This window comes from Rhinolophus ferrumequinum, chromosome 16 (genome assembly GCF_004115265.2).
Source record: "Rhinolophus ferrumequinum isolate MPI-CBG mRhiFer1 chromosome 16, mRhiFer1_v1.p, whole genome shotgun sequence".
Taxonomy (NCBI): Eukaryota; Metazoa; Chordata; class Mammalia; order Chiroptera; family Rhinolophidae; genus Rhinolophus; species Rhinolophus ferrumequinum.
Window position 1 is genome coordinate 1,951,940 of NC_046299.1, and position 61,203 is coordinate 2,013,142.

Consider the following 61,203-nt stretch of genomic DNA (forward strand, 5'->3'; position numbering starts at 1 on the left):
ACGTGAGGACACAGGGAGAGGACGGCCTGCAAGCCAAGGAGCGAGGCCTCGGGAGAACCAGCCCTGTGACGCCTGGATCTTGGCCTCCAGGATGGGAAATAACGAATGTCTCTCGTCTAAACCACCCCGTCTATGGTGTTTGCCATGGCGGCCTGAGCTGTGACCAACACACCAGGTCAAACTGAGCTCCTCCTATGTGCGATCTTAGCAAACAGACGCATGTACTGGCCAGAAACCCGGAGTCATTCTAGATGATACCTCCTCACCGTCCATATCCGGTCACCCACACCAGGCCCGCCCTCCCCTCACACAGCTGCTGCTGTCACGGCTCCGACTGCCACGTGGGCAGCGGCCAGAGCCCCTGCACAGCCTTCAGCCCAGACCCACCCAGCAGCCAACGTGACCCTTCTTCTCAAAGACAAAAACCATCGTGTCTGCCTCTGGTGCAGACGTCCCCCTGCTGCCTCTGGGAACTCTCCAGGCGCCAAAGCCCGAACCCAGGCCGCAGAGGCGGCGGGAAGTGGTGGTGGGGGGAACCAAACTCCATCCCAGCCCGTCATCCACCAGCCACGAGACCTCCCGTGAGCGACTAACCCTGCAGGCCTGTTTCCTCAGTGGGGAACCTGGCCAATCGCACCCCTGCAGGGGTCGCCCAGACTATTAAATACCCCACACCACAGTGCTCTGTCCCCTCCTGCCCTCCAGCCTCACAAGTCCACCGCCTCAGCCGGAGGGAGGCTCGCCTCGGTGGGGCAGCGCTGGACACGTGTGCCCCGCAGCGTGCGCCCCCTGCTCTGCCTCAGAACCTCCCCCAGCCCCCTCAGGGCACAGCCCAGAACTGCGCTCACAGCATTCACCCCAGAGAACCAAAGACTTGTTTTCACACAGAGGCCCATACAGAGCACGCATAGCAGCTTTACTCATAATCGCCCCAAAGCGGCAGCAACCAAGATGTCCTCAGCAGATGGCGGGTGACACACATACCATGGGATGCGACTCAGGGATGAAGAGGGACACGCTACTGATGCATGTGACAGCATGGAGCGACCTAGGGAAAGGAGCCAGACCAAACAGGCTGCATACCGCACAACTCCATCTGTGCACGTCAGTCATGTACCTATAGTCCAATTCTATTCATGTACATGCCATTTAATCCCAGTCATGTATGTACCATACGATTCCGGTCACACAGTGTCTGGAAAAGGCAATGCAGAGGGACGACAGGAGGTCAGTTGGAGGGAGGCCAGAGGGAGTGGCTCTGCAAAGGGCACACATGGCAGGACTGCAGGGAGAGGACTTCTCTGGATGGAAGGTGAGCTTTAACATATGCAAATGTTTAAAAATCGACCAAGAGGATGGGGGATCCCAGGATGGGAAGCCAACTGTGACAAATGCATCAAACTATTACAAACACATGACAGAACCCCGCTGAAGGGGAGCATGGAGCTGACCTAAGAAGCTTTGGAAAGTGGGGCTTTGACAGGAAACCCTACGACTCGAGACCAAAGGAGCGACACACAAACACTGTGCTCGACTCGGCAAACTTGTCTCTCCCAGGAGTTGGGCGAACAATTCTGGAACTGCTTTTCACGAAACTGGGGCAGAACAAATAGGTGCATGGGTGGTATGGTGGATGGAGGCAGTAGGGTCCTTACTGGCCGAGAGGAAAGTTACAGGTGAGCGGGGGGCGGGGGGCGAGGCCCCCTCACACTCCTGGACAAGTGTCTGCACATCCGTATGGACTCGCGAGTAGGTTAACAGGTACAGATAGATACAGAAGTAATTATAGGCATCTGAGGACGCATGTGTTAGTATAAACACACACTCCTTGCTTGTAGGCACCAACAAGCCACAGCAGCCAGTGGGACAAGCACTGTCAGTGCCCAGACCTTGGTATCGAAATGCCATCTTCCAATAAAAGGAACCAGGACTGCTAGAGAAATGTCTGATTCTAGGATCGGTAAGATAAGCATGGAGCATCTGAGTGTGCCAGGAAGGAAGTTACATGCTCAAACAACGAAAGACAGGAGCATGTGGAAGTACTCCCAGAGGTCAGAGTGGGACAATCTGGGCAACAAAATAAGTAACAGATTTGAATTATAACCAACAGTGTAAAATAAACGTGTACGGATCTCTACTGATGCAAATGAACGTTTGAATACATAAATGGGGAGATGAGATAAGTCTTACAGAAGTTGTTCAAATAATTCACAGAACTCGTTCCCCCTCCCGACTCGTTGTGCAGCTGGACTCAGTCACACGCTCCCGAGAAATAGGCCAGATTGGAGAGAAATGATTTACAGCAGGGAGACCAAGTGCATACCACCTCATCCAGGATCAAGGTTAACTAGCATCACCAAGGGGAAGTCACGGTGCAAGTGTGGGCTCCTTGATGGGATGTCATTAGAGGGTGCTTCATCTGGGCAGCGTTGTGTCCCTGAAAACCACATGCCTCCTGAAAAGCTGGGGGAGACACCACAAAATACATGACCAATATCCTCAAAACTGTTGTGGTCATTAGAAACAAGGAAAGTCTGAGAAACTGTGACAGCCAGAGGAGACTAAGGAGGCATGATAACCAGAGGCAATGTCACATCCTGAACTGGGTCTTGGAAGAGGAAAAGAGCCAGTGGAAAAACTACTGAACTCCAAACGAAGCCTGCACTTCAGTTACTAGTCATGAGCCAGTGTTCACTTCTGGGTTTTGACAAATGCATCCATCACAGCAACGTAAGGCGCCAACATTGGGGGAAACGGGGTGAGGTGTATACGGAAACTCTGTACTATCTTTGCGATCTTTCTGTAAATCTAAAACTATTCCAAAATGAAACATTAAAAAGAACAACAACAACAACAAAACACAGTGTGTTGGCATCCTTGGGACTTCTTCCAAGGCTAGTCTTGTTGAGAACCCTTCCTGCTTCTTTCCCTAACGATATCAAAGGATAACTGACAGCTTCCCTGCTTAGTGCCTCCCCAACCCCATCCTGTCTCCATCCCGGTGCAGTGTGTCATCCACTCAGCAGTGTCCACGCAGGGCACTGGCTCTGCTATAAGCCAACAAAGCAACCTGGTAGGCCTTTTTTTATTTAATAATCAAATCAACTACTGAAAATTGGTAGGTTCTGATTCTGACAGCACACTGGATTAGCCCATTCTTCTGGCTCTTTGCAAATGGATGGCCAAGGTACGGGTTCCTAGGACGATGAGTGTCTTAGCTTGTTCGAGCTGCATAACAAAATACTACAGACTGGGGGCTTATAAACAACAGACATTTATTCCCCCCAGTTTTGGGGCCTAGAAGTTCTAGGTCAGGGTGCCAGCGTAGTTGAGCTCTGGTGAGGGCCCACTCCCAGGTTTGCAGACAGCCACCTTCTCCCTGTCCTCACATGGTACAAGGAAAAGGGACAAGCTAACTCCCTGGCGCGTCCTTTAGAAGAGTACTAACCCCTCATGACCTAATCACTTCCCAAAGGCCCCACCTCTTGGGGGTTAGAATTTCAACCTAGGAATTTGGAGGGACGCAAACATTCCGAGCACCCACGGGAAGGGTACACCAGTCATCTCAGATGCCTCATTGTTACACAGTGAGATCCGTGGGGATTTCGCAGTCACATCAGATACAAGACCCAGGGGACAGGTGGAATTGGAATAAATTGAAGACAATTATATAATTGGCACTCCAGAGTATTTTTAAGAAGACATAAAATGTAAATTGCCTGCTTGCAAATCATACTTCGACTACTTATAAAACATGTGACTTTGAGCAAGTCACTTTAACTCCCTGGGCGTCATCCCCTCTTTTGCAAATGAAGCCTCCACACCCACGGGCACTAAGGCCTGACTCACCGGCTGCTCTGGGTTTATAGGGAATGGCTGGGACTGTTCCCCTCGGATGATAGGATTCCAAGCATGGTTGCATACATACCCTTTTTGTACAACCTACAGATGTCAGCCACCTAAGAATTGTGTGCTTTCAGAGGTCAAAGCCCACACAAACCTTCCCAGGTACCCGAGCCCCATGCTGTGGTTTTGGCGTTCAGCCAGAGCAGGCCACCTGCCTGTCGGGTGATGCACACACAACCTACCCTTGAACCTGGCCATGCAGCTGCCTTGTCAGGTACAGCACACATGAACACAGCACAAACATTTGGAAATTTTCCATGACACTGTCACCAGGCGGTTGTGATGTCTGAATGGGCTGACATGTATAACAGCGCTGTACTAGTCAGGGCTGTATCCATCAGGAAAGAGAGTTCACCCTACAAGGTCCCGATGAAGAAACTACTACTTAAGAGGGTCAAACAACCACATACAAGATGGTGAGGCACCCAGAGGCTGGCCATGGCCACCACTTGGCACAAATTATCACCCTACGCCATAGGGAGACCATGATTACCAGGGCCAGTGAAATCCAGAAGTGAGAAGGAGGGGCTGCTCAGGGAAGGTTCTGCCAGAGAACTGGCACCATAGCAGAGAGAAAGCAGTAAGTACTAGTCCCACCACCTTCTCCTCCTGCCCTCCAGTCTCTCACTGGCCTCTCATTGGCTGAACCCAACTGACAACCAGCCAGTAAGGGAAGAGGGCCAGGTGACGCTGTCTACAGAGGTTGGCCTTCTGGGCACCCAGGAGACAGAGGACAGGGGAGAAAGAATGGCAGGAGGAGAACAATCAGTGCATACACTGTGTGTGTGTGTGAGGGGGGAGACAACTACAGTGCGCGAGGGAGTTAAAGCTGTAGTTAGTTTAGGATTCCACCACCACATTATATAAGCAAACGAGTACAAAACACACGAATCGAAAGGTAAGAGGAGGTCATCACATGGGCTGAGGTCTCAGGGGCTCCTTATTTGCTTCCTTGAACATTTCTCTACTTTTCAAATTCTCACAATAGGTTTATTACATCGATAGTCAGAAAAAACAAATGTTTCTGAAATGTAACATAAAATATACACACATTCACACAGATAGATATATTAGATTGAATCAAATGAAATTGTTTTTGTAGGTCAACACGGTTGAGAGTCTTCAGTTACACACACACACACACACACACACACCCATCCTAAGCACCCTGAAAAGAGGCTATTAAGCCGTGAGCACCAGCGGTGCCTGTGTCTTGGCACGACATGGAGGTGGTTGGGCTCCTACGGATGTACCTGCATTTAGCCGTCTGGCCATTCTGCAAACCATGAGCACTCACGAGTAAATTACAAGGCTTGAGCTCCACATTACTGGCCTGGCTCATTACCTTCTTCCACGTTTTAACATCTGTGATGACTCAAGAAATGAAACCTAAGCAAAAACATCCTCCTCCTCTGTAGTGGAAATGTGTTTTGCTTCTGCTGTGGTCATTGTTCAACGGATAGTGTCTCACCCAAACGCTTTCTTATGAACCCCAATGTCAATCGCCCTGCTTGTGGTCACAGGCTCTGGCTATGGAGCTCGGCGCTCTGGGAAGCCGTTAGGAGAGCCCAACGAGACCCTTGCACAGCCAGGTTCAAGGGTAGGTTGTGTGTGCATCACCTGACAGGCAGGTGGCCTGCTCTGGCTGAGTGCCAAAACCACAGCATGGGGCTCGGGTACCTGGGAAGGTTTGTGTGGGCTTTGACCTCTGAAAGGGTACGTGTCAGTGAGAACCCTCTCTCGTCGTTCAACTTCCCTCCTCCCTCCACCTTCTAAGCATTCTCTCAGCTGCCTCAGTTTCCATGTTTTATAATGCAGAATTCAAGAATGCTAGAAAGAGCCACCGTATTTTGCAGTCTCTCTCCTTAAGAGGTGGACTCTCTGTCCCCACCCCGTGAGTCTGGGCTGGCTCGGGATATGCTTGGACTGGCACTGGGCAGAAAGTGACGTGTGAATTCCAGGACATGGGCTCAGAGACCTTCCAGCTGTACCTTTGCTGTCTTAGAACTGAGACCACCAACCTCTGGAGAAGCTGGTGCCAACTTCAGAGGACGAGAGACATCCTGAAGACTGGGCCCCAGTGAGAGAGTGGCCCAGCCATCCCACCTGTCCTAGCCACTCCATCTGAGGCCCCAGACACGGGAGATGAGGCTGCACGGGTCACAGCGACAAGCCTAACCTGCAGGTGACCCTCCAGCTAAATGCAGCCGCGTGGAAGAGCAGCATTTAGCTGGCAGAACTATGCTGCCAAGCCAGAGACTCATGAGAACGGCTAACCTACTGCTGTTTAAGCCAAATGAATGAGCCAGGTTGCACCCCACCCCTGCAGGCACTCATGAAAGCAGGCACTCATATCTGTACACTTGTGTTCACAGCAGCAACACTCACAATAGTCAAAGGGCGGAAGCCACCCAAGTGTCCATCGATGGATGACTGGATAAACAGAATATGGTGCATACTTATAATGGAATATTATTCAGCCTTAAAAAGGAAAGAAATCATGACGTGCTACAATGTGGATGACCCCTGAGGACATTATTCTAAGTAAAATCAGCCAGTCACAAAAGGACACTGACTGCACGATTCCACTGACCCAAAGCACTTAGAGAAATCAAATCTATAGAGACACAAAGCAGGCGCGTGGGTGCCAGGGCCTGGGGGGAGGGTGGGGGTGCGTGTCTAATGGGGACAGAGTTTCAGTTTGGGAAGATGGAAACATTCTGGAAATGTATCGTGGTGATGGGTGCACAACAGTGAATGTGCTTAATGCCACTCAGTGCTATACGTAAAAATAGTTTCAGAAACATTTGAAGTTACAGTTTGTGTTATATATATTTTACCAGGATTTTAGAAAAAGAAAGAAAAAGAAAACATAGGAGGGGAGCCGGGAGAGTGGGAGGAGGAAGAAGAGAACGCGGTGTTGGGAAATGTGCAGACCAGAGAGAAGCTTCAGATTTGGGGGAGGGGGAACCAGGTAGTAAATGGGAGATCTCAGCAATGGGGGGACACCAAAAACACCCCCAGGAGAAGAGCTGGCACTGGACAAGAGCCACACAACGAAGGCTCAAGTCATCCGTCCAGTAAGTGTGTCTTCCCTCCTCCAAGCCCAGCGTGAGGGACGCCAACAGTGCCAGCCAGGGGTGATATGGGACATCCATTCCAGAAGCGGGCGGCTCAGTACCCGCCTGCCATCAGCACCAAACATCTTCCCGGTAAGAGGCCCCTAGAGGTGGCTTCCTGGCACCCCTGACATCACAACTCTCCAAAATAAAATGGGTTCAAGAAAGCAACACCTACCATGGGTTTTATATTACAATTTTCAAAGTTTTTTTCAAAATTTTTTGTTATCGAAAATTTTAAAACATACAAAAAAGGGAAGTTACTAGTAACCCTGCCACCCAGAAATGACCCCTCTCACTTTCTGGCGTATGATACATACTTCCAGGAAACCAGACTATGTCACCTCAAAATCTGCACTTGGGTTAAGAAACATCAGGTGCAAGAAGGGCACGGACCCTCTTCTCCTTCCTGAAACAAGGGGAAAACTCCCAGGTGACAGGTGCCCTCCCTGTCCCAGGACGGGAGACACTTGTCACCAGAGATCGGGAGCTGGGGGCGGAGTCTGCACAACCCAACCTGGTTAAGCCCTCACCCTCTGTGTCACTTCTTCATCCTTTAAAACCCCTAGCCAAACCCTCGGTCTTGTCAACTCTTCACAAATTTGTTTCTTTGTCTAAAGGTGCAAACGGTTCCCCTTCCCACCATTGTCTTGTGAAGGTTCCCACGCACACGTCAACATTCAGTAGAACTTTCTCCTGTTAGTCTGTTACCTCAGCTTAATTCTCAGGTCTGGTCAGAGACTGAGAGGGTGGAGTAGAAGCCCCCTACAAGACAGACAGACAGACAGACACACACACACACACACCCCTTCAGCCACAGTATTTTTTTTTTTTGCTTTCCTCTAATTTTTCTTCTATTATATAGGTATTTTAAACTTCTCCTTTTTAAAATTCTGTACAACTATTATGATTTTTAAGAGGGGGAAAAGTTAGAAGCATTTACAGACTTTTCACAACAAATATCTTGCCTTATAAGTCTTTTTTCCTTCCTTGTTTTCTCACACTTCACAGTGAATGAGTTTTAATATTTTTGTTGCTTTCCCCAAATATCCACCAACTTGTTTATCTCAACAGCTCCATCCAGACATATAATACAGAAAACCATAGGAAAGTGTCATAATGAGGGTAATCAAAGTGCCTCTCAAAGTATCAAAGAACTATTACCTTGCTGTTTTAAAAGCATTTAAGCATAATTTTTTTCCTTTTTTGGTGTTTTTGGGTTTTTTTGTTTTTTGTTTTTTAATTTTTTATTACTTTTTTCATAGATTCGCTCTAAGCTGTTTCAAGAACAGCCGGAAGACAGGAAGGAGGTTCTCCTCCGTTCCCCCTCTATTTGACATAGAGCTACACATCTGCAATAAAAGTTTGGTCCTTTGGTCCCTAAATAGCTAAAGGAATGACAGATAGAGATGCTCGGTGGTGGCCTCCCAGCCGCCCCCTGGGGACCAGGTCCCACCCAACCGCTTGCCGCAGCCTGCCTCAGGTGCCCACGGGCTGGAAAAGCCCCGGGGATCAGTCAGCAGCGTCTCTTCCCAGTTCCCAGCCCTTCAGCATCCCCATCTGGTCCCAAGTTAGTTTGTTTTAAAAGTTGCCTGTTTTGTTTTGTTTCCTCATTTTTCTTCATCTTCTTCTTTATGTCATATGCATTTTCCCCCCAAACACGTGCCCTCTGAACTCCACAGACACTATACTTTCCTTGAAGAAATGTTACAGTCACAGGGAGTGTCTGGAGTCCTCAGCTTGATTGATATTGGCTGATATGTCAAAGGTGTCATCCAACAGTTTTCATTTATAAATAGAGAGAGAGAGAGAGGTTTGGTTTTTAATGCAGCCCATTCAGCATCCTGCCCTGTGCGAGTCCTGGTCTCCCCCGGGGACGATCCCGCCGGTGCTCCATAGGGGCGATCGGCGTGTCTGGGCCGCTTCAGCTGCACTTGGAGCCTCTTCATGCCGCTCTGGAAGCCGTTCACGGCCCGGATGGCGGTCTGCGCGCGGCCCGGGTTGTCGAAGCTCACGAAGCCTGGCGAGACACGAGGGACGAGGGCCTGGGTTTCCACTGGGCCGCCCCGGCGGGGGCTCCAGTATTTTTATTTACCTTTAACCAAAATAAGATTTGCTGTGTATCTTCTCTTTTGATGCTTTTTAAAGCCTTATGTACTGAAGCTTTCCCCCACACGGTTAACTCTTCTTTTTGAGGCTATAATTTAATGACTGCACAACACGCCATGAAAGGGCGCAGCCGTATTTCATTTGCCCTAATTCACATGGAGGCCATGAGGGCAGATACCACGAACGCTGCAGAGACGGTGTCCTTTCCGCTGCGCCCTGGGCTCCTGGGACACATTCCCGGCTGAGCAGTGTCTAGGTCAAGTGTGTGCACGTGCCTCCTGAGGCCTGTTGCTAAGCGCCCTCCAGCGCGGGACCCGGCTCACCCCCCTCCAGCGCGGGGACCGGGCTCACCCCCCACCAGCGCGGGGACCGGGCTCACCCCCCTCCAGCGCGGGACCCGGCTCACCCCCCTCCAGCGCGGGACCCGGCTCACCCCCCACCAGCGCGGGGACCGGGCTCACCCCCCTCCAGCGCAGGGACCCGGCTCACCCCCCTCCAGCGCGGGGACCCGGCTCACCCCCCTCCAGCGCGGGACCCGGCTCACCCCCCTCCAGCGCGGGGACCCGGCTCACCCCCCACCAGCGCGGGGACCCGGCTCACCCCCCTCCAGCGCGGGGACCCGGCTCACCCCCCACCAGCGCGGGGACCCGGCTCACCCCCCACCAGCGCGGGACCCGGCTCACCCCCCTCCAGCGCGGGACCCGGCTCACCCCCCACCAGCGCGGGACCCGGCTCACCCCCCTCCAGCGCGGGGCCACCATGCCTAAAGGCAAATCACCCTCAACGCAATTAAATTGCTACACAAATGCCTGCGGAAGGAGGGCACCAGGGCATGCACGAAGGCAACCAGGATAGGGTGTGACAACTCAGGACCTTTGGGGACTCCCGGGGCTACCTGTCCAACAGCTGATGCGATGTGCTGCAGACGTGGAGGCCATGTTTAGTACCCAGCTTGGGGGGGTGCTTCGCCGCCGGCAAACACACCCCCAGCCAAGCCCAGGCCAGGTGGGAAGGATGCACAGGACGGCAGCCGCCCTCGCTACCCGCTGGGGCCACCAAGGCACACGGAGCTGGTTGGCAGAGCTGCCAGGCAGTGGGACGGGCCACGTGGCCCCAGCCTCAGGGTCACATCAAAGGCCCCACCTCCCAGGCTGCTTCTGCTGGGGACGATGGCACTGACTTTCCATCAGAAGTTAGCGGGAGCCTGTTTTAAATGATGGTTTTGCAGGTGACCCTGGAAGGCATTACCAATGAATGCCACGTCTCCACTCTCCACTCGCAGCCCTCACAGGCCTGTGGGCGTCTCAGGGCAGAGGGCCAGCAGGTGGCAGGGGTCTGGGGAGCGCCAGGCAGCAGGAAACCCCTGGCTGTTAGCGCCATCCTGCCCACCCTAAAAAGGCAACCTGTGATACCTGTCAGGGGCATTCCTGCCGGGACAGCCTAATCTGAATGCTCAGGGAAAATGTGGCACGCCGGCCTGCCCCCCACCCTGGGCCCTTCATAACCACCATGACCTGATGTGAGCGCCATGCACGGACCACTGGCACTGGAATCCCCGGGGCATGTACCACATCTGAGAGGCCCCCACCCCACCCCATCTACACCGTGACCTCCGGAGCCTGTGTTATGACCTTATTGGAAATAGGGTCTTTGCAGGCAAATCTTGAGATTATTCTGGGTTATCTGGTGCATCCTAAATCCAGTGACACGTGTCCATTTAAGAGACAGAAGAAGAGAAGACACTGGGAAGAAGGCCATATGAAGACAGAGGCAGAGACGGGAATGATGTGGCCACAAACCAAGATGACCGGAGCCACCAGGAGCTGGAGGAGGCAGGAAGGACCCCCAGAGGGTCAGCAGGGAGCCGGCCCTGCTGACCTTGACTTCAGACTTTGGCCTCCAGACCTGAGAGAACACCATTTGTGACCAGTGTTCTGACTGCCCCAGGGCACACACACCACTGACAAACATGCAATGTGGCCAGTGGGGAAGCAAACAGCTGCTGTTACATTGCAGCCTGGACAAGCGCAGCTGGAAAAGAAACGCTCGCAGAAGAAGGAAGAATATGGAAGCCTGTTTCTACTGAGCCTCTGGGGAGATATTCGCGATGCCTGGAGCAATGCTTGGGCAAGTCAGGGGGGAAAGCAGGAGTCTGCTGACAGCACAGGGCTCCAAAGACTCAGACCGCTGTGGGGTGAATGCCAGAGCCCCCCAAAACACCGAGTGTCCAGAATCCTTGTTCCACAGAAGTGCGTCCATGTCACTAGGTTGCGGTCATCACAGCTACCACACTACAGCCCCCGAGCATTTGCAGACACCCTGCACTCACAAAACAGGGCCTGGTTCTGTGGAATCCAGACCCAGCTGTACACAGGCCCTGGTCCTGGCCAGAGCCCAGCGGCCTGCTCAGCACCTGCGGCGGCCAGCCCGGCCCCTTGACCCACACAGTCTGCTCTGTGAAACACACCAGCTCCCTGATTCTCAGTGCTTTCAGCTGTGCTGCCTTTTGGAGTCTTTTCATGGCAACAAATTTCTATTTAAAAAAAAAACCAACATTATTTCAAATAAAAACAATGATGAAATATACATGAACATCACCATGCACGGCTTTTTAGCGAGAAAGATTTCCTAGTGGTTAGAATACCTGCTTCAAAGGGTCGTGTAGCTGGCAGCCATTTGATTAGGTTATAACACAAGAGAAATGACATTTGCAGAAGCACAAATACAATAACCACGTCTGCACCAGGAAAAGCATTATACTCAACAAATGAGACACCTGGGCCCTGGACACCTACCTGAAACCACTGAAGTGTCCACATTGTGCTGAAACCACTTCTAGAACCAGGCCCTGCGCCACAAGCCTGGCTGAGGACAAGTCCCTGCCCAGGGGAACGTATGCCCCCTGCCTCTCTGGGGACAATGCAGAGGGCCCACCCAGCCCCAGAGCCCCCTGTGAGCTCCCCCCTCTGCCCTGTCTTGCCCTCACGTCCTGTCAGACATCCCTCCGAGAGCCCATCAGCAAACACCCTGCCTGCAAGCCTGCCTCCCAGAGTCTATGTCCCAGGAGTGGGACCTGTCCTGGCTTACTTCCCTCAGTGCCCTCCTGTTCCCACCTTAAGGATTCCGTCCCCTCCTCAGTCTCCTTGAGACCCTGAATGCTCCCATCTTAGTGTTGTTTCCTGACTGTGATTTTTTTCTGTTTCCTTGCTGGGTGTTCTCCCACACGTGCTGTCTCCCGATGGGTGTGGGCTATGAGCTGCTTCCTGTGCTTTATAATTTTTGTTTGCAACTTCTTCCCATGGACCTTGCCCCTCCCACCTGATGTGCCAGCTTCTGCAGCCTGGCGCTGCAGGTGATGTGGTTAAAAGCAGACTTTACCATAAGCACGTGGTGCCTGCAAAGCCCTGCCCCTACCGCTCGGTCTGGCCCCGGCCCTGGCCTCTGCCCGCCCCACCCTGGGCTTTCTCTCTACACCTGGGCCTGCGCATGTCCCTCTTTTGAACATGACTTCATTTACTTATTATTTATTATTTTTTAAACAGTTTGCTGATCACACACTTGTGTCAAGAGGAGAAAAGAGAGGATAACTCCTGGATCCACATTCCCCTGCCCCATGTTGGCCTGGAAGTCCAGCCCAGCTCTTCAGTAGACAGATCTCTGTGTTAAAAGGTCCTTCTGCATTTAGGTCTAAATCAACCTGTTCTAAGTTGCATTTATGCATCTCATCTCCACCCTCTGAAACCACCTGGAAGAAGTTCCATTCTTCTCCTGCGTGCTGTCCACCCAAGAGGTGGTCTTTGGTGGTGGTCCCCATGCCTTTTCAGGCTAAACATCCGTGCTCTGCCAAAAACAGAGTTTTGAAAACTTTCACCAGCTTGGGAATCCTTTCCTGGACGCACTCCCATCTGTCGATTAACATTTAATTCTCGTAATGTAATTCTCACCACTTCCTTTTGCCACTGACAAGTCTATTTAGACTCCTAAGTTCACTGCCAAAATTCCTCCATGTGCAGAGATATGCACCGACAGCCCAGCTGTCCCTTCTAGGTCATGTCCAGTGGACAGCCAGCCTTCCTGGACTGGAAAACCCCAGAGACGAGGGGGCTGACTCACCAGCCAGCTCTTGGCCCGCTGGGCAGACACTGGACATGTTGGGTTTTCTTTCGTTGAATCCCAACCTCCTCCAAATGAAAAGATAAACACACAGGGATGGCTGTTGTAACTTTTCTTCTAATTGAAAAGCAGGAGCAGGGGACACAGGCCAGACACCTAAATATCCATCAAGTCAGGGGATGACCAAATAAATTGAGGTCGATCACGCCACAGCAGCTAGCAGTGGTTCTCCTCCGGAGGAGACTAGAGGGTGCAGGGCAAAGCACGAGGCAGGTTTTAGATTTGTTTTATAACGAAACACTTCCACAGAAATTGTGTGAATTTCTATCGTGCACGTGTATTACTTTTGTAATTTAGAAGGAGAAAGGAAAAGACATTCCCCAGAGCATGTGCAGTTCTCATAACCCACGTGAGTAGTTGCCGTCTGCAGACTTGTGCTAAGAGCACCACATGACCCCACTTACTGAGCCTCAAAGCAAGGCTCTGTCAGCACCTCCTTTAACAGACGGTGGGGGGCAAAGGCACAGAGACGGCCAAGTAATGTGCCCAGGCCACACAGCAAGGACAGTGCTGGCCCAGGTCAGACATCCCGCGGTCTAGCTCGGAACCCACACGCCCCACCTTGCCCGCCGAGGGCTTCTCCAGCCTGAATTTGTGCAGATGATTTTTGCGTACAAGAGGCTGTCCAGTGTCCAGGGCGGCTGCCCCTTCTTCAGGGGGCCACCCCCAACACGCTGGCTAGCGCACATCTGCCTTGGTCCTACGTGGGCATCAAGGGTCAAGGTGATCAGGTCTCATTCAACTTTTGCTCATGAAACTGGTGCAGTGCCTGGCAGTAGAAAACGTTCAATAAACTCACATTCTAGAATGTTCTAAAATGCACTCCACATATATATGACATGCATTGTGTGCTAAGCCCAGGACTTAGAATTCCTGGGTTTCCTGAATCTTCTGTTGACTAATGATGTGGCTTGGATCAACTCTTAAATTCTTCACGTGTCACTTTTCTCACCTTCCTAATAAGCGTCACATCTCACAGGATCGTTCAGGAGACTGAACGTGAATTAAATGTATGAGAAGACTTAGCACAGTCGTGACCACACACAGGATTTAAGGTTTATGTACCTGTTTATTCACTTATATCTTTAGTGTCAGGTTTGGGAACGGGGACAGGTCACTACCTCAGGAAGAACCATTGCCATTTGGTGACAAAACAGACCCTGAAGCCCTGCCCCTAAAGCAGCACCAGGCGGCAGGAGGGCAGCACTGAACGCATACCCTGACTTGCTGACAGTCACGCCCGAATCCATAGGCCCAGTCACAGTGACGGTCCGCCTAGAAGCTTACTCCTGTTGGTAAACGTCTGCCACATCTGCTCGGCCCGCCCTCACACAGGGGTGCCCAGTGGGCAGACTGCAGACCTGGCCTCCCCCCTCGGGGCGCTGGGTCCTCCCGGCAGGAAGCACGTTGGGACCAGGGTGGGCGCTGGCTGCCGGCCCTTCCCAACGGCCTCTCAATGAAACGCCACACCGCCCCCCGCCACGCGTCCTCTCAGGTGGACGTGGTCGCTGCACAGAATACCCAATGCTTTTATAAATGGCACGTCTGGCTGGTGGAGCCAATTAACAGAATGAAAATAATGATAAAAACCAAACGAGCTAACGCCACTCACCATGGCAGCAGCAAGAGGAAAATGAAGCCCTTGAAATTCTAAGACTAGAGCCAGCCTATTTATCAGGGTCTAATTAAATACCCCCTTCCTGCAGAAAATAAATTCCCATAATTCTTTCCTCAACTGGACCAGTAAACTGTTACCTAAGTGTTTTTCACTGAAAAGTTGTCCTAATTCCTCATTCTTGGCTCTGAAACCAAACACCTGCACTGACAGCCTGACTAAGCAGGGATGGAGGCTGGTTTTAAGGTCTCTGTCCCTTGTCATTCTCCATTCCCCTCCACTGGGCCCCTCCTCGCACTGGCCTCCCTCTCCTCTGTCCACGGTGCTGCAGGGACCTGATGGAAGAAAGCCCGGTGTGAGGCCAAGCTCCTCCACTGGCCGACAGGGTACCAGGGACAGCCATGGCATGTGAGTAAGTCCTTGCAGGACACTCTGCCTGCTGGCTCCTGGGGCGTGTGCAGCCTAGCCCTACCCACCCCCATCCACCTGTCCCGCAGGCTCAGGAGACCTGTGGATGAGGGACAGCCCTGGGGCTGTGGGTTCAGACCCACACACCTGGGTTCAAAGCCCTGCCAAGCACCTGGCCTGCCCTTACTTCTCAGGACCTGTGCCTATCTGCAAGATGGACACTTGGTCACCACTCAATTTTGCTGTCAGGCCACAGTGTAGTCATATGTGAAGAGCCTTGCTCGTCGCCTGAAGCACTCTGGCCCTGAAATGACCAACTCTGTGTACCCTGAGAAGAGGACACTCGTCACAGCCGGAGAGGCGGGAGACACATGCAGACTTGCCATATTCCGGGTCCATCCCTACTCTTGACTGTCAACAGAGAAGATCATCTTAACCCGTATTTGATGAGGCTACTTTCCTAATTGCCACCTTTGACGCATCTCTCCAATATACCACAACCCCTAATGAAGATGTGTACAAGATTAACACATGTAATTAGAAAGAGCTTTTTGTTTCATCCGAGGCAGAATCAGCTTTTTATTACACAATTTATAAAACTTTCACAGTTTCAAAGTCAAGGGACGCAGAAAGGGGACCTCAGCACACCAGAGTGTATCACGTGTAATTATCTGTGGAGGAAAATGAGAACAGAAGTATGAGATAAATCTCATTGCCCACTGAATAATGAAAACGAAGAAGAAACAGAAAAATGTCCATAAGTTTGTGTTCACAACAAACACCCTTTCAAATTGGCTTTATAACCCTTTGTGACCTTTGAGAATGTGGTTAAGTCTCTGGGCCAGTATTTCTGACATGAAATACCAGTGTTTAAGGAATCCGTGGTATCAGACTCTCAACAGGTTTACAGCACTGGTGGCCAAGGGCTGAGCCAGGGGTCTACAGGCACAGGAGTCCGGTTGGGAGCCGGCGGCTGGTCAACAGGCCATTCCCATGACCACCCAGCTTTGAAGAAAGGACGCCTCCTGCTCTGACCATCGCCCACTGCGGCCAGAGGAATAGAGGGCACTGCTCCACTGAATGTGAAGGAAGCAACTGTCCAGAAATCACCTGAATCCCACGCTGAACCAGGGACACTAGGCTTCTGGCCTCTGCAGTTGGATAGAGGTCCCTTACTAGCCACCATTTCAAGACAGCTTGGCAAGCCCGCGAGTGCCAGCCAGGGCTGCCCCGGGCCTCGTGGTGGGTACTTCAAGATGAACACCCCCCAAGGACACACCGACCACAATGGGCAGTGAGTGGCCTCCTGCCGTCCTGAGCACCAGACATGAGACATAGAACTGCATGTGGAAGAGCTACCGAGCTATGAAACTGACATCTGCAAACCCCCCCAGCCCCAGCCCCCAGACAGGATCAGAAAGGGACCGGGGAGGGAGCGGGCCAGGCAGCAGGGCTTTCCAGGGCTGATACACAGCCTCCGAGCTTAAAGAGAAAAACTTCACTCGTCTGCTGACTATTTCTTGTACAATCCATATAACAAGAGCATTAAAATAACCTGTGGGAATTACTTTGACTTTGCAGAAGCCTCTTTAAAGACTAAGGAGAATTCCTCATGGGAAGGGCACGGTAAGAGCCTTTCATATATTAAAAACCAATTAAGACTTTGGATGAATGGTTGTTCTTAGTCCTCAGTTGAAAGAACTTACTCATAGCGACTCGGAGGAACGGGGAGGAGGTCGGGTGTTTTTCTCGGTGATCATTAATGACCAGCCCAGCCACCAGCAACGTTTAGTTATGGAAATAAAAAGTCTGTTAGTTATGAAAAAGGGGTTTCTCGGGGCTCTTGAAGGACCCCATGACCTTGAAGATTTGGGGGGCAAGCAGTTATACAACGACGTGAACACAGCACCACTGAACTGTACACTTAAAATGCTTAAGATGGTGAATTTTATGTCGTGTGTATTTCACCACATATTAATTTTATGAAAGATTTAGGAGCCAACAGTGGTTAAGCTGAACCCCTCACTACCTCATTGTCCACCCTCACCCCCCAGTCCAGCCCTAACCCCCAGTCCTGCCCTCAACCCCCCATCCCCGCCCTCACCCCCCATCCCCGCCCTCACCCTCGCCCCGCCCTCACCTCCCAGCCCCGCCCTCACCTCCCAGCCCCGCCCTCACCTCCCAGCCCCGCCCTCACCACCCAGCCCCGCCCTCACCCCAGCCCCGCCCTCACCTCCCAGCCCCGCCCTCACCTCCCAGCCCCGCCCTCAACCCCCCATCCCCGCCCTCACCCCAGCCCCGCCCTCACCTCCCAGCCCCGCCCTCACCTCCCAGCCCCGCCCTCACCACCCAGCCCCGCCCTCACCCCAGCCCCGCCCTCACCTCCCAGCCCCGCCCTCACCTCCCAGCCCCGCCCTCAACCCCCCCTCCCCGCCCTCACCCCAGCCCCGCCCTCACCTCCCAGCCCCGCCCTCACCTCCCAGCCCCGCCCTCACCACCCAGCCCCGCCCTCACCCCAGCCCCGCCCTCACCTCCCAGCCCCGCCCTCACCACCCAGCCCCGCCCTCACCCCAGCCCCGCCCTCACCTCCCAGCCCCGCCCTCACCACCCAGCCCCGCCCTCACCCCAGCCCTGCCCTCACCTCTCTCCCTTCCTCACTAGTAGGTGATAATTCATCCTGGCTTTCCAGGACCTTCCTGGGCGCTATAGTTACCCACACTGGGAGATGCTTTGGAGAACAGGCCGAGGGCCCCACTGATAATTGTGCAGCCATGGAGTGGGATGAGCCAGCCCAGCGGGGACACACAGTCACCTTAGCTACATGACCTCGCCCTGGTATTTGGGGACGTAAAATAGCAACACTGATGGGATGCAACCACGCCCTCTGCTCAGCCGTTCCCAAGTGTCTGTCTTCATCCTCCAGCTTCTGTATTTGGTATGATGCTGATGGTGCCATCCCATGCCCAGGAGGAACAGGGGCAAAGGTCACGCCCAAATCCGCGGCCAGGTGCGCACTCCAGCTTGACCTAACTCCTGTGCTGCGGGATGACGTTTGCTGATGAGTTCCAGGTTTACTGGAATCAAGGATCGATGCTAAAGCGAAGCGGACCGAGGCGGAGGAATTTTAAAGTTACTGTTTCTTGTATAACTGAGGTAAAACAGCACTTAAAGTCACCAGTTTTCGGTGCACAGTTCGGTAGTGAGCGCGTTCCCAGTGCTGTGCAGCCAGCACCCCCTTCTCCAGAGCTTTCCCACCTTGCAAACCTGAAACTCTGCGCCCACCAAGCGCTCACTCCGCTCTCCCCGCCCCCAGGCCCTGCCCACCGCGGTCCTGTCCGTGAATTTAATTGCTCCAGGCACCTCTCATGAGTGGCATCATAAGGATGTGTCCTTCTGTGTCTGGCTCATTCCACTCAGCGGAACGTCCTACAGCAGGAGCCCGAACTCCCCTCCTTCTAACACGCAGCAGTGCTCCACTGCATGCAGACGTGCGGATTTTAAAACACAGAAAACAGTCCTCAGCCTCCCAGGCTGCCTCAAGTCCAGCAGCATCCAGTGGAAGGGGCGGGTCTGTGGGCAGGGCTGTAGGTCACGGCCACCGTGACCTCCGGGGTGGACTCTCCTCTGCTGTCCTTCAAGCAACCCTGTCCCCTAGGCCACTCTGCCATGGCCCTGAGAGCAGCTTTCAAACTAATAAAAGCAAGTGGAGTATTAGATTGCTCCTAATGAAATTATAGAGCTTCTGGTGTTCGCTGGAAGGCGAAGTTAATTCAGAAAGATGGCGCTGATCGCAGGTTATCCTTTCAAGGGGAATGGCGTGGCTCTGGGGACCTCGGCTGGCACTGCGCATGCGCCATGCTGACGGGCGGGGGCGGGGGCAGCCCCTGGGCTCTCACCGGTTGGCCCTTCTGCCCACGGCCAGGGCCGGGACCTCCTCCTCCGATGAACTGCCCGGCTGCAGAAGGCTGCAAGATGACTTCAAGCAGAAGGGCATTCGCGCTTTAGCGACACAGACCGGCAGGGGGGCCAGGAAGGGAGCAGCCAGGTGGCAGCCTAGGGGTGGGGGTGGCATTCCTGCAGCTTTTCCTATTTGAAAAAGCCCTGCACACCATGACCCCTTGCAGAGCACCAACGTGAAAGCATGTGAGTAAAAGTATCCACACAGACAGTGACTCAGCACCCTCCTTCCTGCCCCGATTGCAGCTCCAGGACCACCCGCAGCCCCGGCTCCACCATCATCGCGGGAACCATGACCAGGTCTACTCACAGCACCGAGGGCCGGTCCTGGGCACACGGTCTGCCCCTCAGAGGCGGGAGCGGGTCCACCCCACATCCAGGCTGTAAGAATCATCAACCCCAGGGACACTGCTCTCTGTAACCAAGCGCATCTGACCTGCCTGCCACCTGCTTGTCACACTAACACAGCCCTCCACTTGGGCTGCCCGAGTTTCACTGCAGAGGCGCCAGGAGCCCGGCCATCCAAGGCCTGAGCAGCCCCCATGGACTCAGCATGGGAGGCGGCCACCAGGCCACCAGGGAGGAAAGGGGCTCTGTCCCTCTCACCCCTGCCTGCACCCACTCAGCAGCCATGGCCCCTGGCTTCCTTGCAGGGCCTGAGCCTTGGCTCTGCCTCCCCAGGGACTCACTGTCCTGGCACCAGCCTGGTCCCTTCCTTTTCACATCACCTGCACCCTGGCACCTGCTGGCTGACCCTCCAGGTTGGCACCCCCCAGGTTGGGACCCCTCCATCCTGCTCTCTGTGAATGGCAGCTCTTACCTGCCACCCAACAAAACCACCTGGCAGCTGCTCTTGGGGACCCAGGTACTGTACCCGCAACCCCTCAACCATCTCAGGGCACCTCTGTGGCTAAGGGGCGAAGTCTCCCTCTGTCCCTGGAACCCAGGTGCTTTGCAGCTGCAGAGAGAACAGGACAGCAGTTGCACCCTGGGCTCAGAGGGGCTGCACACATCCGCTTGCCTTCTGGACGTTGTGACCATAGTGAGGGCAAGCCCAGACTGGTGGAGATGGGGGATGACAGGCCCCACGGCACCGGCTGAGCCCCAGCCAACCCCAGTACCTTACATACACGAGAGCCCCCAACCCTCCAGAGGGCAGCAGACACGCGAGGGCCCAGGTAAGACCAGACGCACTGCGTGAGGTGGGGGCAGGGCAAGTTGCTACTACTGTGTCAACAGATAGCTGGTACAGGGGTGACAAAAGCAACTGTCCCGTTGGCATGAAAGCATCACTGATACAAGCATACCCAGAAAGAAGCAAATCTTACGAAATCGCCAGGCAGCACAGGTCGGTGCTAGCCCTGCACCCCCACTCTGGACGCCAGAATCCTGCTGTGATAATCAGGTAAGGGGCACCCGTCCAGTTGTAGCTCTGAAGCAACGGGACCTAAGGAAGACTGGCCTGCTGAGAAGGCCTGGCCCCTCAGCCAGGGGTGGTGAGGACCCCACTCGTGTCCTCTTCAAACAGCACGAAGACGGCCTGCGGCAGGCTTCACATTGATACACAGCGCCCGTGGCCGGGAGTGGCTGTGAGGACTGCCCCCTCGGATCCAGCCTGGGACCCGAACATGGCCTTCGCCTCTGGTCACCACGACTCACGCCCATGTCCAGGGCTGCAGCCTTTGGACTCTCTCTCCCCAGGCCCGCGGCCACACCTGTCCAGCCCACCTGCACCTGGATTCCTGCCACAGCTTCTCCCCACAGTTCCCTGCCCAGGCAATCTTTTCTGAGCAATCTGTTTTTCACAATGGCATGTGAACCTGTGATTAACTGAAGGTCTGTCAAAGTCCCACTGGCCAGCATGGAGAACAGGCTGGAGGAGCCCAAGTGCTCAGAGGCCAGACCTGCCCACCCGGCAGAAGTGTTCAGAAGGGGTCAGTGGGCACATCTGGACCTGCTGGGAGCCTGGGGGACAGGAAGGGTGGCTGAAGAAGCATGGACTGGAAAGGCTGCCCTGCGGCTTTCACAGGTGGGAAGAGAGGGAACCGGCTCCCCCAGGGGGGGCCCAGCCTCACCCCAGCTCTGACTCTGGGCTGAATTCCCCCAAACAGCAGTGGCTCATATGGAAATGAACCAAACTTAAAACTTTGACAGCTTATTGAGTTTGGGACCAAGGCTAGTTTGCCAAAATGATTCTTCCCTCTTTAGTTAAAATCCTTTATTAACTGCCAAGCTAATACCTTCCCTAAGGCAGACAAGAAAATGAGCCCACATCCGCTAGCCCAGGCGGGAGGCTGTCCAGCCAGGTGGGGTGAGCTCAGGAGAGTGGCTGACCCCTACAGACACCCCTGGCTCTTGGGCTGTGGCCATGGCCGAAACCCAGGGCAGGAGTCCCATTAGGGGCACAAATCACTGATCTGTCTGAAGATCCCTCTGCGAGACAGTGTGCCCACAGCTGTCCCCCAGCTCAGCACTGCAAAGCTGCGTTTTCCTTCACTGCAGGCCTGGCCAAGGCAGTGGGCATGTACCCAGCCGGTCCCAGACTTGCTCTGTCTGTGCTGGCTGAGCAAAGACACTGAATATGGCAGGTTTCAGATGCCAGCAAGAGCTGGGCGTGTGCTCCGGGAGACCTGGATGTAACCACAGCCATGAGTACAGACAGGCGCTGGGGCGGGGAGAAGGGGTCCACACAGCCCGAGCGGCCGCCCACCCAGGCCCAGCCCTCCATGCTGCGGGGGTGCCATGGCACAGTGATTGTCCACCAGCCTGGCTCAGGCCCTCAATGCTGCCCATAACCCCATTTTTTTCCACTTCACTGGAAACATTCCAAACAGAAGAACAGGGACCCGTACAACAAAGGCCATGTATATCACCCTTGTTATGACACGAGAACCACACTTTACTCTGTGGTCTTCCCAAAAACCACTGTCCCGGTCAGTCTGATCATTACAAAAACCTCAGACAAATCCCGACAGAGACATCTTACAAAACACCTGACCACAAACTGCCAAGGTCATCAAAAACGAGGCAAGTCTGATAAACCGTCACAGCCAAGAGGAGCTGAAGGAGACATGACAACTAAATGTTACGTGGGATCCTGGATGGGGTCATGGGGACATTAAGTAAAAACTAAGAAACTCTGAAAAACTATGGACTTTAGATAATAACAATGTACCAATTGGTTCATTAATTATAATAAATGATCCATATTAACATAAGGTGCTCATAACAGGGAAAACTGGCGGAGGGGGGTATATGGGAACACTCCAATTTTTCTGAAATTCTAAAACTAGTCTAAGAATAAACATTAAATTTAAAAAACTAAACCCCAAGTGTTCCCACTATCCCCCAAGTTCCCTTGGCTCCCCTCTTTGAGGAGACACTGATGGTTTTCTGGGGGACGCTGACCCCAAAGAGGCCAGCGACCAGGGCCTGCTGAGGCGCCCTGGGCAGCCCTGTCTTGTGTCCCCAGGCACCAAGCACTGTCGCCTCTGTGCTCACACAGATCGCTAGGGATGCTGAGTGAGGTGTTCAGGAATGAACAGGTTGCCCCTCCTCCCACCCCAGGGGTTGTCAGGATAAAATCGGGGGGGGGGGGGGGGGGGGCTGTGATAGGCTGCCCACAGGCCTGATGAGGGTCCTGGCTGCTGTTGGCAGCTGGGGCCAGGAGGGCTCACAGGTGTCTCACCTGCAGAACTGCAAACCCCAAGGCCCAATGGACCCCTCACAGCGCGGCACCACCACCTGGGCCCCATCAAGGACCAGGCCGGGGGAGGTCTCGGAGCACCCGCCTTGCTGGGGTCCCCTGCTCCCCACGACCCTGCTGTTTGGACCACGGTGGCCTCCAAGGGCCCAGGCACGTGGCGGGACCGCTGGGAGTCGCGGGGGGAACCCACCCGTGCAGGCACCTCGCAGCCCCCTTCCAAGGGCCGGGTTGCCAGAGGGGCAGCTGGGTGGGGAGCCTTCGGGTCCCAGCCCCAGCTCCGCGGTCTCTGTGCCCTGGGCGGTCGTGCGGAGGACCGAACCGTAATGCAGGGAACGCCCTGGCCCAGCTACTAAGTGGCGGGTGACGTCCGCACAGGTGCGCGGGCCACGCCTCCCAGGCTGGCGGCCTCGGGAAAGCTGCTGGTTCCGCAGAGGCGCTGGGACCTACCTCCCCCACGCGCGCGCACAGACGCCAGGGCGCGCACACGCCAGGACGGGCGCGCACACGGCACAGCGCGCGCTCGGGCTGCTCAGGCCGGCTCCGGCGCGTTCCTCGGTCCTCGCGCGCCCTCTGGCGCCCGGCGTCCGCCCCTGCAGGCGGCGCGGATCGGGCCCGAGCACGGTGCGCAGCGCCCTCGCGTGGACACGCGCGGTCTCCGGCTGCCCTCAAGGTCTGCGGCCAGTGTGGCGGCGACTCAGGGGCCCGCCGAGCGCTAACCGCGCGCTGACCTCTAGGATCCCACAGCCTGGGAGCCAGAGCACCGGCCTGGGCCGTTTGGCATTCGAGGGAACTGGGCCTGAGAGGTGCTCGAGGGGCTCTCTCTGTAGATGGCAGGCAGTTCGCGACCCGGCCTGGCACCTTTAAGGTCACGCTGGGCCTGTGCTAAACCGTGGGGTTGGGAAGCTCTGCCAGCGTCACACGGGACCCTGGCACTAGGGCTGGAGGCAGAGGGGCGCCCCTGTAGACCCCCCGACCGCGGCACACAGGGGTCAAGTGTAGCGACCCCAGGCAGGGCTTGCGACCCTCTCTAAGCCTGGCGTCTGGTTCCAGGCTGGTGTCTGCACGTCCTCCCCCGGAAGCACCGGCCCCACGTCCTGGCCGGAGGAGCCTCGCACCCAGGGCCGACCCATCCAGAAGGGGGGACACACTGGCACACTGGAGCCAACCTCTGTCGAAGGGGGTACACTGGAACTTTCCAAAAGGTGTCGGTCCACGAAACCAACCCGTCCAGGAAGGGGACCGCCCAGGCTGACCCTCCCAGAACCGGGCGAACCAGAACCGAGCATCCAGAAGGTGGGGTGCTCTAGGACTTACCTCTCCAGGAGGTGAGCACACTGAGGCCAACCTCTGCAGAACAGAGTGGTGCACCGAGGGCCACCCCTCCAGAAGGCGGACGCACTGGGACTGACCGCTCCAGCACCGCGGTGACCCGGGGCCGGGCCACCAGCTCCAGAGAGTCCGTACGCCTGGACAGAGCCCTCCAGGAGGGCCGCGCCGGGAGCCTGCGCAGATCCCGCGAAGTGCTCCTGCACTGACCACGGAGCGCACACCTGAGCGACGTGCCGCGCTGGACGGGCGGAGGGGAGAGCTCGACGTCGGGCTGGGCGTCCACCCTCCGTACCCCTAGCCTTGAGGAGGGGGAGGAAAACAGGTGGGGGGAGAGATGGCGCTCTGCCATGGTGGCCGAGAACAGCACTCGGAGGATGGGTGATTCTAAATTCAAACGTGGTCCTCCAGGTCATAGTAGTGTATTTGTCAAGATAAGAGGACAGCACACGTAAAGTTTTGTTTGCTTGACTTAGAAGCACATAGGATTGGAGGCGTGCTCGCTGAGTGCTGGCCTGCTCCCCAGGCCGCCCCAGGGCACGACGTCGCCCCTCTGGGGCTCCAGGTAACAGCACCCACCCAGGACCCAGAGAGCTGCACCGGAGGCTGGAGGGGGGTTCTTCTCAAGGAGGCTCTGGTCTCCCGACCCCCAGGGCCTACTAAGGAGAATGACCACTCGCTGCCCAGGAGGGGCACGAGTCCAGCCTGGTTTGCACCGTGGCTCAACCACTCAGCTGGCTGGCTGACTGGCAGATTTCCGAACCTCTTTCCCTGCCGGCAAAAAGAGCACCCATGACACCCACTGTGCTGCGGCCTTGGCATTTCTAAATAATATGCACTGTGCCCCCCAGCAGCACCTGGCCTTCAACACCGGGCACCTCCTGGGATGGTCAGTTTTCTCTCCTGCGGGTCGCGGAGGAAGCTGGTCCCCGCCCCCACCTCCTGCACCAGCCCCCTGCCCCGTTAGAACCAGCTGGGGCCCATCTCTGAGCTCAGTGTCGTCAGGCCTCCCTCCGGACTCACAGGGAAAAAGAGCCAAGCCTCCACATAGGGGTGGGGGTGGGGTGAACTCCAGAGCCTGGTGCCTCAGGGCCATATACCAGCTCCACTTGCAGCAGCTTGCTTAACCTTGATTCCTCCATCTGTGAAATGGGCTGGTAACGCCTCCTCATAGGGTTGTAGCGATTCACTGTGTCAAATACTTGGGATCATACCTGATGCGTAATGAGCAGGTGTGAGCTGCTGTCCCATCCACACAGGAACGCAGAGTGCAGACTCAGGACAGGTGGCCACGTTGAGGGTAATTATTCGTTTCTCTAGTGAACAGTTTTGATCGAGTTCAAAGAAGCTTCATCAGCAGGGCAGTGGTTAAATTAAGTGGTTCCTTAAGGGAATCTATTAGGGAAGAACCCGCGTCAGGGTTTGACACCCACACCCCACCCCATTGCGCCTCAGACCACACCCTCTGAAGCAAGCAGGGCCTTCCAGGGCCCGGTGGACAGAAGGGCCCACACTTAGTGTAATGCTGTCATCTTGAAATTAACCACTTTATCTTTGGACTTGGGTCCAACGGGACGCAGGAACAGACATGGAATACACGTGTCCACCTGTGTTCCTGCCCACCTCCTTCATACACAGCATTGGCAATGCCCTGTGAGTAAAAGATGCCAACACATGGCGTCCCCCACATGTGGGAGGTCAGTGAGACTCAAAGCAACCAGAGGTTTAAAGCTCCATAACAGGGGTGTCCAAACTGCGGCCCGCGGGCCAACTGCGGCCCGCAATCCATTGTTAATTGCCCCGCAGCAAATTCCAAAAATGTATTTAGTTTACTTAAATAAACCAGGGGAGGCAATACGTACTTCACCTCGAGTGAGGGGCCCGGCTGTGTGTGTATTTTACCGCATACGGCCCTTGGTGAAAACCGTTGAAGAAGTTTGGACACCCCTGGTCTATAAAATGTAATGAAGCACACGCAGTCAGAAGACAAACGTCAGGACACTGGACCTGGAAACCTCAGCGCTGTGCCCACCAGCCACCACCAAAACGCAGTTCTCCGTTTCCCTCGGTGAATCCACCAGCCAGAAGGTATGGAGCAGGATGGGGCATACCCCACCCCGCAGGAGCTCGTGAGACCCAGGATACAGAAAGGACAAGTGCCCTGGACTGCTCCATACCCCAAGAGGTGAGGTCTCCGCTGCTGGCCCTCCCTGCTGACATCCACCAAGGCCAAACCCCTGGAACCTTCCTCTAGACCTGAACAGGGGGAGTGGCTCTCTGAGGGCATTCAACCTCCTAATTTTTCATTATATCATAGTCCTTTATTAAAACACAAGACACAGGGTAACAGCATAGAAAACTATTTCAACTGCTATGAAAATATCAAGCTTCCCTTCTTCCTGAGTAGACTTCTAAGTCCAGCTTCAACGTGCTGGTCCCAAGGCCAGGCTGTACCTGAGGGGGACAGAAACCCTTACTGGGCCACCAGGCAGGTACACCCCAAGCAACTACGAAAAAGGGCAGGCTCTCCGTGTCTGGGTTCATAGGGGAAGCTTGTAGCTTCTGTGATGTTTTAAGATTAAAATTCACTATCTACAAATGACAGCCATTTAGGTGAAGGTGCGGGCCCAGCAGAGGCCTTTTACAATTTCCAGTCCATTTTCTGCGTCCAGGCACTTCATTTTTAAAAGCCACAATACCCCTAACACAGATGTAGAAATCGAGGCTTCTGCAAGGGGCCCGGCTGACAGAGCCTCCTGTGGGTACTGCCCGGCAGCCAGGGAGGGGGTGCTCAGAGCACCGAGTAGGGGCCGGAGTTCAAATCCCAGCTCGTGGGCCTGAACTGGTGGTGACTGAAATGCACCGTGAGTCCTTTCACAAAGGACGCTGCGGCCTGAGACTGCACGGCAAGCTGGGCACACACCAGCCACAGGCGACCCTGTCACCCTCTTACGAGCCCGACTGTCCCTGAAGCCCACTGAACTGTCTCCTTCTGGACATCAGGAAACATCAGACAAAGCTACGTGAAAAAAAACAAAACCCAATTCCAACACCAGAGAGGGGGTATCAATTAAACAAACTTGTCTTTGTAATTCCCCATTTTGGTGAATGACGCAGCAGTAAGTTACATTAACTTCTATCCATTCCCAGAACTCAGCATCTGAAATACGTATTAAAAAATGAACTTATCTGCAAAGAACCAAATTACTTGTATTTACAAAAAAAGGGGTTTGATTTTAGTAACAAGTACCAACTGTCAAATTTAAGAAAACTGATTTTAATTTAAAAATTCAATCAGAAACCAAGTTTCATTTCAGCCATAAGCTCTGAACGTCTGACGTGACCACAGGCAGGGCCTAAGGGTATGGCTCTCTCCGTGAGGCGGGTACTGATTACCTAGCCAAGGGCTTCGGACGTGTCACCAGAGATCGACTCAGCTTCTGTGCTCCACTAGAAGCTTTCTCTAAAAGAAGTTATTAAAATGAGGTTCTCTAATTATAAAACTGTGCTTAGTATTTTAAAAAATTAGTCTCACCTAAACTCCTCAGTAGGATTGAACACACATTTTTGTCAAGATTGAAAATAATGTTCCTCTTCCTTTTCGAGCAAGTTAGTGGTCAGTCAAGATGGACAAGGCCTGGGGTCCCTGAAAGGCCAAGGACAGAGGGGCCCCGCAAGGCTCAGCTGTCCACAGAACGACCCAGAAGGTCCCCATGCAGGTGGGGCAAGCCCCCCCCCCCCCCCACCGCGTCCTCTGATCCTCACCAGGGCCATTTCCATTCCTATAGCAAGTTTCAACACCCCTACCCACAAGGCCTTCTTCCTACCAATCCTGCGACTTGACAAAGTGAACAGGTGACGAGGAAGACTGCCTGCCCTCCCGGGCGCCGGCAGACTCCCGGCACTTCTCGCTACAGGTGTAAAAGCAGAGACCACACACCCAGATGGGCCGCGTCGCACGAGGACCCAGCCTTGGGTTTGGGGAGCAAGAATCCTGGACGGAAACCCCAACCCCCGGAACAAAGTCTTAATGTCCCGAGTTCCTCACGCGCACACAGTCCCCAACTCCTTTCACTGCTTTTATTCTTTCCATCCTTGGTTACCAAGCAAAATCAGGTTAGATACTATCCATTCCTGCAGGCCATTTCCCCAAGTGGACAGCAAATAGGCAGCAATTCCCTAGGATTCTTCCCTCGTAAGGAAGTCACCTCCACGCTCCACACATCAAGAGGAAACACTGCCCCTTCTCTGTGAGGCCTTTCTGGTCCCTTTAACAGTCACTTTCTGGACCTTGTGCAGACAGACTGCCCTCTGTGAACGCCCACTCTTAGCTGTCTCCTGCTTACACCACCACACACAGAGGGAACCAGCCTGACACTCAGGACACAGGACACGAGCGTCCGATGAAGAGCTACCCTTCACTGGCACTGCATGCATGCCCCGTCTCCTTTCTAAACGCTGGCTCTCGCGCCCCTTTCCTTACTGCCACCAGGTTTTGTGGAGCCCTAACGGCCCAATCAATAGGTGGGAAAGGTGAATGGCCATAACACAGGCCACAGGTACTCTAAAAATCTAAGAATCATGGAAGTGAATCCGGTCACCTGTTAATGGCATGCGTGACTGAGGCCGGATGTAGCACCCATTTTTTTAATATGCTAGACTCAGGGTCAAAAATGCCGCTGAAATTTTCACAGACCTCAGGATGTTATGAACTTACTTAAGAGTGAAATCAATACTGTCCATACAGCGACTGAAATGAGCTGTGATGCTTCAAACCAGCTGACGCCACATTCTTCTCCGTTATGAAGAAAGCACCTGCTATGACATACTCAGTGAGAAGTCACTCCCTCCGGTTTCCGGGTGACACATGGCTGGTGCTTTCGGCAGCGAGCAGCGAGCCCGAGTAGGCCGGCGTCACCTCTGTGCTCTCACCAGGGCCAAGCTCAGAAATGCCATCAGAAAAAAAAAGACGTAAAGTCGAATTTTCCCAAGCTGTAAAGAGGTGTCTGGCCAGTGAGGGGAGCCATTGGTTTGGTCTGTGAGTTGTTCTAAATAGTGTGGATTACAGACGCCATCACTCCGGTTCTCTGTTTTTTGAAGGCTATTTCCTCAACCGCTACAAGAAACCCACATCTTAAGAAAAGGAAACTTAAAGTGGTAACTATATGTTTAACATCACTGTAAAGATGCACGTTTATTACACAATTATTTTTAATTAATTTGAACATGTTTATTGTATTCTATTTTTGGTGGGAAAAAATGTAACATATATTTATTTAGCACAAACTTGTGGAATACACAAAGCGAAAACGGGGAAGACGCAGTTTTCTTCTCCTAGTCCATTTCTGACGACTAACTCATGAACTGCTCCACTGTAATGAAAGATTTCTTGCAATAGTTGGGCACCAAGGTTAACATTTATTAATTTTCTCCTTTCAGTATAGGCAGCAATTCACCATTTTCTTTTAGTTCCTAAAAAAAAAGAAAAAAGAAAAAGAAAGAAAACAGTAACAACACGTATATATAAAAATGAAAATATCTAAACAAGTACAGATTGCATCTGTATCAGAGAAGCAAAAGAAACACCTTATTGGATTAAAAGTCCAGTCTACCAACACACTCAAACTAAATATTATGTCATAAAAACGATAAGATCACAAAATTAAAGTGAAAAGGTATTCTAAAACCAACAACAGATTGTTTAGCATTAGCGAATACAGGAATTGAAGCAAAACAATGAAGCCTACTATTAAAACAAATTATGAAGAGGGAAAGAACGTTTGAATGCAGACAACAGGGATGTGATGTTAACGGCCACTCACCCCCAGAGCGCATGACACCTGCTGCCCCACAAGTAGTAACACACTTCACTATTTCAACCCCACTGGAAAAGCAACAGAACTACCTACCACGTAAATACAAAAGTGAAGGCCAGAAACCATTAAAAAGACGTGATAATCCAGAAACTTTTGTGCCTATCTCTGAGAATTAAAATTTGAAATACCGCATCGAGTTTAAGACAAAAAGGCAGAGAAGATTTTCTAGTTTAACATGAACATTCAACCGGATGTAACACGTCAGATCATTATGAGCAGCATGCACAGCAATCAGTAAAACCACTCAAACCCAGGCGAGCTCCTCTCTGGGTTAAACCCAACCGGGCGCGATCCTGCCACACACACTCAGGCAGGCCCCGTGGTGTCTGGGGCTCGCCCACCCCTTGCCAAACAGAGATCCCGCTGCCCCGAAGGCCCTCCGGGAGGACGCGGCCTCACGGGCAGACTGGCTGTGACACAGTGACAGTCACCCCCTTCTCTACATCTGTCTCCTCCGCTGAGAACAGGGCTGCTGGAGGACCCTGCAGTGTGCGTGGCACAGGGCGTTTGTCATCGTCACTGCCGTCGATGGCCACCAGCAGCCTAGAGGGCCATGGTCGGCTCCAGAATATCTGGAGGCCAAGCAGTCAGCAGCAGTGAACTGTCCACTCGCTAGAGGGGAGATGAACTCACTGAGTTCACATCAATTAGCAGTGGTTCTTCTCAGGACATGGAGATGGATTCACCGTTGAGCTATGAGTCACCCACTTACGCAGCCGCCATTCCACGCCACAGGCCCTCAGAGCTCCGGCAGAGGCCAACCGGACAGGACAGACTCGTCCGGAACCAACTGATGTTTCCACTGAACTAAAGATGAACCACTGCGCTCTGCCAGAAACAGAGCGAAACGGCAGTCTGGAGCTAGGCCCGGGCGCCTCCTCCAGGAGAAATGTTGCCAACAGCGCCCATTTCCAAACGTGTCTGTTCTCAGCCGAGGCACATGACAATCACACAACACCCTGTTACACACCTACAAAGAAGCTGCCCACAGTTCAGCTGCACAATGAGACTTATCGACTGTATCTTCCCAAGAGTTACCAATGGCTACGGTACAGGCTACCAAACACTCAGACCAGAACAGGCTCAAGAATAATTGGGGTTTGAAGACTGTTGGTTTGCGCCTTACAGAAGTTAATATGCACACGTGTGTGTGCACGTACATATATAAACAAACGCAGGCCGACTTTTGTGCTTCAGGACTATTCAAAAGCTGCTAAGTGAGGCCTTTTTTCCCCCTAGGAACGAGACCGTTTATTTACCAGGAAGACACCTCACTGGCTTGCTTACGAAGTGGGACCGCACACGGCAGGCCAGCAGGACACACCTGCACGGAGACAACGTGGGGCCAGCAGCCTCTGCATCCGAAGGCCTGTGTCTACAAACCCGGCCCGACACCCGTGCTGTTGTCCTCAGGTAGACCCGAGTGCCTTCACGTCCCCAAGTGCCAGCGCAAGCCTCCTGTCCTATGACATAGCTGGAACCACGGCTGCTCACACTTGCTGCCCGCTTACCAAGGCAGGGATGTGACTGCAGGAAAGGCCTCCTGGCCGTGCACAGAGCCCGGCCCGGGGGGGCCTGTGCTTCTCCAGCATACCCCACTCCCGCTCAGGCCCTCCCACACCCATCCACTGCCACGCTCCTCCAACACCGTGACACAGCCCTAGGTGCGGTGGGGTGAGGGAGGCTGTGAGGACAGGAAAGCCAGCTTCCCTCGGGGGTCGGCTAACAGACAGCTCTGGTGCGATCACACGGGGGTGCCCTCAATTCTAGACTTTCAATCTGGGAAGAAAAGTCATGCCCATTTAAAATTCAAAGAGCGTTGACTCAAAGCAAACCAAGGAAGGAAATTAATCATCAAAGACGCGTAAGAAACGGTGTTCTCTCGAAGCATGTTACAACCTGACAGCTGACCGATTTGCTAACATCTGAGAACCAAACGGGGACTTGGATGGCACCCAACGCAATCCTGCATTTTCCTTTTAGGAAACTATAGTCAGTAGGTGACCTCGGGCCTCTGTGGCACAGCCGGCAGTGCCGGGCCAGCACTGGGACTCAGACCTCCTGCCCAGGGCCTAGCACCCTTCACTCCGTCACCCGAGAGCATGTGAGTGAGGCCAAATGAGTGACACGAGAAGATAGTAATCATAACGACACAAGAGGGAAGGAAAGGAGAACTTCAGAAGCAGGAGCTAAACAGGTGTTTCTGACTGGAAGAATCTGTACATGCTTCACAGACAAGACGCCTTGAAGGACACAGAAACAGATTAGCTGTGGAAGACGCAAGGGTGGAAGACGCAAGGCCGTCCGCAGCAGGAGCCAGGGTGAAGAAAAGCTGAAAACATGTGGAAAAGTCCTACTGCTGTTAATACAGTGGGAGTAAAATCAAATTGGGAGCTGGAAATAACTCGGCCTCTCTGACACCACGTTCCAGAGCTGGGATTGAGCCGGCAGTCCCTCGGGAGCGGAAGGAGGCTTGGAAGGGACTCAGCACGTCGGGAGAGGCCCCACACTGGGGGACATGACCGACGAGCTCGGGTGAGACGCAAGAACAGTGACAGTGAGAAGGACAAGCCAGGATGGTCGTAGAAACGGTAATACTGGTTAGAAATGATGGGATGAGGCCAGAAAGGAAAGGCGTCCAGGATAACCCCCGAGTTGCTGTTCAAAATGAAATGATCATTTTCGCATACGTCAAGCTCCCAGTTGTGCAGGAGGCCAATGAGTTCCGCCCGACCTTACCTTAACGATGTCCAATCCTCCGACAAGCTCCCCTTTCACATACAGCTGGGGGTACGTTGGCCAGTTGGAGAACGTTTTTAATCCTTGCCGAACCTACGGAAACAGAAGGGACCCTGAAACCTTCCAACACACTGCAGTGATTAAAAGTAAGACAAATGACAGAAAACACAGAACTCACTTCTTCATCCTCCAAGATATCAAATGTCTCATATTCAACACTACAAAAAAGAGAAAACATTGTAACAGGAAATACAGCAAATTTCTGTTTTCAACAAAAATTGTAAAACCTATTTTTGTGTTTTAAAAAGTCAAGAAAAGTAAATAAAACATTTGTTGCTAACAAAATTTACTGTGGAAAAATGGAAACCATTTTACTTCTTAATCTGTCAAGAACTACACAGAATAAGTCATCCCAAGATACAAATGTCTGTGAATTTTCCTCTAGGCACCATTAGGTTAGACAAGGGTCAGCGTCCTTTTTCTTAAGGGGAGATGACACTGAGGCTCCGCAGCCACGGCTGGAGGCTGGAGCACGGGCTGAGCGGGGCTCACCAGCCGGGAGAAACTGCCAACGCCGCCCGCCCTGCAAGGGTCTGCCTATTCCAGAACACTCATGCCGCTTTCAGTATGCAGAAAGCCAGACACAGAGCTTGCTTTACGCTGTATCATGAACTCTACTTGTATGAATGCATGAAAGATCCGTGGTTGCACGGACCTCCAACCACATACATCTACCCGGAAGGATTTCACTCTAAGGTGGTCAGGAACTCAGCAGGAACGTAGGCCGAGCCCCTGCAGTGGACGAGGCCATGTGTGCACTTCCAAAGCTGCCCAAAGGAAATGCCTCACACAAAAACCGAAACCACCTGCAGAGGGAAACCTTGTTTACTTAGTAAACAAGTTCCCAAGAAAACTGTCCACATGCAGAAACAGTGAAAAAAAAATAAGACAGGATAAATCAGCAGCAGTACCAAAAAAGGGCATGTCTGAAAGAACAAAAAAGGATTTGCATAAAGGACCCACACAACGTAAGTCTACCCTCAAGTTCAACTATAGGACGCAGATCTCTGAACCGAAACAGTATGATAAAAATAATGAGCCACGGGACTAGCTGTAAGGGATCCAGAAGTACCGGGCCCCAGTGTATGCAGCTGCACGGCATCCTAATAGCCAGTACACCTCCTGGAAGTCCTTTGTAAGGGTACCTTTCACACCTCGATACACACCGGGGACTCAGCCCCGCACAGCATGTGAATCTGGGCTAGCAAGAAAAAGGTAAGTGCAAGAGTGGAAGAGAAGGGATAAAAAGCCAGGAGCTTTCTCCACGTGCCACGACCCAGCAAGAGCACGGCCTGTGAAAGGAGCCACAGAGGGCCCCACGGCCTCGCTGCTCGCAGAGCGATCGATCGTGTTTACCGAGTCTAGCGCTGGGCGGGTATTCTCTCCCAAAGGCGGCCCCTGCTCTGGGAAAACCGGTACTTCAATCAATGTGGTTTAGACAGAGATGGGACAGAAAGCAAAGACAGGGAGACTTCCCCGTACACGAGCTGAGACAGGCCCAGTGTTGTCCTGGCCTGTGCCCCGAGGGGACACACTGAGGCCAGGGAGAGGTGAACGGAGTGTCTCACCGTGGAGCTGTGGCCGACGGAAGACAGAGGAAGGGGGCCGTAAAGATGATAACCAAAACCAAGCCAGCCTCCCCTCCGCGGGTGGGGTGAAGAAGGGGCAGGCTGGACGCCATAGGACAACAGGCTGACTAGACTCTCCTCTGTAAAATGTCACAAGCATTTGAGGAAATCAATCGTTTTTCTCTTTATATACCTAAGGCAGTATTTCAAGCCATGCTGCTCAACTGATACTTTCTGCTCTGCCTAACAATGTCTAAATATTGCGAAGATTACTTTCCCTATAATTTCATAGGGTTGCCTGCTCTATTTACAGCTATGGTTAGAATACTTATAATATTAAAGAGCAATCATGAAGTGAGAAATAAGCAAAAACATGTGACAAACCTTAAGAACGTGTTAAATAAATTACCACCAAATAAGTGGTTCTGTTTTTACTTTTTTTAATTGAGGTATAATTGACATATAAAATGGTTTTGTTTTTAGTCACAATTTTCTTACCTGGCAGCTTCATCACTGAGCAGAACAAAAGCATGGACACTGCAATTTCACCTACCCTACATCTCAGATCCAGATAAGGGACTTTAATGTGTGCCTATCAGTTCTGTGAACTGTTTAGAAACTAGAATTGTGTTTGAAGAAAATTAAAAACCCACAATACACTTTCCCTAAAATGTCTTATGCCTGGTAAGACCTCAGTTATTAACTTTCCTCTGGGAACGCAGACAAATAGTTATGTCACTGTTGTCTAAGAACCTCCTTTGTTACCAACAGGCTGACGCTGGCCAGAAAATTCTACTGTACTCTAAGTTAAAGCATTCACAAAACATTACAGCAAAATTAATACGTAGATAAAAACACATGAATGGACACAGACATCAGAACTGAAAACCATCAGTGGCAGAACCGAAAAGTTGGAATTTCTTAAATACACCATTTGAAAATAAGGTTTACTCACCCAGTACTATTCAGTATTTCCAAAATTTGTTTGCTGAATCCACACTTAGCTTCCTAAATTTAGAAAAACAAATTTTAAGGTGGGTTGCATTTTCCACACGGCCCACTGGCATGGCTGTACCTAACGCTTTGCCAAGCGGACAGCAGCTGACAGTGACACGCCACCACGATGACAAGGTTTCAGGAGGCCACCGGAGCCCCTGACCTTTGCGATTAAGGTACTTCTGAGTCCAAGCTGGACAATCTACTGCTCTATTTCACTCACACGGAGATCTCAACCAGCTCAGCCTTTTGGCGGCGATTTTCATCATGGCTTCCCTGGTCCATTACATTAAAGATAAATGTAACTTGATCTTATTTTACAAAGCATCAAACTTTTTTGAGGTTCTGGAAATCTTACACTTTTTTTCATGCCACAGGATCCCAAATCCCATCAATCCTGAAGAAAAGATTTGGCACCACATAAGCATCTTAACAGTGCTAATAATTATATTCCCAAGATGCACAAATACTTTCTGGGCTTCCAGAAAAAAATGTTTCGAGAATAAAAATAATCACCAAGAAGAAAAAAGAAAGATGACTTTTCCACTAGTGGGAATTATTAACATCCTCCATTTTGTTTTAATAAATACAGTGAACCACTCAAAGAATCTAGGTCCTCATCCAGTGAGCACACGTTGAAATTTATGTTACCATTTTCCTGGTTATATTGCTTTCATTATAACAGTTTATTAACTAATTCGTTATGGAAACTAATTGGTTTCATTACATTAGTTATATTAACTTTCCCACGAGTTATCGCAGCCTCGTCCTCAGTACCATGCAGTCTGTTCACAAAAGGGGAAAGTGGGGCTCTGCGAAGTTAAGTCAAAAAGCTACAAGAACCATTCAATACAAAAAAGAATTAGTTGCCTTGATGTCAGGGAAGGACCCAGACAAAACAGGATTTAGAGGGAAGTCAGATATATCAGTGGTTCATAAACCAGTTAGGGGCAGACCCTATGAGAATTGGATGAACACTAAGAACTCTCTTTTTAGAAAAGTAGGAATACACAGTCACATACAAGAAAAAAAAATGCCCAACTGTTTCACTCAAACAAGTATTGAGCACACACAAGGCAGCCAGGGTTCATTTCTCCACTATGGACACTTCGGACAAGAGCTTGGAGCTTCCCTGTATCCAGAAGTACAGTGGCCGAACTGCACGCTGCAAGTCAGTGGACAGACTCAAACGGTGACACAGCTCACAGAACAGGACGCTGGTCACAGTGCTGACCACGCTGGCAGCAGAAAGAAAGGCACCATGGAGATTCCTGTTTGATCTCCATGAGCCCAGTTCAGGCCTGGAGAACTTCCTGAAACGCGCGGCTTCATTAGCTACGCTGGAAAAAAGGCCGAAGTGGCCCCTCGGTGCACATGTTAACATCGAAAGAAATTACAAATAAAACCATTTTTGAGTTCTTTACCTGTTTGTTTCCTTTCATAAAGAGCATCACAGAGGCTTTATTTGTCAGTACTTTGAGCCTAAGGAGAGAGAAGTGACATAAAACGGCTCAGCGCAATTATTAAACACCACTTAGGTCCGCTTCAGGAGCCCCACGCGTGTTTCAGGGACAGCAGGATGACAGTTCACAGCTCTGAGTGGCACTGAACAAGCAAAGGCACTGACACTTTCCTTTATCTCACTCCCTCCCTGAGCCACTGTAAAACACAAAATGGCCTTTTAAGGCAACGAATGTTCCTTCAAGCTGCAATTCAAGCCCATCAACTCATAGTACTAAAAAGATAATAATAACCAACTCAGTAAGGAATTGTGCAGTCAGGGGCCTGTCCATGGAGCCCATCCGGAACTTCCAGAACTGCAGCCCGTGTGTTCCCTTTTCCTCAGGAGGCTGTGCTGGCTCCCCAAGGTCACACCTGGAGGGGGGGGCTACCCCTGAGACTGACTGGCAGCAGCTCGGGGCGCGGGGGGGACGTAATGCTCTCATCTGGACTTCAGGTTCACTATTTTACAGTCTCCCAAACCCCAGGACCTGACTTGCTGTCGGGGATTTTTCATCCTTCTGCTATAATGCCGAGTCTGTAACAGAACTCAAGAACAGTCTGCGTGGGGACAAGGGGCGCCCAAGAACTGCTCAGCCCCTGGTGGTCTCGTCACCATGTTCTCCTGCTTCCCCGGTGCTCTAGATCATTCGTGGCTCAAAATCTGCTCACAGAATAAAGTCCTCACAAGTGAAACCGCAACCCACGCAGAGGTAGCTCATGCACACACTGAATCCAGTACGATTAGCTGAGCCTCAGAAAACCACTAAGAAATAAAGAACACGATGCTGGGCCCAATTGCTCACCTACTACCCCGCCTACCGGACCCAGGGGACCAGGACAGGCCCCTCGTCCCACCCCCAGATGCTGCCAAGTCTCGGCACTGCTTACCAGGAGCCCTTGAAATTACCGCTCAAAATACACTGCGGTTTACTTTCTACATATTTCTAGCCAGTCATCCTTTGGTGTCTGAAGCCACAGGACATACAGAGGCAGCACACGAGGAACCAGACACAGGGACACACACAAGAGCAGCGCAGTCAACAGAGAGTGAAATAAAAGGGAAGCATGTGCACAGACAAGGGCACGGCAGGCCCGCCTCCCCGCGTGGGCTCCCGGGGATGGGACACAACAGAGGACCCAAGTCACAAAGGGACAGCAGCATCACATCCCTGTCAGACAGGCTGGGAAGGCTGGGGATCACTTGAAATGTGACGCTTACAGGTCCTCTTGACATACACGAAATACCATTGCTGAGGACCACTTCCGTAACCAAGGGCAGGTAAATCAGGTGTTTATTGTTAAACACTTGGAGAAATTCTCCAAATGGTATGGGGCAAGACAATCACCGAGGAGTTTTACTTGACACACTCGAGCCCCAACAATGAATGGCTGACACACTGCCGCACTTCAAAATAAATTCCTTTTAAACCTCTGCGTTAACTCCCATTTATTACAATAAAAATCCCTGCAGGTCTCCCTACGGGCCAAAGTCCCAACTTTCTATGAGATACAATCTCTACAAGCTGATTGAGAACCGTCATAAAACAAGTAAGACAGGTTTCACAGCTTCAAAACCTTCTTGAACTTTAAGTTAGCGTGGTTTAGAGAGGCAGTGTGCACACGTGAACCACAGACAGCATCTGCTTTTCACACTCGACACTTGCACGGTGTCCCAATGGGACAATGACAGCAGCAGGCATGGCGGCTCCGCATAAGAAAACACAAGTAGTCCAGGTCTATGCCGTGAGCAGGAACTGTTACTACCACCTGAACACCAAGACAGCTGGATCCTGGCTCCAAAATATAGAGAACTAAAATTTGGTCAGCCCCCTGTGACAATGACACTTCTATAAAAACAAACACCATTCTTCACTTCATCATTAAATTGACGCAAACCTCTCCCCAGTCCAAATTAGACCTTCCCAAATTTGCATGACTAGCTTGACTATAAATAACAATTATGACCTTAGCAGAGAAAAACAAATCTCTGACTTCTATATAGAAAGGCAATGTGAAAACTGAGAATTAAAAATTTTTTTTACATAATAAATGATAGACTATTGGAAACTTTTAAAACACTTACCTTTCCTCTAACTTGGGAGCTTTGGGGCAAATTGTATCTAGTTCTTTAGATGCTTCAAGCTCCTGAAATAAATACACATGAAAATTTAAGAAAACACTTGTGAATGTAAATCTCCTTGGTCATAATGTAATAGAATATTAGTCAATCCTCTCATCAAAAATACTTTGCATATGTCCCAGATTCATACAGATAAATGTAGAGATTCTTGAGATTTATATAGCTTTATTACAGCATTTATAAAAGTATGCTCTAAACGAAAACTCTTTACAAGGTACAGACGGCTCAGTTCTGACCTTAATTATGTCAAGTCCTCCTATGAGTTCCCCAGAAACGTAGAGCTGGGGGTAGGTGGGCCAATTGGAATAGGTTTTGAGGCCCTGACGAACTTCTTCATCTGAGAAGATGTCAAAACTGCTAAACTGAATATTGTGTTTGTTAAGAATTTCCACCATCTGCTTGCTGAAACCTGCATACAGAGAAAGAAAATAAGGAACTTAGTTTCTCTCACATACACGCAATTTTAAATTAATTCAGAGTATATATTATCTATTGACCTGTCTCTGCTTTCCCAGTGATTTCATCAACACGGCTGAATGGCATGGAAAGAGAAAGCGAGTCCCAAGAACCCCTTATCTGACCCAGACCTACACACCACATGTCCAGGTATGGCTTAATTTTTTAACACATTGGTGAGTTAAAAAAAAAAGTGTGTGTGTGTGTGTGTGTGTGCGCGCGCGCGTGCGTGCGTGCGTGCGTGTGTTTATCAAAGTTCCTCTTCAATACTGGGCACATTTTTTAGCATAGGAGAACAATACTGGCCAAAAAGCAGAGATGGCAAGTCCGGCACCTGGCCCGTCCCCCAGGGGGATGCACAGGTAAGCCCTGGGCAGCCACCTGCCCACCTCTCAGGGGACTGGCCTGGAGACCTGGACAGTCCCTCCTAGTTCTGCTGTTTTGTAAATCTGGGTGAGTCAACACCAGGTAGAGGAGAAAACTCTCCCAGAGTTACTTTAACTGCTACTTGACCAGACTGGAAACCCAATTCTGCTTGGTTCCTGCCGCCCTGTTATTACTTCCTGTGGATCCATTTCAGCAGTTCTCAATCTTCACCATCTCTAAACAGAATACATTAAAAATCAAGACGGAATGTGTTCTGTCAGTCTAAAATGGGTATTTTATAGCACACTGAGTTTCAGGGCTGTCTTCTCGGTTGTTATATATGAACTGTCAATAAAGTTATGCTGTTCTTTCTCATCTGGTGTCACAACTTGACAGTCTCTTTTTTAAAACTATTTACATTCCCCAAAGCATGTTATGTGATGTTTTTTACTACACTGTAGTGACAATCTTAAGTTCCATGATTTTATTATGCTTTAGTGACACATTTTTGTTCTGGACTTTTTTGACATCATCATCTTCTTATGACATTAGCACTGAAGAGTAAGGGTGTGAATGACAGTCTTTTATAAATCTATGTCTTGTCTGAAAAGAGGATATTTTTCTTTCCATAAGCTAATTCTTCCCAATTGTTTTTCAATACTTTATACCACTCTGCTCTTTCATGTTCCATAATTCTTCTTTTCAAACACAGTTCTAAGTCACTGGAAAATAACCTATTCTTCAGATTCAACATTCCTACAAGATTTAACAGCATCAGCAATTATTTGTAAATAAAAATCGCACCATAAAATTCAGTATGAGATTAATTTCAAGGAGAGGCATTATCGGATGTCCTGCAAAAGCACTTTCACTATTGAAACATGGATCTGTTACTGAGCTCCCGGCACCTTCCAGATGTGCAGTTTACTGAGATGAAGCACCGGTATTTATTTGTATAGCACATAAGTTGCTTTTCCTACAACTAAAGTGTTAAGTTCATGTACAGCCTGAAGTAAAACACTGATTCTGAAATTTTTTCATTCATCTGGGAGTTCATTAGTAAACAGCTAACGGCTGATTGCTGATGGTTATTCTGTTGCCAATATATTAACTCATTTCGACTGTAACTGGCTGAGAAAAACCTTTCTTTTAGCTTTAGGCCATTACATGCAGACTAGAAAGATTGATTGGTAGTGTTTCATTTTTAAGGGTTAAAGTGGCAGACAAGAAATGTTATGCTTCGGATAAAATAGTATGAAGGCTTTATTCTAATAACAAAATATTTGCACACATTTTTTTTTAAGAAAAATGCATGCATACATGCAATAAAAAAGCTGAAAAGTAGAAAAACCATGTCTCACCGCCACAGAACCACTGTTTCTATCCAGTCATGTGTACTCCTGATAGACACGAGTAACAGGCCCACCTGCCACATGTCGTCACTATCTCACAACAATAACACCCCCAAAAACACCTCTGAACCTGCAATGTTTTGTGTCTGATTTAAAAAGTAAACCAGTTAGACGACCCCTCACCGCGGCAGAAATTTCTGTGCTGTGGTTCAAATACCTTTTGTTTTGCTCAAAGCTTAGTTAACGGAAATAGATACACGAATTCCCAAATAACTAAATTAACCTGCATGTTCGAGGACTTAACATTCTGTTTAAAAAAATGTCCATCTCAGTGCTTTGTTACAATCTTCCTGAAACACAAGAGCACCCTCTCTCTGTCCTCCTGGGGAGCACAAAATAAGGACAATCTAATCCTCTGACGACGGAGACCCTAGCCGCATGTCAAGTTCCTACCACACTACAGGATTCTGAGGTAGAGCCCAAGGAAAGGTTCAGGAGACAGAGCTGTGAAACGTGCAGGGGCTGGACTGACTCCAAGGACCCTCCAGGGCAGATCCCCAAACAGCTATGTAGCTTTCAAGGCTTCCTGATTCACAATTTAAATGTTACTCATTCATGTTTTCTGATTAACTGAAAGCGAGGTGGGGGCCAGCTAATCAAAAATCAAGCCTAGCTCTACTCCACGAAAAGGGAGTAATGGGTATTACTGAAGGGAGTGCTTTCAAAGTGAATTCTGCACAAAATACAGAAAATACCAGCCCCTCAAGTTCGAGCGAGTCCATGGCCATTGCTTTGACAAAGGAGGCTCTGCCTATGCTTCACCTCTAACGTGCCAACAGGCGAGCAAAACGACATTCCACTGAACAGGCTCAGAAAGGAAGAGGGGGAACGGCACGTCGTTCCTGTAGGAAGAAAGTGTAAAGATAAACAATGTGTGCAGCAGTGTGCCCAGGAAAGGGCCCGCGGATCCGGGCCGTCACTGAAGGGCGTCACATGGCCCCGGGACAATGAAAGCATGCTGATTCATCCCTGAGTGGGGATTTGATTAGAGAACACCAACACTGTAAAAGCAGCTAGTAACTGCATGTGCTAGAAAGACATGTAACAGAAACCAAAATATCGGGAAACAGAAAAGCCTATTATTATAAAAGTGTAGCTATAAAATTATAAAGAATAAAATACTCGTAAGTACTTGTACGGAATGAAACTGCTAAATTGTATATATCTAAAAATCTCTTAATTCCCTCATTACGTCTTTTATTATCTAAATGTCTGATACCGTGTTTTTCCGATTGCCCTGAAATGTTCTAAAGCTTCTTTTTGATTCTAACTTGTTATTTGTACAGTCTTCTAAATGCCACTCATACAGGTAATATAAAAATGGCTATCAGTACATCATAAATTCAGTCCCGCAAAGTAAAAGGTGAGCAGGAAAAATGATTACTTCTAAGTGTAATTCTAACTTATCTGAACTGAAAAGGATCTTCAGGATTGGCCACAACCCTTACCCCCAGCAAGGAAGAAATGAATGAAGGCGCCAGGAGGATAACTGAGCTGTGCCTCCAGTTATCGAGGCAGGTGGCACGGGTGATCAGGACCGGCCCACCTGTCGTGACATCCAGCCTACGACGCTTTCCAGTATGCCATCTTCCCCAGGCGTCAGTTTCGTCACCTGCCCATTGCAACAGGTCATCCTTCAGAAAAGCTGCAGAGGACGCTCCCGCTGATCCCAAGGAAGGGGCCACTCCATGGGCTTTCCTGTGGGTTTACTGTTGTCTGACCGGTCCCAAGCGCTCCGGACCTGAATGACCACACTGACCTTGCAAGGCCTTGTCATGAGGTCACCACATCGAGTACCAGCAAGGACTTTCAGGCCTGATGGCAGGCAGCAAACCAGCTGCAACTTTCATTAAAACCCAAGCACCACATACAGAGACTGTGCGGCCGTTTTTAGTTAATTCTGGTGCAGACTAAGTGAGCTTTTCAATACATCAAGGGCAGCATCTGACATGCAAATACCAGCAAGGAAATTTTTCAAGTAGAACTGAGAAACAAAGGAACCATTTATCTTTTTAAGTAAGAATTCACCACGAACCTTTATTTTTTAAACTGTAGACTTTTTCATAATTTAATATGTAATTTGGTAGCCACCCTGGGAAGAATTTACAAATCAATTTATTTTGGAAGCTTGGCTATTTTTATAAAGTCGCACTGGACAGGTAGTAACCCTCTGAACAGCACACAGTTATACTGCCACCTGTGCAGTTGAAACAACTACTCAGATTCTCAACAGAATCATCAAAGGGCACTAAACACTCAATTATGCGGCATAATGTCACACGAGGCACAGTGAAAAGAAAACATAAACCCAATACCAGAGGGCTCAAAGAACTCTAAAACTTACTTACGGACAAAATCACAAGCATACCGGTGTATGTGGTTCAGAAAACAAGAGTGACTAAAAGCCACAGCATTGGGAATCTTCCAATTACCAGAAGCCATGGGTGACGATGACAGCAATGCGTGAGCGACACGGTCATTAGACCTGAGAGACAATAGGCCAGGCAGAAGCGCCCAGGGCAGACAGAGGGGCACTGTCAGATCCTGTCAAGGTGTAACCTGCTGAAGCTGGACTAGATGAAGGTAAGGGGGCTGCCAAGAAAGAGACGATGGCTGTTACTAGCAAAATTCAACAGGCAGAAGCCTAATCCTGGAGCCCGCAAGACGGTAGCTGCACCCTAATCCCAACTCTGCTCCCCAGCTCTGCTGAGATGCCCTTTTAGTTCAACATTCTCTGAGTCTATGCAGCAAACTCATCCCATCATGCAATCACACACCGCCACTGGGCGTTAGACCTTTCTGATTTTCAGCAGGTGTCTGAAGACAAGTCTAACACACACAGTGCAGCCTGCAGAGAGCGTGTGCAGCCCGGCTTACTCGGCCCTGGTCACGTATCTTAACCGCAGCTCCTTACCACAGCGAGGTTCCTGTGGAGTCCCCTTCATAAACAGCATGCAGGGGGCGGCGTGCGTCAACTTCTTCAGGCGGACGCTGAGGTCTTCTTTAGGGTGTTCACTACCGCTGGGTGGGAAGGAGCCCACAGATGCGTGTCGCTGAACTTTTTTGGTCAACTCTGGGGCATGTGCGCCATCTAATCGGTCAATTCTCTGAGAATTCTAAAGTCAAAAACGTCCTTTAGAATACTTGTGCCATTCCTTCATCATCTCTCCACTTTAGGCTCCAAAGTGGGAACAAGTAGAAATCCACAGTTCTAGCCAGTTTGTAAAGGGGGCAACACTATTATTGGAGGAGTCTGTAACCCTGACTACCGGCTGCCTGCGATGCACCTCAATTTTAAAAATAAATGTTTTCTTTTTCTCTCCCCCGTTTTGGGAACATACCAGGAAAACATTTGTCAATTTTCAAGTATCAAATGCCTTCAAGTGGTTAACGTTTTGAAAGACCCGTACGAAAGTTTACGACACATTTTCATGCAAATTAGACTCACTGGGATAGCTGTGCACGTCCTTACATCTCACACTCAAACCAGATCAGAGTCTAATCTGAAAGAGAAAGGATCGCCCCACCCTCACTGGGATGAATACTTTAAGTATAAATGACAGATTTGGGGAACTGTGATAACACCCAGAGGTGCTCTGAAGCACAGATTTGCACCATTTCCTAAGGGCCACGAATCAACCCAGAACCAGCCAGATGTTTCATTATGTCCAGACGCATGCCCTAGTGACCAACATCTGCCCCAACTCAGGGAATGTTTGGGGTCTACAGCACGTTATCTGGATTTTTCTCAAGAAGCTCAGTTCTGGGTGCTAGACCTGCACAGTCGATTGTCACTTTTCCAGGACCCCCAAGGCAAGCAAACAAAGAGACTACAAAGAGAAGAAAGGGCAAAGCCAGAACAACCCAACGCCCACGTCCAGGAAAGACGGGCGAGCAGAAAGGAACCAAAACAGACCCCCAGACCCGGGACAGATGGAGAATCTCTTGTGCCATCTTTTATCCTTACCTTGAAAAACAGAAAGGTGGGAACAGAACTAATTTCATATTTTTCAGATACTTCAGGAACAGCCTCCGCTTCCAACTTAAAAGAAAAGAATTTAAGCTTGATTATAAAAAGGTCCTTTTTCACTACTTCATATGCAAATCAGTTGACTTTTTTTTTTTCCAAGAGTACACAAAAGTTTGCGACACATTTCCATTTAAATCAGACTCACTGGGCTGGCATGACATCCACTGAGTATGCAGTGTCAAAACAGGTTCAGAGGTTTTTATTTTGTTGCACATTTCAAAAGATGCCTGCAGGCTGTGAATAAAATTTTTGGTGCACTAGTGACCTAGTAAATTTTCAATCATATGCAGCTACTACTATATTGAAATCCATAAATCACTGACCCCAGTTATGTCATGATTACAGTGCTTATTTTCTGCCCACAGCAATTCTTGCCGTTTGCTCTATTGACTAATTTCGAGAGGCAGTGCATCATGACTGACAGTTGCAGCCTTCTGCAAATTACAACCAAAAAGAAATGTTTCTTCAATAAAGTATCGATGTCTGATAAGTTTACTTTTAACTCCTGCAAGGCTGCTGGACACTAAGCAGATACCTTGCTAGGTTACCTGCTTCAGGTCTATTTACACATTTGAATGCACGTTAGAAAACATGGCTGCACTCTGGTAATTTCCCCTCAACAAGAAATGATATGATACCTGATACATGGATTTAAAACAAATTTAGTGACACAATTTCCAAATAATTAGAACACAATTACTGTAAACTATTTAGGTAGAACTTCATAAACAGTGTACTTTGAGAAAAACCGAGATGTATTATATCTTTCCCTCACAGGACTGCCAACGTAATATAAACTTTTTAAAACCAATAAAAATCTGTATTCACATTATACCTATAGGAAATAAGACTTATTGATAAATTATATTGTTAAAAGTTGTTTAAATACATATACTGTATTTCTCAAAGACTGAAAGATTTCTACTGGGCTTGAAATACCGTTTTTATCTAGTGCTTAAATCAATCCAGCCTATCCGTCTAAATGAACCGTGAAGATAAGGGAAGGCACCGTCATTTGTTTTTGGTTTGTATCTTCCAACTTATTTATTCTTGGGTGCTTGTTTTTTTTTACAACATCCTTCTGAAACAGTATTTTTAATTATTTTCATTTTTTAAATGTATTTATGTGAAAATTATATACATTTAAATCAACATCAACTGTTCAATACAAGTGAAAAAAGAACAAAGACAAAAAGCACTGGGAGACAGCTATTTAGAACAGACTCTTTCTAAATTTTAGAAACTTTGGGGCTGTTTTCTTTCCCACAATTCCGCAGTCAGACCAAAGAGGAGCCGAGGTGACGACACAGGCAGTTCATTATTCTCTTTCCATCGAGGGTCCACCATACACTGGGCACGGGCTAGGCTCACTTAAGGTCCCCACCTTTGGTATTACTGGATTCTAACAGAAAGGAATACAATGCAAAAAACGGGCAGGAGGAAGTAGAAACAGGATAATACGGTCTTTAACCAGAACAAAACAGGCAGCATCCTGACTCATAAAAACCAATTCCTATATGCTTTCAAAAGCTGACGTCTTCTGCTGGGTTTCAGTAGGGTCCCTGACGGACAACTCTCCTGGGAAGCAAACGACCCTCTTGCTGTCCCTGCTGCACCTGGGAGGACCACTACACGTGCCTCCCCCGACGGGCGGGCTCCCGGAAGACCAGCTCTTAATGAGACCAAGGCAGTGGTGACAGACAAACCCTCCTGAGCACAGGCCAGGGCTATCATCAAAGGCAAAGCCATTCCCGGGACACCAAGGGCATCTGAGCTCCGGAAACCTTTGTAGCACTGAAACTCCTCGGAAATGTTCTTGTTGGATGTAAAACATGAGTTATATGGAAATAGAAAATAAGTATATAAATACTTTTAATGTTCTGCGTTCAGAAGAGACCAAAGACAGGCAAGACTAGGTGCCGTTCCCAGAAGGCCGACTCTGCCAGACCACGCGGGCTCTTTCCGTAAGCATGCCTTGTCTACGTAGGTACAACCCGGAAAGGTGGCCGCATGTCATCACCTCAACCTCACACACGGCTAGGGCCAGAGGGAACTTGTCCAGACACAGTTAGTAAGTAGATGGGCCGAGAGACAAACCCCAGGGTGCCTGACAAAGCCCGTGCAGCTTTCACTACACTAAGGTTAGCTCTGTCTACGACGACAATCGGAAAGAAAGACTCAGTGTCACAGAGAGGACTGACACAACTTCAGGACCACCAAGCACGTGCATTTCCAGAACGGAATCCCACAGACAGGATGCTGTCGGTGGGAACCACTTGCTTCCTGTACGTGAATCTCCAACCTGGACCCTTTCCACACAGTGTGCCGTGTGTCTGTGGAGAAGCGGTGAGCAGAGGCAGGGAGGTGTCACCAGCACAAGATAAGGCCAGGGGGAGGGAATTCTCTTCTCCACAGTCTACTCCAATTTACCCGGGGTCACCGAGGCCAGTAAACGGTAATGGCCACAGCTGGGGTTTCACTCAGGCCGGACGAGGTTCTAAGCATGTGCGTCTCATGTGTTGACTCAGTTAATCCTCACACTATCTCGGTGCTGTCATTACACTCAGCTCAGGGAAGAAACTGCACCTTTAAGGTGTCAGACGTTGCTCAAGATTCCAGCACCGCTGAGTGGTGGACGGAGGCCGCCTGGCTCCAGTCACGCTGCCCTTTACCAAATCCAGAGATCACTCACTTTTCCTCATTTTCCCAACCTTTCGGTGTCATTCACTAAGCCCGGCCGCACTGAGCTTCACTTAGCTTTCCACTGTTCTTCTTCCCTCTCCAACTCTCACTCATCTCTGGCTTCCTCCTGCACCTCGGGCCAACGGCCACATGGCCGCACAGCCCAGGACTTGGTTTCGTGTTTGCGTATCCTCATTCCCCTGCAGCGGTCTCATCCAAGCCACAGCTCGAAGGAACCCCAATACGGCGACGACGCTCAGGGAAGTGTATCCAGGCCACAACGCCCCTCCCCTCCGGGGTCTGCGCTCGACACCGGCGCTCGGGTCTCTACTAGACATCGTCCACTAACCATGGTCTTTGTATGTAATCCATCCAGTTGCTCAAATCAAAAAAAGACAACCCTGATTAATCCATTTTCCTCCCGACAACATCCAACCCATCAACAGGTCATCTGAATTCCCCACAAAATATAAGCCGACTCAGACAGGCCATGACACCATTTCAATGCTCTCTCCCTGCTAGTGTCCCCTGGCCTAGTGACATGGCCTCCCCCTGGTGTACCTGCTTCTCGTCTGCACCCTTACCCCCTAAGGCATCCTCCAGGCAGCCGCCAGAGTCATGGCCTTAGCACTTGGACTGGCATTGCCACTGCCCCCGGGCGGGATAAAGCCCCCTGGTGCTGGCCCACGTCTCCACACTCATGGCACAGCCCCTCCCCTTTCACTACCCGCCAGCGCACTGGCTGCTGCCGCTCCTCTAACACCTGCACTGCTAATCCTGCCTGAAAGCTCTCCCCAGGCTCCCAATGACCGGCTCCTTCTCATTTCTCAGCTCTTTCCCGCCCAACCTAAACAAAGTACCCCACTTACCCACGTCCCCATCCTTCACAGCACACCCATTTATTTCTTCTGTGGCACTTTTTACGATCTGCAATGACCTTGGTAACAAGTGACCCCTGACTGTCTATACCCTTTCTGCTCTGGACGCCACTGACTAGCACAATGAGTGGCACAGTGTCTCATCAATAAAGTCCGACAGACTGAACAAATGGCGGCCACTACTCCAAAGCCGAACAGGAAAGAACACTTGTGGTGGCAGCATCGTGGCACCGCGGCTGAGGAGGGAACGATTAAACCTACATTCAGGGACATTTTGTTAAACCTCATACAGAGGTTTATTTCTACCCTGTGACGTGTGATATAAAAGGAACAACTTTCCAAATCATATTCTGTCTGTTAGTCAGTCACATATAAATTTCAAAACGGACATTTAAATTAGCATTTTTGGTAACTTTTTTAAGCCTTTTGCCAAATGTAGCAATAACAGCTAATAAACTAAGTTAACTGCGTTATTTTTTTTCCATGACAACATAGATGAAAACTAGGATATTTTTAAGATTTAACAATTCTACCAAAATTATGAGACATTTTTAGAGTTCCTAAAAAAATGAATCCTACATATGCTAAGATTGCAAATAAGCTGGTTGATTTTCTCTGACACTGAAGAATAGGAATTCAACTGGTTAGTTGGCACCTAGTTAGTTGGTACCTAGTTAGCTGACACTCAGTTACTTGGCACCCAGTTAGTTGGCACCTAGTTACCTAGCCAGTTGGTGACCTACTGGAGATTGCCCTACACTGTCTGCTTACACACACTAGTTGTACAGACATTTAAACAGTGTAAACTACAGAAATTACCTAGACTGATTGTACAGACCTTTAGAAATTAAACAGGGTGAGCTGTATCTTTAAGACACTGCACATTTAAGAAATCAAACTATAAAGATTGCTATTTTGTAAAGAATCAAAAAATACAATTAAGTATGTAACTCATTCTGTATCCTTGACTTTATATCTGAAGTTACAATGGACATAAAATGCAAGTACACCAGCTATCATACAAACAAGATTAATAGTAAATGAAATACGATAGTGTGAAATCTCCCTGACCAGATGGCTGGTAAGACTGACACTGAGAATTTCGTACTAAAGTGCATCACATGGTAAAAACCAGGGCCCTAACCCTGTAGGATCCGGGAACTGAGCCGGGGACAGAGGCTGGCAAGGGAGGTGGGAGCCACCTGTACAAAGGAGAGCGATTTTAAAAAATGGTAGGTAACGGTGCCCACACCTCAAGCACCCCACCACCTAGTCAAGAAGCCAATCAAAACAGGACTAAAGGACAAAAATACAAGATATTTCCTGACAAATAGTTCAACCAATGGCACAGACTAAGTTCAGAGACTAAATAAACAAATAAATAAATAAACGAGCCAGAGGGGTACATAGGGACGGCTTCACACAAAACGGTTCGATGTGACTCATCATTGCTATACACCTCTACTGGACACTGTTATCTTGAAAGATTCTATCTACCAAACAACTGATTAAATGATAACGTCTATTCCCCCTTTAGGTAGTGCTAACAAACTGACTTGACGTAATCGGAAAAGCAAAGGCACTTGACATTTTCATTAACTATTTAATTTTATTCTGAATAAAAATAAGGTTTCTATGAGAACTGTAGTAACAGAAATCATTCATGTATCTCCTCTAAGCTGCGGGAGGTGAGAATGCCAGGGTGGGACCCAGAGAGAGCCTCAGGACGTGACTAGACAAGCAGCCACGCGGCATCAACGTGGCCCCGAAGGAGCACACGTGCACGTCACCAGCACATCACCAGCCCCCAGGAAATGGGGGGGTTCAGATTTGGTGATGTGAGCACCAACTACTTGGACCTAAAATGTATGCTAACTTTTCTCAGGTATTATTTTACCATCTTCTACAAAATGAGAAATTGCTGAGGTCACCAAACTTTACCATCAAACTATTAAAAACATCAAGTTTAAGATCCCCTACTAATGATTCTATAAATCTAAATCATAGAATGAACTAATCGCTATACTTCACAAGTCAAAAGTGCCAAAGTATTGCAGCCATTAAAAGACTAAGAAATCAAATTAAAAGTCACAGAAATAGCAGAACATCCGTTCTATAGCCCAGAAGTTTCGAAAAGCTCTCATCATTGGGAAAAGAAAGCTGTTTTCAAATGAACCACATGCCTCTCTTACTAAGAAATGCCAACAGACATTGCAAATATTTGACTCCACATTTGCCCGCTGGTGTTTAGCCACTGTGGTCTTTTAAATGGCCTACCTTACAAACTCCATGCAAACTGTCTTTGCCCTGGATGATGTCTAGTGAAAGGAAAACCGTGCCATGGAGTGACTACCCGGAAAGTCACCGTGCCTGCACCAGCGCGCACCTGCGGTCACCGGCCCGAGAATGGCAGGTGCAGTGGGCTCAGGTGTCCACAGGGAAGGGCTTCCCAAGCTTGGCTTGCTGACACACTTAAGCACCTGAACAACTTAAAGTCTCTCTGCCAAGTCTGGTACCAACGTGAGAGGGAATTCTATAGTCACTTTAAATAAATCATTCAGATGGCACCTAAGAACAATGTGCTACCCAAACCAGTGACATTAGACACATAAAAGCAGACTTACAACAATCACCATCATCTTGATTAACCTTATGATTGAAACGTTTAATCATTCATTTCACTTGGAATCATTATCTTTTATCACTGACCAAACATGCAGTTTTAATGTCCCCTTCTATTATTTATATGGGACATTTTAGGGTGACAGTCTAAGGTTACATTACACATTTCATTGGAATTTTAAATAAGTCCTTAAATTTTAAAAAGCTAACCATTATATTCACACTTGCTCTGTCTGCATAAAGAAACACTGGAAGGATTCATACAAAATTAATACAAGCAGTTACTTATGGGGTGGGACACGCGGGCCGAAGAGAGAAGCACGGGGGAGGCTCCTCAATGCACTTTCACACGGTTTTGATTTCCGAGCCATCTAAGTGCAAAGCACACTGAGCGACACAGAAACTGTCTGAAAGTTATATACCTACTGTACAAATGAATTAGCCGGCCCAAATTCTGTGTTTTCTGTTTACACAGAAAATGCCATGCAGGCAAACACAGCGCCGCTGCTTTTCCCCCATACATAGGTGTACTTGCCCACGTGTCCCAGGAACTCATAAATTCTGGTTTGAAAAAATAAGGCTTTGGTTTTTTGTTTGTTTGTTTTAAATCCTAAGCATTCAGGCTTTGAATACAGGGTGTGCCTCCCTTCCCCATGATTCATTTCTAAGATTCTCAGCTCCCATGTTGGCCGCGCTGCCTAAAGCTGCCCGAAGTCCTGACAACGTTCACGAGCTAAGGAAATGAGCTCTTCCACAGGTGCAGTGAGCGCCTCCCTGTACTTACCCGCCCAACGGAGGCACTAGGGACCCACGGCACGCAGAACAGAGTGAAACAAAGCGGGCTACATGCATCGCGGAGCCCAAAGCAACAGAGACTGCCTGGCTTCCTTTGTCCTCTGCTTCCTGAACAAGTGAGAAACAGGTCCGTTTCTCCGTAGTGCCACCCAATGCAGACAGCAACGTCCTCCTGTTCCCTGGCTCCCCGCATCCCTTTGCACATCGCACCCAGCTTTTCAATGAAATACATCTTGTTAATCATTTTCCTGTATTAAACCACAGTCATCACTCAGAAACTCCCGTTGCCATCCTGCTCCCTCCCGCCCCACGCACACGTCAGGAGAAGCGTGGTGGGTCTCACAGTACTCAGGACTTCAGAAATGCAAAACCATTTTAAGATTTTTATGAAGAATCCACTGCAAAAATAACAGAGCCCAACACCAGTCATAAACAGGTGGGATTCCACACCACTCCGTTCCTACACTCGTTGATATAAACTCGTAAAAGACACGACACTGCAAATGAAAATGAAGTACCTTCACAAATGAAACTTGGGGGTGTTCTTTGGCTAACTCTGCCATGACGCCGTTCATCTGAACACACTGTGGAGCCCATGGTGCCCAAAAATGGACGACAAGGAGGGACCTGTAAGGCAATAAAACGCAGTTTTTAAAAATTCTGGTATCTTCAGAAATAAGCAAATACTGATATAAACTAAATTCTATCACCAAAAAACAACCTTTATGAGATCTGCCTGAATGCTTCTTGTACTGCTAGAATTTTGATATATTAAACACAGACTGAAATATAAGGACTTGCAAGGTCTTGAGAATATTTTCCATGAATTTCCAAGTTAATGCTATTTCTTGAGTCAATACTTAGCTCATATGAAGTGATTCTGAATATTCATCCATCTCAACTAATAGTTACATAAATCCACTATACGTCCAGCCCTTAGGAAAGGTGGAGACTAGGTTTCTGCAGTTGAGGCACACGGTTTGTGAAAAATGACTGTTAACAGCATGATTATTATGAATGCTAGTGTTTACCTTTTTAAACATGGTACTCTGATGAAGGGGCAAAATTGTGCCCTTAGGAACAGAAACGTTGAAAATGAAAGCATGCAAGCAGAAAACATGGGAAAATGGAACTGCTTTTTACAAAGATATACTTTTATATCAGGCTACAAAGACTGTAAAAATTGATAGTATGGACAGACAGAATAGTGGATTGTTGGTGAACTTCTTAGGCATCTTTGTACATCTACCAACTATTTTCATATAAAATTACCTTGGTAAAGATATCTTTAAGTCTATCCTCATATACAACTGCAAAACACTTTAGTTTCACAGAATCCTAAGTTTAAATATAATCCCCCAACCAAAAAAAATGTGAAAAATCAGGAAGAAAATGTTTTTAAAATACGTTCCGTGGAGAGCAGAACCAAGGACAACTAACCCGTGGGCAAGGACAGGACTTACAAACACACTGTAAAACCAGAGCAGTACAGGTGAGGAAGGAGGAGAGTGGAAGCAAAGGGTGGCAATGGGGGTTCCAGAAGGAGGAAGGCAGGATTCGGAGACACTGGAAGCAGAGACCACAGAGAACACTAAGTTTCGGGCTCAGGTCTAATGGCTAATGGGGGCACCAGCCAAGAATCAAGAGTACAGAAGCTGCCGCCCGAAAGAAAAGGAAGGGAGTGAGCTGTTGGCAGTGTGGAGCGCAGGAAAGAAGTCCGCCCTTGATCTGCAGACGCGGGAATCAAAGTGTCCATGCTGGCATCATGCTCACTCCCCAATGCAGCAGGATAAAGAAGGGGCCAAGGTCAGAGCCTCAAGGCCTGAGTTACAGGCCAGATGGAGGAAAAGGAGGCCAGGCAGTGGGCCAGAGAAGGGCCCTAAAAGGCACAGCAAGATGAGCGCCTCACAGAAGTCAAGAAGGAAAGAGGAACAATCCCCCAGTGCAGCAGTAAAGGATAGCCAGCAGTAGCAAGAGGCATTCCTGGGGGTGGAGAACGAGTCAGACTGCAGGGTATGGAGGGCTGACAATGAGGAAGCAGAGGCCGCTTGGAGAGATCTGGCTGTGAACAGGGAGGGAACTAAGCAGAGGCCAAGACAGGATCTCGGACGGGGCTTTTCATTAGAACCAGAAAACCTGGACCGTTTATTTTGTGAGGGGACAGTACAAATGGACAGCGAGAGGCTGAAAAAGACACGAGACACAGCTGAGGATGCAGGGTCTTGGTGGCAGGAGACGGAAAATCTAGAGCAAAGGCTCCACCTTGGGAAGAGGGACTGTCCTCTGTGGATCAGAAGCAAAGGACTCAAGGAAGGGTAAAGCCACAGATAAATGTGTAGGTGTTGGGAGGGGGGCAAGTAGGAGGTGAGCTTGGGAGACGATGCTTCTGGAAGTCCTGTTTCCCCAGGTGGGAAGCAAGGTCTTCTGAACCAAAGGAAAATGGACGACAGGGGTCAGAGATATGACTGACGCACAAGGGAGGGCTGCCCAGGGGCACACAAGAGGAAAGCAGGAGGCTCTAAAGGAGGGCCCACCTGGGGAAGACCCCAATCTACGTGTTCTCCTTTGTACCCAGCAGAACTCAGAAGCTTCAGTGTGTGAGCAGGTGGGCCTCAGCATCCACGGCAGACACTAGAGTGTGTGTCCAGCACGGTTTCCTCTTCCGGTCCGGCATCTAGCTAGTCTACATTTCCCAGTCTTCCTTGCAGTTGTTTGGGGCCCTGGGTGTGAGTTTTGGCTGACGGGATAAAGGTCAGAAGTAATCTACCTGGCCCTTCAAAACCCTCCTGCGTGAGTCTCTGCCCACTCCAGTCTCATCACTCAGAGCCTCTGAGAGAATGAAGGGGCGCCCCAAAGCCTAAGGGATGGCGAAAAGGAAAACGGTCCCCAAAGGATCTGTGCAAGAATGTTCATAGCAGCTTCGGACACAATGGGCAAATCCTAGAGAAACTGTTGTATGTTCATACAGTGGAATAAAAAGAATCCAACTATGGCTACTTGCAACAACATGGATGAGTCTCGAAAATACACTGAGTAAAACGACAAAGAAGACCAGGAGCTGTGTGACTCCATTTACATTAAGTCCAAGAACAGGCAAACCGAGTTTACAGTGACAGAAAGCAGATCGGTGCTGGGGAGTCCTGGAAAGGGGCTAAAGAACTTTCTGGGGCTCTCTATCCTTGTTTTGAATGATGGTCATTTGTGTGCATACAATTGTCAAAATTCATCACATCTAACAATTAAGATCTGTACATTTTATTATAGTATGTAAGTTAATACCTCAATCTTTTAAAAGTTAGGATACCACTTTTTACTGGATCGAAAAAATATTTTTAAAATAATATTCAATGACAAGAAAGACAGAGTGAGACAAGCACTTTCATATCCTGCTGGTTAAAATTAAATTGGAACCTGTCAGAAACTTCCCACTTTCAAGTATCCAAAGAAAGTATTAGAGACAAAGGTTTATGTGACTGAATGCTTTCCTATTATTTTCCATAGCAAATAACTGCAAAAATGTATTGTTCAACAAGTTTTTTTAAGTCATATAAAATATTATAAAGCCATGAAAAAAATCGTATGTTGAAGATTTTTTTAATGACATGGGAAAATCCTCACAATATGATTACATGTATTTTAAAAATTAAAATAGATTACCAAACTTTTTAACAATATGAAATGACATGCAAAAAAGAAAATAAAAAAGCACACACATACAACTTAAATTTCATTACTACTAATGTGGCTTTTAATTCCACCTCTGTGAAACAGCAATAACCAAAATCCTGGGATGTTGGGAAGATCAAACAAAACTATAAAGCACTTTGAAAACACTGAAGAATGACATTAATGTTCACTGTTCTTGTAAATCATCTGCAATATTCTCATATCTAGATGTGTAGCTTCCACTTTCCAGTTCAGTACATGGTGCCTTATATCGTAAGGACATAAACCTGAAACAAACATAAGTGCTATTTATCATCCTCTCTCGGCTTACAGGGAACAGCACTGTCTCCATCTTCACGGATAGCCCAAAATGCAGGGTGCACTGTTTAAGGAAAACCTTTAGAGAAATCCTGATTGATGGGATTTTAGACAATGCAATGAACCTGGGTTCTTCATCAGTAAAATCATTAGTGCTCATTAATGGCTGTTTCTATTATTACAGGTGTTCTGCTCCTGCAGTTATTCATCTGCAGATAACACAAGCTACCACTTCTTAAACACTAGCACATGCTAGACTCTATTAAACATTTTACAAATAGGCAAAACCTTAATTACTCTGCAAATGGATATTAATATCCCCACTGTACAGACCACCTGAGGTTTCATTAACATGTAAAACATGTGATTGAGTTAAGCAAAGAAAAATTTTCAGTTCATATGAAATTTTAAAACTGAGAAGTGAAGATTTGGGAAGTAGACTTTAAATTATTACATTAACGAATGCTATTTAATAATTCTTAAATGCTTCGATTTTCACAAAAAGCTGCAGAGATTTGTTCCTTGCCCACATAGCAGGCGTCATTTCCCATGTGCCCAATGAAACTCTCACTATGGAAAAGGTGCACTGCTTTTGGAGTCACTTCAAGTACAGACCAGTGACAAGAATACACCCAAATGTACTTCCATTTAAACTTTTCCTGATAGTGATATCTTAAGGACCTTAATATTTCAAAAAATGAAATACACAAAAAGCAAAATGGTCTTCCAGATGGTAGCAAGTTCATTTACTGAGGGCAGGTCCACACAAGCCCTGCTCATTTTAGGAGGCCACCTCTGGTGACTTCATAATTGCGCTATTTTAAGATGTGTGGAGTGTTGGCTGAATCAGAACCCACTTTTCATCAATGAGTAAACGTCATCCCCTCTCCTTTTTAAACAAACAATTTTCCAGGTAACCCTGAAACGCCAAAAGAGCTGTTGTGGTTAACACTTTTAACTCCATCCCCTTCGTAAAGCATGAAAGGCCAAGGACCATGAAAGGCTACTCGCACCCTTCCCATTTTCCACGAAGGCAGTACGTCCCCCGTCTGACCTGCACACGCTACCTGAGCTACTCGCCCAGAGTAGCACCTGTCTCTAATTCACATTCCTCAGCAAAATTCTACCGCATTTAGGTCCGTAAGCATTTGCTGCGTGCCAGCTCCATGCCCTCCGCTCCATCCAGAAAATGCCGAGAGCTAAGGCTGACTGCTCGTGCACGCGAGGCGGTGCGGTGCGGTGCGGTACGCGCAGCATCCGACTCGGTGCTCCCAACCTTGGGGTGGGCGCTGTTCTGACCCATTTCACCGCTGCGGACACTGAGGCCCGGTTATGACACCTGCCCGGGGTTACACGGCCACCAAGAGGCTGAGCAGGGCACTGGCTCCCGGGCAGTGGGCGCGGGAGCTCCCACCGCACCACCAGGGACACGCTGAGAACAGGCGTCCCGGGAGGGAGGACCCGGCAGAGTGAGGTGCGGTGAGCACGACGGGGCCCGTTGGTCCCCAAAGGCGGACTGCGCACCCCTGCGCCGTCGTCGGGGCGTCTTCCCAGGGCTGGAGGACCCCAGCAGGCCAGCTCAGCAAACAGGAAATTCAGGCTGCGGCCGCCGGGAGGCTTTAAGTGTGAGCGCTGCCAGCGGCGCACACCGCGCTCCAGACGCCCCCTGCAGCCGGGCAGCCTCCCCGGCCCCGCCCGGCCTTCCTCTGCCGCTCGCCGCTCACACCGCGGGAAGGGGCCGCGCCGGGGGTGTGCGGCCGGACCCCGCTCCTCCGCCGCGGTGAGGAGCCAGGGCCCGGGAGCCGCGCCGGCCGCTCCGCCCAGGCCGGGCCGCGCCGTCCCGCGAGGCCGGCCTCCGCCGTGCCCCTCACCCCTGCCGCCCGCCGCCCCGCTCACCTGGCTTTGAGGCGCAGAAGCTCCTCAAACTGCTGGGCTGAGCCGACCTCCACGGCCACCGCCGCCGTCTCGGCCGCTCCCGCCGCCATGCTGCCGCCGCCAGACAAGAGCAATCGAGCGCCGGCGGCCCGGGGGGCGGGGCCTCTGACGCTGTGCGCGAAAGCCCCGCCCCCGGGTCCGCCCCGCCCCGGGCCTGCGCCTGCGCCTGCGCCTGCGCCAGCACCAGCCAAGACGAGGACACCTGGGGACATGCTTCCGGCCGCTTGAGCTTGCGCACTGCTCCTGAGCTTCCCGGCTCCCAACGGCCAGGAGTCTGCCTGCGGGTCTTTCTGCTCCGTACCTTCCCTGCATCTCCCACAGCAGCTGGGAGAAGGGTGTGCGTGTGATGTGAGTGTAAGAGAAGTCAGGTTTGCACTTAACAAAAATCGAACCTAAAATGAAATTACACCAAGGTGAGGATGGATGGGAGGTCAGGGAAAGAGAGGTTGCGCCATCTCGGAACCTCAACACTGACAAAGACCTTTGAATTCGGACCTGAAGGACCCGAACCCGAGCCACCGCGTGTCCCGCCACCTGTGCCCCCGCGATGCCCCCCACCTCGGAGCAGCATCGCCTGGCACCACGGCCCAGCTCCAGGACCCCTGCCCCTCCCTCACTCGGGCCTCCAGGTCCGCATACTCTCTAACCTCCAGCCCCTCCCTGGTTCCCTGTGGATCCCCCTAATGTTGACTCTCCAGGTGGTGTCCTCCCACACTTGTCATGCCCCGCACACACTCTCCGGCCTGAGTCACGTCCATGCCCTCCATCTCCACGGCAAGTCCCTCCGCCCCCAGAGCCCAGTCACCATCTGCTTTGGGGAGGGCTGTCTCCTCTTGGAGGACCCCACACCACACCTGGCCTTTTCTCCAAAGCGCCGCTCCTGTTGTAGCTCCCATGTCACTGAAAATTCGTGCTCCCACCCAGACAGGAGGGGCTCCTCCTGGACAGCCCTGGGGTTCTGGACAGGCTTTGAGGGCAGGCCCGATGGAGCCTTCCCTCGTGTTCAGGGCACCGTGCCGCTTCTCCCACGTGCACATCTCACTGGATTGGAACTGTGCTTGTCTCCTCCACCAGCTCAGTTATGGAGACAGGCAGGAATGTGCGTACCCCAGTGTCTGCATTGGAGCCGGGCAGAGTCGTGCTCAGTGCGCGCTCGCCACGCGCAGCTACTGGAAAAGTGGGCTCACGGAGTTTCAAAGATTTAGTAGTACCAAAAAAAGGTAATCTATCTCATTAGTAATTTTTAATTGATTGCATGTTGAAATGATAACATTTGGGATATATTGGGTTTTGTGAGATATGTTATTAAATTTAATTTACATCTTTTTATATTTTTAATGGGGTTGCTAGAAATTTAGTTATGTAGTGACTTTCATTTGCGGCTCACCCTAGGTTTTCCCTTGGCAGCGCTGTTCTGGTCATTGACAGTGACCGGTTAGGAGCCCATTACACGTGTGCCTCACCCTGAGAATAGGTGTTACTGACAATTGTAAATTACAGTGTTTGAAATGCAACAGGAGAGCAATGAGGAACTGTTTGTTCCTGACTGTGGTGGTAGATACTCAAACATGCGATAACATTGCATAGAACAAAATATATACAAACAAGTACAAGTGAAACTGGGAAATTGAAAAGAATGGGTTGGTTATATGGATACCAGTATCCTGGGTGTGGCACTACTACAGTTTTGCACGATGTTATCTTTTGAGAAAATGTACACAGGTCTCTTTGTATCATTTCTGATACCTGCATATGACTCCACATTATTTTAAAATAAAAAGGTTAGTTGCTCTTTTTTTTTTCTTTTTTTCTTTTTAGTAAAGGAAACCTAGAGATTACTATGGAGGAAAAATTCAATGGGGGGAAAACAGCATGTTGCAAAACAGGATTAGGCTCCAATAACCATCTTTAACAGAATTACATGTAAACAAATATATAACTATACACGGCTGAATGTAGCATAGGAAGAGACCTTCAGAAGGATGTCCCCAAAGTGGTAGGAGAGCTTGCCTGCAGAGAGTGAAAATAGGGGAGTTTTAAAGGGAGGACCTTCATGCTTTACATTATTATAGGCTTCTGAGTGTCATGGGCATTTTTTTCAAAGAGTGGAACTGGCCTTGTAATTTAAAAAATAATGAAATTGTAATGCACCAGGGAAATGTGGTATATGGATCTTTTTTAAAAAACAAAGCAAAACAGTAAGCAGCCTTCTAATGTGGCTGTTTTAAAAATCCTGATTTTTCCTTTAAATGGAATTTGCCGAAAGCAGCATACACCAGCTACAGAGCACACTCCCTACTTCAAAACAAAAGTTAGGAACATTCCCAGACATTCCCAGTCCTGCCCCCTGCCCTTTCTGCAGTTATCACTGTTGGTATCAACAGGCCTGACATCAGCAGATGACGCCTGAGCTTGAAAATGCTCTCACGTAGGCAACCAAGACTACTCCATTCGGCTTTGAGCCCACGCCGCATGTCGGGAGCTGTGGCTCCTGAGTTCCAAGTCCATAGGTGTATACACAGGTATGTGGTGGTTTTCAGCCTTCCAAAGCAGCTGCACACACGTGCCTGCATTTAGCATTCTGTGCTACCTTCAGCTGTAAACACCTCAGTGCCTACCCCCCTTTACAGCTAAGGAAACCGGCCAGGCCCACAGCCGGGAAGGGCCAGCGAGTGACTGTCAGGCCTCACCCCAGGGCCCTCCCGTTGGGCTTCAAGCTCTTCTCACTGCCACCGCCACCCTGTCCCACATGCGGCTCCAGTGTTGGAGGGCCCAGTCCTCTTTCTCTTGTTCAGGCCCAGAGGAGAAAACTTGTCATTGTCATATTAAATGGGGTTGGCCT

The 61,203-nt window shown here is 49.8% G+C and overlaps 1 protein-coding gene across 1 annotated transcript; it reads right to left on the bottom strand.

Moving 5' to 3' along the window:
• Positions 1 to 29,524: 29,524 nt before the first annotated feature.
• Positions 29,525 to 58,473, bottom strand: GLRX3 (glutaredoxin 3). Its single transcript, XM_033130940.1, has 11 exons — positions 58,323 to 58,473; positions 52,961 to 53,069; positions 45,403 to 45,477; positions 44,350 to 44,551; positions 39,438 to 39,610; positions 39,145 to 39,206; positions 36,983 to 37,040; positions 35,518 to 35,570; positions 33,113 to 33,152; positions 32,935 to 33,027; positions 29,525 to 29,791 (listed from the first exon to the last, which is right to left on the bottom strand). The coding sequence occupies exons 1-11, from the start codon at positions 58,409 to 58,411 to the stop codon at positions 29,741 to 29,743; spliced, it is 1,005 nt and encodes a 334-aa protein (XP_032986831.1). The 5' UTR covers positions 58,412 to 58,473; the 3' UTR covers positions 29,525 to 29,740.
• Between the last annotated feature and the right edge of the window lie 2,730 nt (positions 58,474 to 61,203).

Bases quoted from the DNA above. Each gene is read 5' to 3' on its own strand.
- GLRX3 (XM_033130940.1), bottom strand. From the start codon at position 58,411: ATGGCGGCGGGAGCGGCCGAGACGGCGGCGGTGGCCGTGGAGGTCGGC. The intron at 53,070-58,322 runs GTGAGCGGGGCG...ATTGCCTTACAG, and splicing joins CTTCTGCGCCTCAAAGCCAG to GTCCCTCCTTGTCGTCCATT. The intron at 29,792-32,934 runs GTAAGGTCGGGC...CTTTTTTTTTAG, and splicing joins GAGGATTGGACATCGTTAAG to GAACTAAAAGAAAATGGTGA.